The sequence below is a fragment of the Chionomys nivalis genome, chromosome 9 (genome assembly GCF_950005125.1).
Source record: "Chionomys nivalis chromosome 9, mChiNiv1.1, whole genome shotgun sequence".
In the NCBI taxonomy this organism is placed as follows: Eukaryota; Metazoa; Chordata; class Mammalia; order Rodentia; family Cricetidae; genus Chionomys; species Chionomys nivalis.
In genome coordinates, this window is record NC_080094.1 from 51,999,605 (window position 1) to 52,070,881 (window position 71,277).

Genomic DNA, 71,277 nt, shown 5'->3' on the forward strand with positions numbered 1-71,277 from the left:
ACATGCTGTAAGCGAAAAGACGATTGCATATGCATGCATTCAGACATAAAATAGTTTCAGATTCAAAATATAGTACATCAATTTTATTTATAAGTATAATAAAATGGACCGTGCTAAACTCATTAACTTGCCCATGTGTTTAACACTAAGGAATTTAATTATAGCCAAGTATGTTGTTTAATATTTAATAATCTTACATTAGCTACATCTTAAGTTTTTTGCATATATTTTATTTGTGTGCACATGCTATTGTGCACACATAGAGGTCAGAGGACAACTTATAGGAGACATTTCTCTCTTTTGACCATGTAGGTTACAGGAATCAAGCTCAGGCTGTCAAACTTAGCAGCAAGCACATTTACCTGCTGAGCCATATCACCAGCCTGTTAGCTAGCTTTTAGAATCATTTTTCTTCCTCAAAACTACTGAAATATGTTATATACTTAATCATTTAGAGCAGAAGTTAGCAGACTTTCTGTAGAGAATAGACGGGGTTATAGGCGGAGCTTAGTGATAGAGCCCTCCCTAGCATGCATGAGGCCCTGGGTTGATTCCCACACTTCTAAAACAACAAGAAGCCTAGTTAGTGAGTCTTTGAGAGCTACACGTGTAAAGCAATGGAACCCTGATGTTAACAAAGGCAGCCATATTCACTGTGTGAATACATATGCCTGTATTCTAATAGAACTTCATCTTTAAAAAACATAGCCAAATATGGTCCAGCTGCCTCAGTTTACAAATCACTGTCTCATGGCTTCTATTCAAATTTAGAATAAAGATCAGAAGTCCCTACAACCACCTTTTAAAATAAAACCCTGTGCAGCCCCCCATTTGCCTTAGCACTTCTTACTTTCCTTATTTTGGCCACAATGCCATCCTTTTCTCAAGTGCATGGAGTGCATTTTCATTTTAAGCCTTTGCCTGCTGTTCTTCCTAGAATACATCCACCATCTGCTCCTGACTTCTGTAAGTCTCTGCTCAAATGATTCTGAGAGAGCTCTTCTGTGCCACCCCACCCACCTACCCCATCACCTGGCCCCTCATCTTCCATACTTCTACAAAGCTGTATACATTCCAAAGCATTTCACATTAACTGGCTGTGTGCTTGCACTTCTGATGTCCCATGCAGATCATAAGCTCTATGAACCTACAACAAATTTTCTGTGTACCAGTTGCTTTCATCTTTCTTAAATGACTGTTCTGCATTGCTCCATTACTGTCTGAGTAGTAATAGATGTTCTCTCAATAATTTTAGAGAAATAATATGTTTTCTTTCATTTTTAACAGAATGGGGTTTCTGTTGAACCAGTCCGGTCACCACCATTCCCACTCCCATTCCCACTCCCTGCCTTCAAATTCTCCGACCATGGTATCTAGTGGACACAGCCATGGGCAGGACAGCTTGGCAGTGAGAGCTGCATTTGTACATGCCCTGGGTGATTTGGTACAGAGTGTTGGTGTGCTTATAGCTGCATACATCATAAGATTCAAGGTAAAATGGTGTGCTTTCTACTTCAAACGTGTCTAATGCTTAGTTTAAAAGCTAGTTGTCCTTTATCAGTGTACTGGACACTAATGCCTTTCTACTTATTTTTCACTGGTGTCAGATTAATTGGCCATCAGTATAGTTACTTACTGTCAGTAGCACAATGATGTCACCTTACTAGCTGATTTACCCGTAGTGGGCTTTGATAACACCTTCACTGTAAAGCTCGCTGTTAACCCTTGTCACCAAACCACTGCATGAGCTGTGCGCTGAGGTTCTCATCTTTGCAGCAACTCTAAATTTTAATTCTGTTCTCTCCAGTGAGTATTTCAATCCAGATGGCTGATACAGTTCTTTCCAGCTTCCGTATGTTATGCTTCTGAGTTCAGAATTCAGGGAAGGCACAGAGGAGAATAGACAGAATGACCAAACTTCCAGAAAAGGCATACGAGGCAAACCATTTGAAAAATCTTAAGAGTGAGGATGTTTCTCAGTTAGTGTCCAAGTTTTAAAAGTGTTTTCCAATCCTGTCAAAGAAAGATAAAGAACGGGGCTGTGTGCCTTGCTTACTTTATAGTGTTTTAATGTCAGTCTCTGTTTAATCACACAACTTTCATCTGTTTGCCTTTTAGCCAGAATACAAAATTGCTGATCCCATCTGTACATATATATTTTCATTACTTGTGGCTTTCACAACGTTTCGCATCATATGGGACACAGTAGTGATAATACTGGAAGGTAAGCACTCATTAACGCCCCACTGTGGATTTACCCCTCCCTAGTGGAGATCCAGCTAGGGGATTGCTCTGGATAGGAGCCATGTCTGGTGTTTTACTGATACTCTCTTGTACATAGCAAACAAGAAGCAGTGCAGTCCCTTGGCCATGCACTTCACCCTTTCAGGGTAAAGCAGACAGTTGAGTGAATTGACATTTACAAACAAAAAAAGTATGTAAACATTGTATACATGACATTCAGTGTCATGCTACTAATAAACTGTAAAGCTAGGATAAAGTGCAGCTTCTGATTCTTAATGCACTTATACCTTGTGGTTTATTTAATTCCTTCATGCTATTTAATTTGTGACTTTGTTATATTTTTTGACATTCTTGTCTTACTGGAAAGCATGTCTAAGCATGAAGAGAAAAGTTCTCAGCAATAATTTATCATTATTAACTGTTCCTAAGCTGGGCATAGTAGCACATGTCTGTAATCCCAGCACTCAGGACTCAGGAAAGTAGATCTCTGTGAGTTCAAGGTCAAGCTGATCTACATAGGAGAAGTCCAGGCCAGCCAGGGCTACAAGGTAAAACCTTGTTAAAAAGATTTTTTTCTAACCTAACTTATTAAGGTTAAGCTAAATATTGTAAATTGATTGCTACTCCACTTTAGTGAGAATTAACATTTTTAAAGTATGTATTGATTCTTGTATATTACCTATATTTTTATAAGAATGTCTGTAATTTATTTTAAAGTGTAAACAAAGCTTCAAATTCATTGGAATTAAATTTGGCAAAACCATTTGTTTTCTTTAAATGTAATATAAGATTTCCTACCAAAGTAAACTTACAAATTATATGTTCCAAACTAATAGGTGTACCAAGCCACTTGAATGTAGATTATATCAAAGAGTCGCTGATGAAAATAGAAGATGTCTATTCTGTGGAAGACTTGAATATCTGGTCTCTCACTTCGGGGAAATCCACTGCCATAGTTCACATGCAGCTAAGTATGTTGCTGATGGGATTCAAAGGTGTCTGATTTTGGAACTAACATCTGAGCTTGTCATGTGTCTGAAGACTTTTCTGATAAAAAGACTTAGTGGAGAGTAAGGCTCTTCAAAAGATGAATTTCAGGTTCAAAGGGCTGGGAAGATAGCTTGGGGTAGAGCACTTGCATGAGATCCTGTGTTCAATTCCCAGAACTCCAAATAAAGAAATAGTAGCATTTATTATTTTTTTTGTAATTCTTTGAGAGAAGATACTACAAATTGATATCTACCTGCATTTTAAAGGTATTACATACTTTTGCTGTGCCATCTTTTATACAATAAAAACCACACTCTTGTTTAAATCATTTCAGAGACTGATGGCTTTTTAAAATCAAAATAATATATGCATTTGGTTCTTTCTTAAGGATCATAAGGTCCTTAAACAAGAGGCTTGTATTCAGCATTCTCTCTTTTGAGCATGGAAAGACTGAGATCGTGGGAAGCCATTCTGGGCTATGTATGACTTCTACAGCAGAAGGGCTTAAGAGAGGGGGGCATCAGACTGATGAGTGTATGGTTACAGTGTACTGTTGTTTCTTCTCTGAATCTTGCTTACTAATAATATAGCAGTGTACAATAGATAATGTGATATTTTCTTGATATTGCAGTTCCTGGAAGTTCATCTAAGTGGGAAGAAGTACAGTCCAAAGCTAAGCATTTATTACTGAACACATTTGGCATGTATAAATGCACTATTCAGCTCCAGAGCTACAGACAAGAGATGAACAGAACTTGTGCAAATTGTCAGAGTTCCAGTACCTGATTCTATGTACTTGGGGTCTACAGCCTTATTTATCCTACAGTCACAGACTTGAGAGCAATAAACGTATACTAATGGAGTCCCTGACAGCTGTGTACATGTCAAGCACCGGTCTCACAAAAACAGTCCCTCCAATCTGACTGATAATTGCATGATTTTCGAGTGAAGTTTCCGAAGTACTGTTTACAGAGTAAGCTGTAGCTCTGCAGATACCTCATAGAAGACCGTTCAAGACCGTACTTCATTCATTTGACAAAATACCCAAGATGCACAGGAAGACTCAGAATTCAGTATTTTCATCTAAAACTACTTTTTACAGACCTGTCGTATGAAGTCAGTGCTAGCAAACTCAGTGTTGAATTATTTGGGATTTTTGTGTCTGTGTAATCTTGGCATCTAGTTTCTGGAATTGTGTTCTCTTTTTATAAAAATCAGCCCTCAACAGATTTCAGAAAGTAATAATATCCAGAAAATGGAATAAGCATGTATTCCTAAGTGTTTCAGAACTGTTTTATTTCACAAATAACTCTTAATATTATTGTTAGAGTCATAATTTATAAGCAAATTTTCCGGATCTTACTGGGTTTTGAATCTCAATGTTTTGATTATTTGTAATCGTACCAGAAATATTCACATAATGTGGTCATTATCATTAAATTATTTAGGAAATTTTTAATATAGCTCTGAATAACAGACATTAGATTTAACCTTAAATCACCTTACCATATGATGATCTAAACCAGAGGAGCAAGCAGTGGAGTGTGAAGGTTTGCATTTCTGTCCCCTGCAAATCACTCTGTGCTTTATGTAGAATTGTCTTACAAATAGTAAGAGACAAAGCTCCTCTTTAAAGAACTGCCAGCATTGTTAGTAATCGTTTGCTTAGTACCCTGTTCTCATGTCTACACCAGGTCATCTGTATGCATCTTTCAGTGACCAATAGAGTACCTGAGTTTATTAATGCCCACCATGCAGAGTACCCTGTTACTCCAGAGAGAATTTCTGTTTTATGATATGGGCTAGGGGGTTCTCTGTACATTACAGAAACCCCCAAAGTACAATCTTGAAGTTTTATAATAGTGCCATAGTATAAAAATACAGAGGGGTTAGGTGGAGAAAATACTCTGAGAAAGCAGAAAGTAAAGGGTTTTGTTTTTATTCTTGTTTTTTTTTCTTGTCATGTATGTGTGTGCATAAAAATAAACTGAAATAAGGATGGATGTTAAAGCTCTGTCTAGGGAAGAAGCAAATATTTCCAAGCTTAAGGGAACATGATTGGCAGAAGTTTGTTAAAGAGATAGTCATAAATATCATTTTTCATTTCCAACAGTTGTTTGAGACAATCTCTTTTCAGCATAGACACTTCATATGGTCCTTGGCTCGTCAGAGAATCAAGAGTAGAGTAACAGTGTCCCAAACAAGTTGTGAATTGAAATCCTAGAAACCCAAATGATGTGTAAATGAAGAGTGGGAAATAGGTATTATCTTCTTACTTCAGACTTTCCCTACGTGTAAAACTAAGGAAATCCGGATTCACCCATTGGAAATTGATATTATCAAAAAATAGCTGTTGTTACCTAATAAAACCCAGTAGTATTTGTTGAATTCAAACAAAAGAGGAAAGTTAACTTTGTTGAATTTTTATTGTAAGTCCATTTATAAATGTTTAAATTTCAAAATTTTTAGACAATAAACTAAATAAAGCAGTGATAACCATATGAATAAGTAGCAGGCATTTAAGTGGCTGCCTGGGCATGTGTGGCCTTTAGGTATCTAGGAAAGAAAGGGAAAATGTACATTTTGTACTTAACATTTACCATACCATGAGTTTCTTATAGGCATCCTTTATCACAATGTGGGCATATCTAGATTTTCGTAGTGACTTGTTCCTTAAGTTATTTGATAAGACAGCCTAAAAATCTATTTGAATATTGAAAGGGGTTGTTTTTTAAAAAATACAGAAACACTGAAAACTTGCGAATCTTAACTATCCTGTTCTACTTAAAGTGGGGTGTGCCTGAAGTTTCTGTGCTTTATTATTGCAGCAAGAGCTAGACCTTGTACTTTACTGGTTCCCCATGATGGAGAACTGGTAGGTTTTACTTTTTAATTTGTCAGTATCCACAGAGGAGGACATTAACTCAGCAGTTACTCCAGGGACTACACAGCTGTGGGGTTTGGGCTGTCCTTCACTGCTGAGCTGTGGATGCTCTTTGCTCTGTGAAATGAGGGTCTGAATTGGAGAGATGTGGTGCTGGTTTTGCACTGGGAAACATCACAACATAAAAACTTGGCAGTTCTCCACTGCAATACATCTACCGAATATTTGCAGATAATCAGTTACTGTAGACATTAACTTGTGTTTCACAACGCTGGCCCCTACCGTCTTTTGTTTACTAATTTTACTATTACAATTTACTATTGTCTGACTAATGATTTTGCTGCCTTAACAAGAGTAACGAGAATGCAGTGAATAAGACATACTTGATAGTCAGAACCTGGAGAATTGTGATTCTTACATACAGCTGTATTGTTTCCATGGCTACAGGTCCTGATGTGAGCAGAGATCTTCATAGCTCCCATCAGCACTGTTTGCTGGATCACTGGATTTCTTAGTTTACTGTATTTCTTTTTAGTTTGGGGTTGGGGCTTTACTTCTCTCTAAAGTGTTTCCTGATTATGAATTCTTTAGCCCATGTGGTTCACCTGTCAGTCTTTAGGCGATCCTTCCCAGAATGGACACAGGCAAGATCATGTAGATGCACCACTTCTCTCTCATTTTTCAGAGAGAGCTTTCCAGGTGAGAAAGGTTTTATAACAGCAGATCATCCCCTGCCTAGATTTCTGCACACTGAACTTAGTAGAGCATATGAGACAGAAATAGACTGAGCAGCCACTGGGAAGGACTTTGGGTTTCTCAAAATGCCAGTCAGCACTCTTGGAAATTTTGACTCTGAAGCACGCAGTTCAGCTGCATTTGGCTTTATCCTTGGCTGAATCCTTGGTTCATCATCATAAAATGCTTTTATGGAATCTGAACCCTTTTGAAGTACAGTTTTAGGCAGTTTTGCTGTTGACCACCTTGTGTGTAGCCAGAGTTACAGAATGTATCCCTACATATGAGATGAGTTCATCTGGTCTTAGTTATACATGAACAATGACATCTCCCTAGATACTGTGCTGAGGGAAGCAAGTCTGACCTCCAGGTGTCACCTAACGTCTCTGCAGCCAGAGCATCATTGCACACTCCAGCCCCAGGGCTGTCAGATGGGTCCTGCAGGCCGGCCTTTCAGATTTGATTTGGCAGTTAGATACATTGTGATGTTAGTGGGCGCTGCAGACTGGAAAGAAGAAACGGGATTCCTCAGTGTTACAGGGTCTCCGTTTATCAAGCCAGTCACTGAGTTCTTGGTTTCAAAAGGTTTGTGGGGAAACAACAGTCATTTTCTGGTTTTTGTTAAGATTGGTAAATGTTTTTGGAGACTTTGACAGCTAAATCCTTGACAGTGTCAATTTAAATAGTGCCATCAAGAATATTCTGGAATAAATGCAGCACAAAGTTGAAATGTGCCAATATGTCCCTTTTCTACCTAGAAGATACCTTGTACTTGGAAAGTGTCTGCCTCTCTAAATATGTGACTAAATAAGCCATATCACGGTTTAAGAAATTGTATATACTTGCCTGTACAGCCCTCCAAAAACCAAGTATTTTGCATATGATTGATTTTAGAAAGATTTTGAAGTTGGCGTTTATCTGTGTAATGAAGATCAGGTTCTTTGTATATGTACTGTATTTGCCACTTTCAAATGAAATTTCGTATATGATTATTAAATAAAGTGTTGTTTTGCCTTGTGGTTTATTAAAAACAAGATGTACAGTGCCCTAAACTTTTGCTATTTTTATTGATTAATTAATGGTAAAAGGCCTTAAAGCATACCATCTAGCTTTGTAGTCTCAAACTGCAATGCACTCTTAAGTATTTAAGAAGTAAAAACCATTTGTTTATAAATTGTCTAGATAAGACAGGATATTAAAGAACCTTTTTCTTCTGGTGCCAATCACTTGTGATGCCCCTCCATTAACAGAAACCTGCAAAAGGGACAGAAACTACATGAAAGTCAGATGAGTAGTGTGAAGAAGCCCTGAGCAGAATAATAAGCCTCTCCAGTGTTTGGGGCCAGCTATAAACCCTCCCTGGCCAAGTCTTGCCTGCAGTCATTTTTGTTTGACCCAAGAGCTCAAAGTGGGGTTTGCATCTCTAAATGTTATTTATCAGTGCAATATTTCATGATGCGAAGATTAAGTTCCAGTGGCCATCATGTTCCTGTGAAAATGGGTCCTTATGCAGCTACATTCCCACGGCTGCTCTCATGCTACAGCGGCAGAGTTGAGTGGCTGTGATAACACTAAACTTTTACTGTGGGAACTTTGTAGGAAAAGTTAGCCATGTTCTGGGGTAGACTGCTGTCCTTTTGCAAGGCTGGAACAGCATATGTGATTTGAGGCTCCCACTTGGAAGTTTATGGAGCTGGTGAAACTGGAGCATCTTTCACAGCTAGGTCTTTCCTTGACTTTATTCCCTTTTGGGTCTGGGGCAGAAATAGCCACATAGCATCTCAGTGATCTTTCCAAGTCTCCACCAGAGCAGTTTGCACAATGCATGCTCACCATTGCCCTGGAAGTGTGCTAAACTAAAAGACTGCACTTCAAATTCTCACTGGTTAATAAAAAAATTAATTCAGATGTAGTAAGACTGTGAATGATAGGAAGTCTACAGCCTTGTGACTAACCCACACACATCATATTTAAGATTATGAGATCTAGAAATCTACAAAAGATACCATCTTTTGAGCAGCAACCTGTTTTAACAGACTTCTTGTGACATTTACAGAAAATGACAAACTGCAAAGTTTGGTCTGTGGGTATTGCACAATAAACACCGAGATAGTACTTCAGGGTCCTGCCTTGGCAGACATGGGTTTCAAACTTTTGTTACGGTTTCATTTTCAAATTCCTTTGGTTTTTCTTGCCAGATTCTGCACATTGGTTTGTGTATGGGGAGGGTGGATTTGGTTTTTGTAATTTTTCAATTTAACCAACTGCTGACGATATAGAGAAAATGAAGGCAAGGAAAACACTTGCCTACCTTCCCCAAAGCTTGGATTCAAATCCCAGAACCACAAGAAATAAAATATATAGAAATGTATGTGGGTTGGTTTTTCCCCAAAATATATTGAGCTGTTTCTTGGTAAGAGAGTAGGTTTCTTTTTAAAATAGAAAACTGCTAAAGACCTCATGAGAGTAAGGCTAGCCTTAAAGGAAAACACCTAGCTCCTTCAACTTCCCTAGGGGGTCCCACCCTTTCCTGCCTCCTGTTTTCATTTCTACCCAGAGGAAACCTGCTAACTACTTAAAGGATGGCAAGGATGCCTGCCTCCGAACAGTGGTGGTAACTATAACCTCACTCGGCATGAAGAAGGACCTGGAGGAAGATACGGTGCAATTCCTGGCCATCTGCTCACTTATCTGTTGTAGGCACCTGAGTCAGCTAAAGGGAAAATTCTTGTTCCTTCAGGCTCTTAATCAGTTACAGCCAGCATTCAGTGTCGTCAGAACACACATGTCCGCTCCATTCTCCCTTTGCCTCTTTGTGTGAATATACTTTACAAGGACTGAAATACCTTTAAAACCCCAACACAAACTATTATATAACTTCCAGTGTGTTGGCATAGATGTATATTTGGCTCTAGAAACACTTCTCCTCTCTAAGATGCCATGATAGATTCTCTAAGATTCCATAATTAAGGCATCTCAAAGGGTTAGTGCACTAATGCCTTCCATTTCCAGATGCTTTAACTAAAACTCGACCTTTAAAGGTCCTGCCACTGATCATGGCGTGGGACAGAGCACGGAATTGCTATGGGTTGTTAAACAGGAAATAGTGTTAAATATGGAGACATCTGGGACCATACCCTACCCCCTACAGATAGGTTTATACTTGTCATCCATCCAGATGACTTCAGAACCTAATCTGCTGGATAAACACTCAAAATCCTGTCACCACTTAGCTAACCCCACTGCTACATCTCCCCTGCCACTATCCTACCACCTCTGTGCCAGTCATGCCAAACCACAACCAGCTTTGGCTAATCTGGGGCATAAATCACTGCCTGCATTTGTTCATTTTTATGCCTTTGAGAAGCTGTCCTATGTGCCTGCCACACTATCTTAGTCAGTCCCCAGGATAGTACCGTGAAGGATATGGTAATCCTCATCAGGAGAGGACAGATGCCTTCCCCAAAGTCCTGTAGGTAGAGTTGCAAAGCAGGAGTAGGGCACACACAACAAACAGGTGTAACTAGTAAGATGTGACTTGAAAGGGATCCAGTGTCGACTAATGTAGTTAAATATCACAGCCAAGTTTTAGGTAACATAAACATAACGGAAAACAATCTTTTAGGAGCACTCTCCAAAGCTGCATGTATGTTTAGACGATGATGGCGTTTGATGATATGATGATATGATGATGTAGCCAAATTTTGCTGTGTTATGTCATTAGTGGAAGGGGAGCACCAGACTAGTATCCAATAAAGGTTCTTGTCACTGTGTCTTCTCTTAGGTCCTTTCAATAATGGCTCTTAGGCTTCTCCTGACCTTTGCTCTCTAACTGGCCCCTGCTTTGCCAATGAGGTGTTGTATCCTCACTTGGTCTAGTCTTTGATAAGAGAAAGTCATTGCATATTACGATGAACATCCCATGGCCTGCAGTGGTCATAGCACACCTAAGAGAAGGTAGCACACAGATCGTCACCAAGATAGGATAGAAATGAAATTGCTCAGAAATGCTGCATGGAGCGTGAGCCCACCAGAAACAAAAGCTTACAGTTCTCAAAGTCGCAGAGCTGTGCAGGAAGTTAGAACTTGGGGTTAAAGTTGATCTCATCTTGGTTGGTGAGTGGATAAGATGCAGTTGATAGAGTTAGTTATAAAGTTGCTCCAAACCACATGCATGATTTTGTTGTGAGCTCAACAGTGACAGTTTCGCTCAAAACCACCCAGCTGGGCTCCATCTTGACTCCCTCCTCAGCAGTGAAACTTGAACAAAATCGCTGACTTCTCCATGCTCCAGTTTCTCCACCCATAAAATGGGGTTAGGGTTACCTGACTCCTCCTGCTACTACAGCTTACACCCTGCCAGCCGGAGGCCCATCTCCCACCAAGCCTCCCCACTACCCAAGGGTGCAGACCCAAGGGTTCCCCTTATTTCCCATCACCCTCCTTGGTCTTTCCTTTTATTCTATATCTGTAACTCACCACGCCCATCTGCGCTCTATGTGCTACCATACAGTTCGTGAACCGGGCAAGGGGCTGGATGGAGATTGAAACACACAAAGAAACACAAAGAGACACAGGTCATCCTTGATGCCAGAATGCCCCCTTTATTGTGTCCAGGGGCAGCTTATATAGGGATAGCCACGCCCCAGCCAAACCCACCAGAAATCACTCCCCTGCCATCAGGAACACCTGAGGGTCTCGTGCTCAGAGCAGCTGCAAGCTATCTAGAGCAGAGGGAAACTAGTTGTTTACAAGAAATTCAGAATCTGGGGTTCACAGCTCCCAACACATATCCATCCCTTTTTGTCAGCTGCTGATCTGCAGAAACATGTCCTACCAGGGACCCCCCAGAGGCCGCACTGGGCTGGGGTACAGATAGGAGATTTTTTTACTATTATTCCTGTCCTCAATTTCAGCTTCTTCTGAATTACTCTTAGTCCTGCAGCTACCAGCAGGCAGAAGCCCTCTCTCCCACCCCACCACCACTCCCTGAAGACTCTTAGCAAAGATCTCAGTGGTAAGTATCACCAACAGATTGCAACTCATGAAAGAATTTCAGATCTTGAAGACAAAGTAGAAGAAATGGTTAACTTAGTCAAAGAAAATGCTAAGTTAAAAAAAAAAAAGAGCAACAACCCATATACAAAGCTTTCAAGAAATCTGGAATATATGATACTATGAAAAGCCCAAAACTACAAATAGTAGGAATAGAGGAAGGAAAAGAAGCCCAGGTCAAAAGCCCAGAAAATATTTTTGACAAAATCATAGAAGAAAATTTCCCCATTCTGAGGAATGAGCTGCCTATTAAGGTACAGAAGCATACAGAACAATGAATAGACAGAACTAGAAAAGAAATTACCTACAACACATAATAATCAAAATACTAAATGCAAAAAAAACAAAGAAAGTATATTGAAAGTTGCATTGGAAAAAGATCAAGTCACATAAAAAGGCAGGCACATTATAATGACATCTGACTTTTTAATGGAGTCTCTGAAAGTCAGAAGGACCATGACAGATGTTCTACAAACTCAGACCATAGATGCCAGCCCAGACTACTATACCCAGCAAAACTGTCAATCATAACCAACAGAAGAGGAAAAGTATTCCATGACAAACCAAAATTAAGCAATTTCTATTTACCAACCCAACTCTATTAGGCACTAAAAGAAAACTTCAGTCTGAAGAAGCTAACTACGCCCAAGAAGACAGAAGGAATAGATAATTCCTGTGCAGCAAACCAAAAGAGGAAGGTGAAGTCCACAACATAATAAAAAGTAACAGAAATCAATACTATTTATTGATCGTCCTCATATTAATTCCCTATTAAAAAGACACAGACTAATAGATGGGATGTCCACTCTCTGTTTGATAGAGTACTTAATGTCTTCACTAGCACAATAAGACAAATGAAGGAGAGCAAGATGAGAGAAATAGTTAATCTAGGAGTCAGAAGATCTTTATTTTCAGATGTTATAATTTTATACACTAAAGATCCTTAAAGCTCCCACCAGAAAACTTCTATAGCTAATAAATATTTTCAACAAAATAGCAGGATTACAAAATTAACAGGAATTCTCTACACAAATGACAAACATACTGAGAAAGAAATTAGGAAAACGGTGCCTTTCACGATAGCCTCAAAAATTATTCTGAAAATAAATAATGAAAATGGTCATTCTACCAAAAGCAATCTACCAATTCAATGCTCTCCCCATCAAAATTCCATCACAGTTTACAGAAACGAAATACAATCTTAAGCTTCACATGGAAACACACAAAAAGCCCGGGACAGCCAAAAACAGCAGCAGCACCACCACCACCAATCCTGAATAATAAAGGAACTTCTGCATCACCATCCTAGACTTGATGTTGTTCTACAGAGCTATAGCCATAAACTCAGTCCGAAATGGAATTTTTCATCAAACTCCTCCCCTCAAGGCTCTGGGACCTATGCAGAAGAGGAGGCAGAAAGATTCTAAGAGGCGGAGGAGACTGTAAGGAAACTATGTCCTCCAGACCCAACAGCAGGACTGATCTGATGCATGTAAGAAGTCACAGAGACTGGCAGCAAGCATAAGACCTGCACAGAACTGGAGTTACAGATGGTTGTGAGCTGCTATATGGATGCTAGGAATTGAACCCAGGTCCTCCAAAAACGCAGTTAGTGCTCATAACCACTGAGCCATCTCTCTGGGATTGCAAAAGCCCTAATGATGCTGCCCATGGCCATCAATAGTCTAACCTTTCTAACCTTTTTCCTACAATGTATGCACTGTTTCATGAAATCACTCCAGACCGGCCATTTCACATTACACAGAATAGAGTTTGCAATAGTGTATATTGTGTGTTTCCTTATGCTACAGCCATGCAATCTTTGTTTTAGGATATTTTTCCAAAACACTCCACACTGTTGCATAAGGGCAACTAAAGTGCTGATAACAGCCCCCAGTTCTGATCACGTGATCGTCTCTCTGCCTGAGCAGTGCTGACACTGAGCTGGTCCATAGCAGCTCCAGCATGCATGGCAGGTGCGCTTTCCTGCAAAACTCTTCAAGGCCCATTAATAAGGTGGTCATTTTTATCTTGAAGTTGAGTAGCAGCTCACACCACTTTCCAAGTTTTGGTCATGTTAGAACTCATTGGTATTTATTCTCACTGTTACAATATTAGCTGTGTACATTTGAACTCACTGGATGAATAGGTTGAAGAACTAGATTTACCACCAGCTTTAGTAGGCGTGCCTCGTTGCGTATGTTACTCTTTTATTTTTTTCAGGGCTTCAGTCTGACCTGGCTGTTTAGAGATATAAGATACAATAAAATATGTAGCACTGTGTATACTTGGAAATGTTCCTAAAAGCTTTTTCGATATTAACTCAAGGTAATTCTACCAAACATCCTGATGACTTATTACCCCAGTTGTACACCCGAGGCAACTGAGGCAGAGGAAGGTAGAGAAAACCCACTCGGCTCAGCTAAGCACAGAGCCGAGATTCCGGTCCAGACAGTCTGACTCCTGCGGCCCCACTCTCAGCCTTTCTGACCTGATTAGAGCTGAGACTGACCTTATCAGATATCGAGTGGCTTCCCGATTAGTGCTCTCCAAGGGTCTTTGGTGCTCCAGGCAGCCGGCTTGGGCAGCTGTGTGGGTGGGGGCAGAGGAGAAAGGGGCGGTGCCCAGCAGCATCAGGCTTGCTTTATCAGTGTTTGCCTAACTGAATGCAGAATTGCTGAAGCCTAGCTGGTGCTTTTTGTAAACAAAAGCCTGGAAGGAGCTGTGCTTTTCTCAAACACTTGGTAACATACTCAGAAATCCCTAGTATGAGGTGGGTTTGGATCCAGCCTACAGCCAGTTCAGTTTCAAATCTGCTTGTTTCATACAAGCAAATTGGCATAAGTCTAAACCTATGCCCATTTTCAGCTATACAAGAGAATAAAATCATGTCTTGTGTGGAGCCTTGGGGATGAATAAAAGTATCACTCATAAAATCTAGCGAGGTACTTAGTACCAAATTATCTTCAGTCTCTACCCTCACTCCATGACAGAGACATTGTACATATCCTTACAGACACTTCTAGGAAACCGAGTTTAATCCAAGTAGATTGTCTCCTCAGGGATTAATTTGAAAATGGAAAGTATATATGTGTCTTAGTTAGGGTTACTATTGCTGTGATGAAACACCATGACCAGCAGTAACTTGGGGAGGAAAGTATTTATTTGACCTACATACCCCGAGTCACAGACCATTGAGGGAAACCAAGGTAGGAACTCAAACTATGAGACAACCTAGAGGCAGGAGCTGAGGCAGGTCATGGAGGAGTGCTGCTTACTGGCTTGCTCCTCATGGCTTGCTCAACTGCTTTCTTATAGAGTCCAAGACAACCAGCTCAGGGGTAACACCAACCACAATGGGCAGGGTCCTCTTCCGTCAATCACTAATTAAGAACACTTGCCTACGTCCTGATCTTAAGGAGGCATTTTCTCAGTTGAGGTTCCCTTCTCTCAGATGACTCTAGTCTGTGCCAAGGTGGCATTAAAAAAAAAGTCTGCACAGGGTATTTATTATACCAGTTCCTCTGTATCAGCTTCAGATCAAGAGAGAGATAGCTCTAAGTTTAAAAGCCATTCGGTGGGTGTGACCTGGACCCGCGCTTTCACTGGTAAAGTGGGAATCATTGCCTGACTTGTAGGTCTCTCGTGCGTTCCAGGCCCCTGGCAGAAGCTGAGTATTTCACAAACTGTAGCTCCATTTTGCTATCGGTAGTATCGCTGGCCTCCATCTTTACGGACATTCCACAAACAGGCTCAAAGTCTCCCACTTGCGTGTAGGGTGCAGGATGGGCTTCCCAAGTGAGTCACTCCGAATCATCCTAGCCCAGAACATTCCATCAGCTCAGAAATCACACCCGTATCACAGTTCCCCTACCCTTGTTCTCCCACCAGAAGCCTGTCATTGAGGTTGCCTCTGAGGAACGTGTCCTGGGGCTAGAGGTAATCAGTCATGCGCAGAAAGACCTAAAAGTTTTAAGAAGTCTCTCAGTTCAGCACACCCACACCCATCTAAGTAGTAGCCCGAAAATAGTTTCTAGTGCTGACTAGAGCGTTCTCTATGAGGCCACTGTGTGGCAGACTGTGAACTCTGAGCACCGGGAGCTCTGTTAGCCGCGTCTCCTGCACTGGGCTGTCCCCATGCCGCATCAGAAACAACCCCTACTAACACAGCCATGTCCTCACTCTCCCTCACCAACAGCTGCAGCCCATCCTCCACCCGTCATCTATGTACCTCATTTGTGTCCATCACCTCAGTCGCCGGCCCCACTCCTGCCTAACTCCTCCACTTCGTAGTCTTGCCGGATCCTTCCTCCTACTTCTTGGCAGACTTCAACAACAAATACATGTTGAGGGATGATCTGTTTGTACACTGTGAAGATGTGTCTTTGCCAAGTGACTTCTGCTTGGTTTAATAAAGAGCTAAATAGTCAATAGCTTGGCAGGAGAGAACAGGTGGGACTTCCAGAGATAGAGTGGACCGGGCATGAGTATAGGCTCATGGGAGCTGCTGGCAACGTGGATCACACCGGACCTACAGAATAGAGGAGAGGTAATGAAGCAACGTGTCAGAACATTGATTAAAAAAATATGGCTTAATTAGGTTATAAGAGATAGCTGGGGACCAGCCTAAGCTAAAGGCCAAGCTTTCATAATTAATAAGAAGTTTCCGTGTCATTATTGGGGAGCTGGCAGGCCCTAAAGAAGTCAAACTACAAATACATCTACAGCCGACAGAGTCCATTTGGTTACAAGCACCTTAAGAACAAGGTCCGCATGTCAGCACAGTGACTCCATCTTTGCTCAAAGAGTGAGAAGTCAACAAATTCAGATTTTAGACAAGCATGGAAGTTTCTCCCTGGCACCAACCCACTCAAGCAATGAGTGTCCTCTAGAACCTGATATGATGGCTACTAACTACCTTATGCTGTTAAACTAAAGTTAACTAAGATTAAATTTTACCCTAGGATCCAACCATTCCATTCTTAGGTATGTACAAGGAAATTGAACTCATATGCCTAAAAAACACCAATATAATGAGACTAATAGCAGTGTCACCCCCACGTCTAAAAGTTAGGGTTGAAAACACATTAATTCACAGATGAATGGAAAACCTGTAGTATTTTAATGTGATGGAATACAACTGAGTGACTAAGAAAAAAAGACAAAATTATTAGTATGAAAACCTCAAAATATATTTTGGAGATCAGTCCTCTGTCCGATGTGGGGTTGGTGAAGATCTTTTTCCATCTGTAGGCTGCTGTTTTGTCTTATTGACTGTGTCCTTTGCCTTACAAAAGCTTCTCAGTTTCAGGAGGTCCCATTGATTAGTTGTTGTTCTCAGTGTCTATGCTGCTGGGGTTTTATTTAGGAAGTTGTCTCCTGGCTGTCTTGGAACTCAATCCATAGACCAGGCTGGCCTCAAACTCAGAGATTCTCCTCTTCTGCCTCTGCTTCCTTCCCAGGTTCTGGGGTTAAAGGTGCGGCTCACCATGCCCAGCCTGGCTTTTCTTCTTCACAGGTACAACACATAAGACTTGTGGGTGTTCTAGACTTTGTCCAATCTTCTCCTCAAGAGTGTCTATAGCAGTGCTTCTCAACCTTCCTGACGCTGTGCCCCTTTAATACAGTCCTCAACCTTCCCAGCGCTGTGGCCTTCTAATACAGTTCCTCTCACTGTGGTGACCCCAACCATAAAATTATTTTCACTGCTACTTCATAACTGAAATTCCCCCCACTGTTATGAATTGCAATGTAAATATCTGCTATGGGACCCCGTGAAAAGGTTACTTGACCCCCAAGGGGTCGCGCCCCACGGTTTGAGAACCACTGCTCTAAAGAGGAAAGCACCGACTGCTCTCAAATATTCGTTCTCATTTGGATGTCAGTTTTTCACCTGTTCTCCTTGTAAGTCTCTTGCTGTTTCGGTTGAGTTTTTATATTAATCTGCAAAGATTCAGGCACAAACCCTTATCGATTATATATGTTGGCACACAGGCCTTTCCTCTTTAGTTTTTTTAATTTTTATTAATGAGTACTCTGTGTGCACAGGATGGGGGTGAGTTTGCCCATAGTGTGAAGACCAGAAGACAGCTTAGTAGGGCCACTGGCTGTCAGGCTTGGGTGGCAAGTGCTTCTGTTATCTGTTGAGCCATCTTACTGATCCCTTTGACTTTTTTTCAATCTTTAAAAAAAAGAAAACAAACTATCTTTTTTCATTACACATACCAATCCAAGTTCCCACACCCTCCCCTCCTCCCATTCCTTCCACACGCCCTCCCACCCCACCCCCACTCAATCCTCAGAGAGGGGAAGGCACATTGCTTTGAGGAAGGTCCAAGGCCCTCCCTAGTATATCTAGGCTGAGCAAGGTATCCGTCCAAAGAGAATAGGTTCCCCCAAAAGCCAGTACATGCAAGTAGGGATAAATCCTGGTGCCACTGCCAGTGGCCCCAAAGTCTGCCCCAGCGAAGCAACTGTCAACCATATTCAGAGGAACTAGTTTGGTTCTATGCTGGTTCCTTCCCAGTCCGCCTGGAGTTGGTGAGCTCCCATCAGCTCAGGTAGACTGTTTCAGTGGGTCTTGCCCTCTTTGCTCATATTCTCACTCCTCCCACTCTTCGACTGGACTTTGGGAGCTCAGTCCAGATCTCCAATGCGGGTCTCTGCCTCTGTTTCCATCAGTTGCGGGATGAAGGTTCTATGGTGATATTTAAGATAGTCATCAGTCTGACTACAGGGCAAGTCAAGATCAGGCCCTCTCTCCTCTATTGCTTAGGGTCTTAGCTGGGGTCATCCTTGTAGATTCCTGGGAATTTCTCTAGAGCTGAGTTTCTTTCTAACCCCTTAATGGTTCCCTAAATCGAGATATCTCTTTCCTTGCTCTAATCTCTGTCCTTCCTCCTTCTCGACTATCCCGTTCTCTCAAGTTCTCCTCAACACTCCCCTTCTTTTTCCCTTCACCCTCCCTTCTTTCCCCACCCCCATTCTCCCAATTTTGTCAGGTGATCTTGTCTGTTTCCACTTTCCAGGTGGTTCTATATATGTTTTCCTTAAGGTTTGCCTTATTACTTTGCTTCTCTATGATCATGAACTATATGCTCAATATCCTTCGTTTATAGCTAGTATCCACTTACAAATGAGTACATACCATATTCATCTTTCTGGGTCTGGGTTACCTCACTCAGGATAGTGTTTTCTAATTCCATCCATTTGCATGCAAAATTCAAGACGCCTTTTTTTTTCTGCTGAGTAGTACTCTAATGTGTAAATGTGCCACATTTTCTTTATCCATTCTTCAGTTGAGGGGCATCTAGGTTGTTTCCAGGTTCTAGTTATTACAAATAATGCTGCTATGAACATAATTGAACAAATGCCTTTGTAGTATGTTTGAGCATCTTTTGGGTATATGCCCAAGAGTGGTATTGCTGGATCCTGAGGTAGGTTGATTCCCAGTTTTCTGAGAAGCTGCCATACTGATTTCCAGAGTGGTTGTATAAGTTTGCATTCCAACCAGCAATGGATGAGTGTTTCCCTTTACTCCACATTCTCTCCAGCATATGCTATCATTAGTGGGTTTGATATTAGCCATTCTGACTAGTGTAAATGGTATCTCAAAGTTATTTTGATTTGCATTTCCCCGATGGCTTAGGATGTTGAACATTTCCTTGAATGTCTTTTGGCCCTTTGATATTCTTCTGTTGAGAATTCTCTGTTTAGTTCTGTACCCCATTTTTAATTGGGTTATTTGGAATTTTGATGTCTAATTTCTTGAGTTCTTTATATATTTTGGAGATCAGTCCTTTTCCCAACCAGTAAGCTGCCTTTTTGTCTTACTGACTGTGTCCTTTGCTTTACAGAAGCTTCTCATTTTTAGGAGGTCCCATTTATTTATTGTTGCTCTCATTGTCTGTGCTCCTGGGGTTATATTTAGGAAGTGGTTTCCTGTGCCCATGCATTGAAGACTACTTCCCCATTTTCTCTTCTATCAGGTTCAGTGTGGTCAGGTTTATTTTAAGGTCTTTAATCCATCTGGACTTGAGTTTTTTGTATAGGGATAGATACATATCTATTTTCATTCTTCTACCTGTTGACATCGTTATGTAAGCACCATTTGTTGAAGATACTTCCTTTTTTCCATTGTATAATTTTAGTTTCTTTATCAAAAATCAGGTGTTCTTACATGTGTGGATTAATATCCGGGTCTTCAATTCGATTCCATTGGTCACCGTCTCTGTTTTTATGCTAGTATCAAGCTGTTCTCATTACTGAAGCTCTGTAGTAGAGCTTGATGTCAGGGATGGTGATGCCTCCAGAAGTTCTTTTGTTATACAGGTTTCGGCTATCCTGTGTTTTTTGTTTTTCCATACAAAGTTGATTATTGTCCTTTCAAAGTCTGTGAAAAATTGTGTTGGGATTTTGATGGGGATTGCATTGAGTCTGTAAATTGCTTTTGGTGGGATTGCCATTTCTACTATGTTGATCCTACCTATCCAAGAGCATGGGAGAGATCTCTACATTTTCTGGTATCTTTTTCAATTTCTTTCTTCAAAGACTTAAAGTTTTGTCGAATAGGTCTTTCACTTGTTGGTTAGTGTTATCCCAAGAAATTTTATCTTATTTGTGGCTATTGTGAATGGTGATATTTTTCTGATTTCTCAGCTTCTTTATCATTTGTATATAGGAGGGCTACTAATGTTTTTTTTTTTAGTTGATCTTGTATCCTGCCACATCACTGAAGGTATTTATCCGCTGTAGGAGTTCTCTGGTAGAGTTTTTGGGGTCACTTATAATACTATCATATCATCTGCAAATAAAAAAGTTTGACTTCTTCCTTTCCAATTTGAACCCCCTGACCTCCTTTTATTGTCTTATTGCTATAGCCAAAACTTCAAGAACTATGTTGAAGAGATATGGACAGAGTGGACAGCCTTGTCTTGTTCCTGATTTTAGTGGAATAACTTTGAGTTTTTCTCCATTTAATTTGATGTTGGTTGTCGGCTTGCTGTATATTGCTTTTATTATATTTAGATATGTTCCTTGTATCCCTGATCTCTCCAAGACCTTTATCATGAAGGGGTATGGAATTTTGTTGAATGCTTTTTCAGCATCTAATGAAATGATCATATGTTTTTTTTCTTTCAGTTTATTTATATGATGGATTACATTAATAGATTTTCGTATATTGAACCAGCCCTGCATCTCTGGGATGAATCTGACTTGGTCATGATGGATGATTTTTTTGATGTGTTCTTGGATTAGGTTTGCCAGTATTTTATTAAGTATTTTTGCATCCATGTTCATGAGTGAGATTGGTCTGTAGTTCTTTTTCTTGGTTGGATCTTTGTGTGGTTTTGATATCAGGTTTGATATGTGGTTTTGATAACTGTAGCCTCATAAGAAGAGTTTGACAATGTTCTTTCTGTTTCTATTATGTGTAACAGTTTGAGGAGTGTAGGTATTAGCTCTTCTTGGAAGTTCAGGTAAAGTTCTGCACTAAAACCATCCAGTCCTGGGCTTTTTTTGGTTGGGAGGTTTTTTGATTACCTTATATTTCCTTGATGTTTATAGGTTTATTTAAATTGCTCACCTGGTCTTAATTTAATTTTGGTATATGGTATCTATCTGGAATTTGTCCATTTCTTTTACGTTTTCAAATTTTATGGAGTACAGGTTTTTGTAGTAAGACCTAATGATTCTCTGAATTTCCTCAGTGCCTGTTGTTATGTCCCCCTTTTCATTTTGATTTTGTTAATTTGGATGTTTTCTCTCCGCCTTTTGATTAGTTTGGATAAGGGTTTGTCTATCTTGTTGATTTTCTCAAAGAACCAGCTCATTGTTTCATTGATTCTTTGTATTGTTTTCTTTGTTTCTATTTTGTTGATTTCAGCCCTCAGTTTGATTATTTCCAGTCTTCTACTCCTCCTGGGCGCGTCTGCTTCTTTTTGTTCTAGAGTTTTCAGGTGTGCTGTTAAGTCACTAATGTGAGCTTTCTCTGTTTTCTTTATGTGGGCACTTAGTGCTATGAACTTTCCTCTTAGCACTGCTTTCATAGTGTCCCATAGGTTTGGATACATTGTGCCTTCATTTTTGTTAAGTTCTAGGAAGTCTTTAATTTCTTTCTTTATTTTTTCCTCAACCCAGTGATGGTTCAGTAGTTCACTGTTCAATTTCCATGAGTTTGTAGGCTTTCTGAGAGTAGTATTGTTATTAAATTCTAACTTTAATCCATGGTGAACCAATAAAACACAGAGGGTTACTCCAATATTTTTTTTGTATCTGTGGAGGTTTTCTTTGTTACCAAGTCTGTGATCATTTTTAGAGAAGGTTCCATGAGGTGCTGAGAAGAAGGTATATTCTTCTGTGTGTGGGTGGAATGTTCTATAGATGTGTTAAGTCCATTTAATATCAATGGACTCAATTCACTTATAAAAAGACACAGGCTAAGAGAATGGAAATGAAAACAGGATCCAGCCTTCTGCTGTATACAAGAAACACACTTCAACCTCAAAGATGGAACTACCTCAGAGTAAAGGGTTGGGAAAAAGTTTTTCAATCAAATGGACATAAGAAACAAGCGGATGTAGCTATCCTGATCTCTAACAAAATATACTTCAAACTAAAATCAATCAGAAGAGATGGAGAATGACATTTTATACTCATAACAGGAACAATCCATCAAGATGTAGTCTAAATCCTGAATATCTATGCCCCTAATACAAGAGTACCCGCATACGTAAAAGAAACATTACTAAAACTTAAATCACACATCAAACCCCAAACACTAATAGTAGGAGACTTCAACACTCCACTCTCGCCAATGGACAGGTCAACCAGACAGAAAATTAACAGAGAAATAAGAGATCCCTTTAACTTTTTTTTTTAATTGAAAAAAAAATTTCTGCCTCCTCCCCGCCTCCCATTTCCCTCCCCCTCCTCCCTCCCCCTCCCCCTCCCCCCACTCCTCTTCTCCTCTCTCTCCAGCCCCAAGAGCAGTCAGGGTTCCCTGCCCTGTGGAAAGTCCAAAGTCCTCCCCACTCCATCCAGGTCTAGGAAGGTGAACATCCAAACTGTCTAGGCTCCCACAAAGCCAAAACATGAAGTAGGATCAAAACCCCGTGCCATTGTCCTTGGCCTCTCATCAGCTCTCATTGTCCGCCATGTTCAGAGAGTCCGGTTTTATCCCATGCTTTTTCAGTCACAGTCCAGCTGGCCTTGGTGAGCTCCCAATAGATCGGCCCCACTGTCTCAGTGGGTGGGTGCACCCCTCGTGGTCCTGCCTTCCTTGCTCATGTTCTCCCTCCTTCTGCTCCTCGTTAGGACCTTGGGAGCTCAGTCCAGTGCTCCAGTGTGGGCCTCTGTCTCTATCTCCATCCATCGCTAGATGAAGGTTCTATGGTGATATGCAAGATATTCATCAGTATGGCTATAGGATAGGGTCATTTCAGGTTCCCTATCCTCAGCTGCCCAAGGAAATAACTGGGGACATTGCCCTGGCACCTGGTAGCCACTCCAGGTTCAAGTCTCTTGCCAACCCTTAGGTGGCTCCCTTAACTAAGATATGTGCTTCCCTGCTCACCTATCCAACCTTCCTTTTTCACCTGTATAAGCAGCTCTATTCCAATTCGATTTGGTCATACTCATCATTGACCAATAGATGGCGCCCTGGACTTGTATCTGACCCTTTTACTCAATGACTTTTCAACTCATCTAAGTATTTTTCAAGGAAGGAGAACGAGAGAATATATTTTCAACCATGATAAATAGACGGGAAATGACTAGAACTAGATCTTCAGAGGATAGGAATATATCCATCTTTGAGAGGAAAATAACGCCTCAAAATACAGGACAAAGAAGTCTTCACCAAAATGCAAGGAACTCAGATAAAAGTGTCCTGAAGAGGCGGCAGTAGAAACAGCCTCAGAGGAGTCACCCACCGCAGATACACATAGAGGATGGTCGTAAAGCGCCGCATGGGGTCGCTGTTTACAGAAGGCAGAAGGCAGGCAGGCCCTCAATCTAAGAAGAGAGCAGTGCCAGGTGGCGACCGGTGGGGGTGGAGTGGGGAGGGAAGGGGTCGGGGTGTGGGGGGGTGCTTGGCCAGAAAGTTAGGCACCATTTTCTGCCTCTTTCATTTATTCCTCTTTGCAGCTTTAAGTCTATTTTGTGATTGCTGAGAACTGCCTTGACAGACTTTGGAAACCTAGTAAGAAGGAAGTCTGGGTCCTGTGCAAGATTGCTATCCTGAGGATTTGCCTTGGTGCACCTTACTGACTCTCCCCAGCACTCAACCCAGGGGCTCTCCTGGCTTCAGCTGCCCTCAGGCTTGGACAAGCCTTGCATTCTATCATCTTCTCCCTGGCACTGCCATTTGACCCTACGTGGGTCAAGTGACCAAATAACAAAGTCCTAGCCTTCTTGAGCATAGAAACACATGCCCCATGCTCAAAGGAGACCCGGGAGAGAGCCCTGCCAGCAGAGAAGGCTGGAGAAGCTCTTCTAAAAGGGAGACATCTGCAGTTGAGGACCTGGAGAATGTGTGGGGTCGGAACCCTTTCTCCAGGTTTCTCAAGCCCTGGACAGTGAGTACATGGTCCATGGACAGGCATGGAACAGGCAGAGGTTCAACTCATTGGCTGGGTCTTTTCGCCACTGTGGGTCATCAGCTCAGGTGTCCTCAAGGTATAGACTATGTGTGGGCACACTTAAAATATAGCGAATGAATTCTGCTCAGCTTTTCATCCTCCTTATTAGAAATGTCCAGACAGAGTCACGTCCATGCAGAGCAAGCATTTCACCCTTGCAGCCATGAGATGCAGGTACAAGGCACAGACGGGATGTGGCCTCCCTTCCTTACTTCATGGGGTGCATTGAGCAAGCATGAATCTTAGTGATGTGGTAATTCTAGCCCTCAGAATTTCACACCTCCGAGGGGAAGAGTTTTGCAGCATGAGGGCTTCCTGGCTCTGGGCCACCAGGGTAGGCATCTAGAAACTGGGCTAGGGAAGAACCATGCCAGGAAGTGGTGTGTCTGCTCGGGCTGGGGAGCCAGGGCCGAGTTCTGTTCCTGCATGTCTGGCTCTATGGGGACTCTTAGGTCTGTTGACAGTCACCTGCAGGAGCAGCTGAGGCTGTCCAACATCTGGATGAGAGGAACCACAGCCACAAAGGTGGCGCCCTCTAGAGTTTGGGGCTTGCCATCTCTCACTTTTCTCCCAGTACAGGCCTTCACAGCACAGCTGTTAAACCATTACAGCTCTACACCATATGCTATAAATATGTACAAGAAAATCTGCTATATTTTTTTAAAGAAATATTCAGCATCCTCACTTTCCAGTGATCGTACCACATGGCCCGTAATGGACCCTTCCCCGGGGCTCACACCCAGTGAGAGATGATCTAGATGCTTGGGCATCTCTTCCCTGTTCTGCTGTCTATGACATCACGGTGGTTTCTCTCATTTCGCCACAGGCAGAGGGTAAACGCAATGCAGGGATCAGCAAAACCTACAAATCACGGTTTTCTCCCCCAATGCCTGTATATCATATTTGCCAGAAAGTCACTGAACCTGGCCAGTGGTTTCTAGGACCCATGATACTGGGATGCTAGTGTCCCTGGGTCATCCAACAACTGCTGCCTTCAGCAGACAGAGACCTTCAGCAGTCAGAGAAAAGACAGGAGTAAGTGGCAGGAGAGGAGAGGGGGTGCTATGCCCAGGGACACACCACCTCTACCCCAGGGCACAGCCAGACTCTACTTGCCTGGGTAGAGGGACAAACTTTTGGGAAATGAAGGAAAGAGGAATCTAGGGGCATGAAGGCCATAAGGAGGTCAATTTAAATTAATGAAACTGGCCTTTGGGCCGGTAGCCTTGTGGTTACTCAGAACAGGCAGCCACAGAAAGCCAAACAAATTTGTGTTTCTGTGACCACAAATGAACCAGACCTGAGTAATCCCAGGGCTGAGACTCCCCATGACTCCTGCTGTTGGCACCCTAGTAACCCGTTAACAAGGTTAGTTGAGTAACAGTGGGAGCGGCAGGATGTTTTGGGGGCTCTGGCCGGCACAGGAAGCCCTCCCAGGCCACTCCCTTCTTGGCCCCACCTTAAAGTTTCTCTGTCAGCTCCAGCTCCCTCTTCACACCAGACTTCCCACTCACAGCTAAGACTTCTTCCGACTTCACACTCAGCTGACTGTCCCCTTCTCCCTCCAACCCGCCCCCAGGCCTCTGAACACTCCTCCTCGGGCCGAATGCCTCTTCCCTGTGCCCTTTTTGACAAATGGCCCTGAAACTGCACTAACCAGGCACTGACAGTCTCTCACTCTTTTGAAAATCAACGTTCAGTGAGATTTCACCCACTGGACACTTGCTCAACAGCTGACGGGTCCTCGCCCTGAGCTAGGGGCAAAGAATGTGTAGGTGCCCAGGGGCCGTCCTTGGCACTCTAGGGATCAAAGTGACATAAAGACAATAAATTGTGGCAATGTTTCAGGACAACAGCGGAAACACGTACACAGTCCTCTCAGACCACACTGGGGGACCAAACGTTCATTCTGAAAAACAAAAGCAAAAAACCCATAACTTTCTTATTATTCTTTATTTTTGAGGTTGTGATTTAATTATGTTTCTCCCTTCCTTTTTCTCTCTCCAAGTCTTCCCACGCAGACCTCCTGATCACCTTCAAATTCATGACCCCTCTTTTTGTGGTTATTACATGCATATTTGTAATTGTGTATACAGAAATATTCCCCCTGTTGAGTCCATATAATGTTAATTCTGTGTTTGATTTCAGGGCTGACTGTTCAGCACTGGACAACCAATTGTGTGCTCCCCTGGGGAGGGCCACCCCTCCGGCTCCCAGTTTCCCTCAATTGCCTGTAGTTCTCCGTGTAGGTTCGGGACCCCAGAGGCTTCTCACTGTTCAGTTTGCATGTTCGCTGGGGTTGTCCTTGTTGCTCACATGTGGGCAGTCATGTTTACAGGTGGAGCATCTGATGTTACTAGGAGACACAATCTCACAGCAAACTCCCTGATCCTCTGGTTCTTACGATCTTTCCACTCCCTCTTCCGTAATGGTCCCTACAGCGCCACTTTCATTTAATCTGCTGGAGAAAAATCAGCAGTGAAATCCAGCCTAGCCCTCCCTCTCTTTGTCACACAGCCATATGGTCACAGTGTGGGCACACTGTAGGAAGCCTGTGACTTGTGTGCTTCCACAGTAGAGTGGGGGCCATGAAGCTCAGAGTAGTTACTCTTTAGCTTTTACAGTAAACACCTGCTGGGCTCTGAACCCTGACCAAAAGTGTTGTGAGATTGTGGAGAAGGACCAACCCGGCAGGAGGGGCTGGGGCTGGAAAGGTGGAGCAGAAGTTAGGAACCAGCTGCTCTTCCAGAGGACCTGAGTCTGATTCCCAGCACCTACGCAGTAGCTCACAACTTCCTGTACTCCATTTCCAGGGGATCTGACACGCTTTTCTGACTTTTGTTACCAACCAGGCATGCGCGTGGCCTGCATGCATGCAAAACACTCAGACCTGTGAAATAAAACAAATACATTTCTAAAAAAGGAAGGAAGGTCTAAGTCACTCGGTGATGCAAACTCTTACTCCCCATCCTCTGAGGTGAGGACAAGAAGGTCAGGAGTTTAAGGTCACCTTGGCTCCACAGCCAGTTAGAGGCCATCTGGGACTACGTGACAGCTTGTCTCAGTGATAAGAAAGACTGAGAGTTCGGAGAAGCCAAGAAGTATAGGTTTGACATGATTTCCTTGGCAAGCATGTTGATGTGAATTAGAGCTATTCAAAGCTGTGTTCTAGCAAGGGGACTGCTTCCATAGACCTCATAGACAGGACTGCTTAGATCCTGTCACCCCCAGCTCTGGATCAGAAACCTTAAAGGGCAAACCTATCCAGTGAGCCACTACCCGGTGCTGACTGGACTCTGGCCCCAGCCTTCCAGACCAAACCCTAAGCAGAGATCCCCTAGCTAAGGCCTTCACTAATTCCTTATTGCTCTTGGAGCGAGGTCCCTCTTAATCGGGGCTCCTAATGCTGTAATTAAATGCCATAACCAAAAGTACCTCCTGGGAGGAAAGGGTTTGTTCCACACAACAGCTTAGAAGTCTATCACGCTAAGGGAAGGCAGGGCTGAAGCGTGGGGGCTGTGCATTGAGCAGAGGCCATAGAGGGGTGCTGCTTACTGGCTTGCCTCCCCTGGTTTGCTCAACCTGCTTTCTTGCAGAACCCAGGATTACCTACCACCCTGGAGATGAAACCCACAGTGAGCTGGGCCCTCCCCACATCAATCTCTAATTGAGGAGATGTACTACAGTTTGCCAAAGGCCAATCTTCTAGAAATGTTTTCCTGAGAGTACCTCCTTCCAAACGACTCTAGCGTGTGTCAAGTTGACATAAACCTAGCCAGCACAGCGTTCACACCTTGGCATGGCTTCTCGGAGCTTCTATTCTGACCCACATGGACATGTAAATTGTTTCTTGTTACTTCTTCTGACTGTGTGCTGGGTGTTAGGTGTAGGGTACCACAGTGAGCACGCTGCTTCCCATCCTGGAACCTGTGCTCTGGGGGACACAGACATTAAACAGATGCTCACGCTGTGATATGTGCTGGTAAAGAACTATTTCCTGTCAACTCCTGCTCACCGCTCCTGCCCCAGCGTAGGCTCTTCATCCTTCTGAGACGACACACCACATGGGGTTACCAACTCTCTCTTCTGAAGATGCTTCTGTGTGGTTCCATGGCACCTGTCCCACCCTGAGTCCTGCATCTCTGGAGCCTAACACAGAACTTGACACAGTAGACACTCAGGTCTCTCTAATTCATGCGTGCGTAGAGCATTTTTAAAAGTGGTTATAAAATTCTTTCTTTTCAATCACATAGTCACAAAAGGTTGATTCTGGGTCTCTGTGAAGATCTAGGTAAACATTTCTTAAAGCAAGAATGTTTGTGAAGCCCAGGATCTTGAGTGACCGAGTAAGCTGGTAGAAGACAGAGCACCAGGGAGGCTAGGAGCAGCACTGGGGGTTGTGGGAGAGCAGAAGAGCTATTTGTCAAGAGAGACTAGACTTTCCTCCTCACCTGGGCTGCATCCTAGAACACAACATGCACCAAACACCTTAGATGCACAAACGTGGGAGAGGCAGATGCTGCGGAAAGCCTGGAAAGCCCGCTAAGGGGCTTGCAGCTGGCGGCCAGCTGCTATTGAGCATGTGCGTGCTTCTCCCTCACACACTCCCATTCTTGGGAGTGCTTTATCCTTCGTTATAAACTGTCTCCGTTTTTATTTCTGATCACGTGCTCCTGGTCCAGTCCTTCCTCCTGTGTCACAGGAGTCAGTCAGGTGCCATCTTCTGTCCTCAGGCCCACCATGTCTGTGCAAATGGCTGCAGGAAGGGCAGATGCAGCTGCTCACCGCCATCTTGTCTCTGGGCTTCAGGCCCACCCAGAATCCCCTGCTCACCTTCCGTTGCCACCTACCACCCTTCTGCAGACCCACTTGGCAGGTAGATCCTGAGGAGCCCCATTTCAGACAGAGTCCTCCCCCGTGCTCTTCAGAAGACCTCACTGCACAGAGAGACCAAGGAGAGACTGGACAGGCCTTGCTGTGCACGCCACCTTCAACCCTATCAGATCCCTCTGTCCAATCACAATCCCACACAACCACTATGTATCTGTTAAACCAAGACAATGAACTATCTATACACCCACACACACACACACCTCAGAAAACAGTGTTCAGGGGGCTGGGTGCATGCAAGCTTGCAGAAAGGTGTGTGGGACTTGTCCACAGGCCAGGAAGATGATGAATCTCAAATCCACTGGGATAAGCCTCTGTGACCCAGACCTTTCCAGATCCCGCCAGGTTTCTCTCCATCTGGCTGACCATCGGTATTCTTTCAAAGGCTTTTAATGATAGGGCAGGGAAAGCATTGTCCTGAATGTCTCTGTGCTGAAATTAACCAGGCTCATAGAGCGGTGTGTGGGAACCCTGGCAGTAACTAGTTAGAGAGGGTTCAGCAGCCTGGACCTGGGACTGGGGCTGTAAGGGGCACTGTTGGGAACCGAGCTCTCAAGCTGTGGCCTGTGGGACCTACTGCCACATCCAGGAACCAGGAACACAGTACCAGTGCTGGATGGAATTTGATGTTGGAGAGAAACAACTGAAGGTTTGGGGATCACGAAAGCAATACGTGTTTCTGCATGTAGTGATTTGCTAGATTTGTTTTCCTCTGTATTCTAAGACCTACCTATTCAGCGGAGGTATGTGGAAGAGACTTTGTCCTGCCTGAGAGTCCCCACCCTTGACTCCCCACGCTGGACAGCTTATCTAAGAATCCCACACGGCTTTTTGAACTTCCTTCTTCCGTGGAATTAAGAGTCAGATCACCTGGTCCACGCCCTCTAGTTTACAGGTGAAACTATGAGAGATTGAGTCTCCAAAATGTCACAGTAGGAAAGGGGAAAGAGAAAAGGTGCGTCTGTCTTTCAGGCAGTGCTGGCTGATTCCCAGAGGCCACCCCACCCCTCATTTCTCCAGCGAATTGGAGCTCTGAGGTCACAGTTTCAACAAATGAAACAAGGACTAGAGCCGCTGTTGTTCCTCAGCTTTCTGGAGAGAGGTGGAAACAGGCTCAACTCCCCCTCACTGGCTTCTCCCAGGCAGCAGCACAGCAGAGATTTCCCTGGGCGTCTGAATTTCTGTCCGCCTAGAGAGACTTCCCTGGGCGTCTGAATTTCTGTCTGCCTAGAGAAGGAGAGACAGAGACTGGCTGGAAGGAGGAACATGCAGCAGGTGTGGCTGCTCCCCTGTCAGCTGGCGTGAAGTCCCTTAATAAGTCCTGAAGCCTTCCTCATTCCAGCCAGCATCTTCCCGCCCAGCCCCAGCGCTGCCGCGGTTCCTTTAGCCTCCAAAGCCCGTCCCCGTGGCTCCTTTCTTCACATTCTTCCACCAACGCCCTTCCTCTTCTGTCTCTTCTTCCTCTTCTTCCTCCTCCTCAAACCAGTTACAGCACAATAAAGAATCTAACACAGCTATGAACATGTATCCTCTCTAACTTCAGTGACGGTAATGGTTCCTTTATCTCTCAATTTGTAGAGTCCGGCACATCGTAGATAACCCAGTAAAAGGGAAGAAAATGCTTTCTTTTTTATAACTTATTTTTTATAAATAAGTTAATATGTGGATCTAGTTTCTTTCGGGGCTAAGTTAGGGAGCAAGGCTTCATTTATACAGGGAAAGCCTTCTGGTTCACTTTTCATCGAGTGCTTGTTGAGCGCTCCTGTTTGCAGAGCAAAGGCTGGACAAAGGTAGATACGGCTCTGTCCTTGGGGAGTTTGTTTTCAAAGCTGAGATGCGGCAGCAAGAACACGAGCTAAAGGGGAGAGCCTGGCACTTGCTGGCCACCCTGCTACAGGTGGATTGGCGCCCTCGACTGTAGAATAACTAGTTCAAGTGGGCACTTTACTATCTGTGTCACGGATGAGGGAAGAGAGGCTCTTGACCTTGGTAAAGCTGTTAGTGAATCATAGAGACAAGAAGTGAGTTCAGGAAGCCTGCAGACTTCTCCTGCCCAAGCACAGCTTTTAATAGAACCAATGACGGGTATGCAGCCAGAGACTCTGCCAGGGGAGCCGGGCTTCAAGGAACTTTCCTGAAGAGGCGGCATCTGAGATGCGCCATGAAGGACAAGAGGGAGTCCATACACGAAGAAACATGTACAAAACTACAGAAGATACAGTGTCTAAAGTTAGCTTAGTATACTGGAGGCCTTCAGGCTTGCCTGTCCATTACCCACAGATACTTGAAGTACTCGTGAAGGTACCAGTGCCCAAAAGATTCCAGGCCAGAGGTGCTGAGGCTGTGTTTCTCAACCTGTGGGTCACAACCCCTTCAGGGGTCAAACGACCCTTTCACAGGGGTCGTATATCAGATATCCTGAATATCAGATATTTACATTATGATTCATAACAGTAGCAAAATTAGTTACGAGTGGCAACAAAATAATTTTATGACTGGAGATCACCAGAGCATGAGGAATTTGCTAAAGGGCCGCAGCGTTAGGAAGGCTGAGAACCACTCCTCTAATATGTTGAGTCCACGGGGTAACCTGGGACCAGGGATCCTCAAGTGTGGGCCAGCTGAGAACATTGCTCCAGACTGAGAATGTGTATGAGACCCACCTGCAGCTCAGAAACTCCCTGGGTTCCTTGTGACCTACGTGCAGAGACGCAGAGGTACCCGGCCTGCTCCAGAGAGGCCCTGGCACCGTGGGCAGGGCTTCCTCGTGTTCTTTCTGTGTCTCAGCAGCTATGACTGTGCCGTTGGCCCACACTTGCTAAAGAGGCCTTGGGGAGGAAACTCCCTGTGTGAAGCCTGCAGAGCACCGCCCAGCTCCACATAAACAGGACCAAGGCTGCCAGCCACAGTGACAGAGGGACCGAGTGGGCAGTGCGTGGGCTGCAGACCTGACTTTCGATGGAAGGGACTAGGGGATGAAAGCAAACAACAACAACAAGAACACTTCACCCCGGTAGATCCAAGGGTGTGTGTGTATCGGTAGAGGTGGCCAAGCCAGGGAGGGTTCCCGGCTTCACCATCAGAAAGCTGCTCCCAGCCGTCTCCAGGGCCTAGGAAGCCAGCCCAGCTGTCTGACTTCCACCCCAGGCAGTGAATCAGGAGCAAATACGGAAAGATAATGACTTCCGTTCCTTTCCCCACAGGACAGTGTAACCATCACCCAGAGTCCTCTGAGGAGCCTGGGGCCCCAATGGCATTGAGGCTGGCAGTGCGGGATCTTTGGGTGCAGGGAAATACAATATGTTTACTGGCAGCACGCAGATGCTCTGAGCCTCCTGCTCCTCACAGAAGGATTGTGCTGCTCAGAGGTTGATGCCTGTGAACGCTGAAGTGACATTAAAGGTGGGACTGTTATCTCCTACTGTGGCGGACCACAGCCTGTACCAACAACCTGGGGCTCTAGAGAGGCCCTGCTGCTGGGAATGATGGTGCTAGCCCGCCGCTGGGATGGGAGGCTTGCTACCAGACAGGTGCTGGCTGGGGAAGGCAAAGGCACTGTGTCACAGGCAATCACCCTCCCCACTGGCTAAGCTGTCCCAGAACTTTGCCCTTTTCCTCAGAAATCCTTCCTGAAGGGCCTGAGTCCCTCCCTCCTACTCCTCAGACCTCATGTCTTCTGCAGCTGGTGACTAAGGGAGAGGTCATTTTCTTCAGAAGCTGATTTTCCAGGTCTTTTGTGGAAAAATCACATTATTTCACTCTTACGTTGTACCCAAATGTGTCTCATTAATTTAAAACTGGTCCTGTCTTGCAGAGAATACAGCCTAAAATACTTAAGGGTGAAGCAACACCCTGGGTCCTGTTTTCCACTTGGTTGTCTTGAATGAAAAGAAAAAAGACAAGTGTCTAGATACTAATAGATAGGACAGACAGACAGCAAAGTGCCTGCCGTGCAAACATGAGGGTCAGCATTTACACCACCAATACACACATAGAGTGGGCCTGGCAGTGCACATCTGTAACACCAATGCTGTAGAGACCGGTACAGCCCAGGAGCTCACTGGCCAGCCAGTCTAGCTTAACCAGTGAGCTTCAGATTCAGAGAGAGATCCTCTCTCAAGAGTGAGGTGGAGAGCAATCAATGAAGACACCCAATGCTAACCTCTGAGCTCCATCCAGACTCACACAGGCATGCTCCCCTGGGAATACAGGCATGCATGCATGCATACTTACATGTGCCACACTTAGACAGAGTAGATGGGTACGTAGGTAGAAAGGAAGATGATAGATAGATAGATAGATAGATAGATAGATAGATAGATAGATAGTTGATAGATAGATAGTTTTGAAAGAAAATTATAAGAAAATGAGGTTCAGTGTTTATAGTGGAAATATAAGGAACATGGAAGTTCTTTAAATTCTTTCTATAACTTTTGTGCATTTGCAATTACTCCAAAAATTACGAAAAGTATATTTACACATTTTAATCTCTACCTCTTGTATCTCTAAACTTCCAGTTTTCGTTAACATGTTACTAAACATGCAGCTATGCCCCATGCATTTCCTGCCCTGCCTTTTGCTATCCCAGTGCCCCCTGACTTGTAGGGGGCTGCACATCTTTGTCATTTTCAGTGGTGTACTTCAGACAGCCATATTTTCATATTCATATTTTAATTTTCATATTTTAGTGCCACGTGATTTTCCTTCTTATTACAAAGTGCTTTGCTCCCAACACGGCTGCCTTTATTAGCAGGCCCTCAGGGTACCGTGGCAGAAGCTCTGGACACAGGCTGCAGGCTGCACTCCAGGGAAGCTGGTCCGGCACCCTTTGGTGTCCCAGGGCTCTGTCAGTGCTTTTACAGCCTGACTTAGTTTTGAGAACTGGGTGCTGTGTGGTATGATCTCGAGCTAGTTTGCTTTGATACTCACTTCCTTCCCTCCACTGAGTTGCCTGTGGGAAAAGGAGCGCCCTCTGAAACACAGTTCAGAGCGAACGGGGTGGTGGATGAAGGCCTCCTCTGCACCCAGGAGAGCCTCCTGTCTGTGTCCACGGTCCTGTCCTCTTCCTTTGATAGCCTTATAATTAACCTTTTGTGTGCATCTGGGAAATTATTTCTCCCACCACAAGGCTAGCGCCCTGTGAGGACCTACTTTGTGCTGGCAATTGATCACTTGCACCTGTTCTATGTCTAATATTCATTCGTTTAAATATCCAACAAATATGTGGGTGTCTGAAGATCTAGTGATCATATAGCAGCGCTTGGACATGGTGTGAAACTTCACCACTGACTATAATCAGAAGACATTTGAGGGACACTTACTATATTCTAGACACTCTAATCAAGGGGAAACGGGTCAGGAAGGAAAATAATCTGACTCTTAGAAAAAAATGCTCAGGACAGTAGTGGACTGGAACCCTTGCCACTGCTGGCATGGCCCTACCTTTTCTTCCTGTGAAAGAGACCACGAGACTACGTGAGGCAGGGGACGCTACCAGACAGACTACGTGATGCAGGGGATGCTGTTTCCTCCTGTCACGGGACAAAAGCTGTAGATGACATCCTGCCCCCAAGACCAGAACTGGCCTGTGGTCTGAGGCTGATTTCCAAGGCAGATGGTGACTCAGAAATTGAGAAATGGGAAGTTTGGTGCTGCGGGGGAGCTCAGAGTTGGCCCTCACATCAGTCACACTAGACTTCACAGGTCCAGTCCCAGCTATGAGGGTCACGGGTCTGAGTGAAAAGGGCAGGGCACCCATCTCTCGGGGTAGGAAAAGTGGACAAGGGAGCCCCTTGTCTGCCTTTGGGCTGAGGGGGAGAAAAAGTGACGTGCTGTTTAAAGTATGCTTGGAAAGGTGCCTGGGGCATGAACATGGGAAATAGCCTAGTGATTTCCCAGAAGTCTCTCAGTGAGAGGAAACCCAACATCACCTAAGTGTCAGCCTTGATATCATAGTAGGGGGAATTTAGGACTAGAAAAGACATCTTTTGCTTGGTACGCAAAGCATCCTTAACTGAAACTGACCATCATGGGCATCTGAATTTGTTTTCAGCAGGGAGCCCAATGTGTAAGGGCAATAGAGCAGGTCCTTTCTTGGAGCTGGGGCTCTGTGGGGATGTCCTTGCCACCACCAGTTCCTCCAGTGCTTGAGGTCTTCAGAGAACAAACCCAGGATGTGCCTTCCCCAGGGCCAGCACAGAGTGAAGTCACAGGCTGGTGTGAAAGACCTTAGAAGCAGCCATGCAAGGCACGTGGGCCACAATGTCCATCGCCAGTAAGGACAAGCATGGTCAATCTGTCCCTCTAAGGCTCTGCCTCCAGAGCTGCCCTTTGCCAAGTTTTAGGACTCATAGCTGATGATATTAACACTGCCAGCCATGGGCACGGAGGGTCTCACCCTGGGCTCTTACTGACTTGCTCAGTTCCCCTTTCTTCTGATTGCCTTCATTTCTATCATCGTACCCTCAATACATTGGGGTTTCAAGAGACCAAGGGCAGCCTTGAAGCCCCCTTTTCTCAGGTGTGTGCCTTTGCTATGTTTTAGGCAAGCATCCCTCAGAGGCTGTGTTAAAGTCTTGGTCCCTGCATGAGGTGCTGTTGGGAGCTGGTAAAGCCTTTAGGCGTAGGGCCAAGCACTGACTTTTTCTTAGCCATTCAAAGGCATCCTCCCTCGCCCACCCCCATTTTCCTGCCATTTTCATTGCTTTGGCTGGCCATGGCTCTTATCTGTCCCGTGGATCACTGGCATTGACCCTTGATCTTGACCAGTGCACATCTGCCACCTCCTCTCGCTAACAGTCACGTCTCTATTCAGATGTCATCTCCTTCCTTAGTTTAACCTCCCTTTCTGGTACCTTTGTAACTTAGGGATAATAGAAGGCCTTTTCAATATCTCCCACTTCATACTCTGATATGAAAAATTGCATGCAGTAAACTCCTTCAATTTCCCTGCAGACATCAGCTGTTTTATGCGTCTCTGCTTGAGAAGACCTTTCTAAAAGAGTATGCATGGGCTCCTCCCCTGGGCGATCAGGCTATTGGAATGATGGATCCTAAGCTATTGGAATCTCCCTGGAATCTCATGCTGAAAAGGCTAGAGCCTGGTGGCAGCCGGAAGAGTCTGTCTCCTTGAAGAGACCCCTTCCTCGTGGTTCTCGATTGTCACAGTACCTTGTAGGAGAGGCTGGAGCCAAGACAATGACAGCCAGTAATGAGGACCACACTTTCCCAACTGCTTGGTGATGAAACTTGTCCTTTCTCTAAACCGGAATCTCATGTCAGAACCTGGAAATGGACTTGAGGGGCAGGGTCGCCTGGCATCTTCCCAAAGTGCCCATATGAATTTTTATTTGACCAGTTGAGGATAGGTGTCTGAGCCTAGCTTGTTAGGGACTCCCAGAACCCGCGTTATGATCCTAACAACTTTGGTAACATTTTGAAATGGCAGACATGAACAGCAAATATGGTAACGTATCAGCTGGAAAAGATGCAAGTTCCTAATTCTAGCCTCCCCACTTCTCTGCAGACTTGAAATTAAAGCAATATTTGCAAGCAGGCTAAAAACACTTTGAGCTTGTTTTGAAATTTATTATTAAGTTTTTGGGGTTTTTGTTTTGTTTTTGAAATAAGAACCTGCCATGTAACTCAGGTTGACTTTTGAATTCACTATGTAGCCCAGGTAAGGCTTGAACTCTTGACCCTGCTTCTGCCTCCCTAGTGCTGGCATCCTAAGATCACAACTTCAGGAACAAACTAGAAGGTTGTGGAAATGAAGCCATTTCTCTAACCTTGTCCTGCCTGCCTATCACTTACCCCTCATTCTTCCTCAGAGGTAAACTATAGAAACTCAAAGTCCTCAGTCTCAGGATGGGTCCCAGAAATGAGGACAGCTCCTCTGAAAAGCCAGCTATAAAACCTGATAAAGTATTGCTTTGACTTCCTCCCACTTTTCTACGCGAGAGCCTGCCAGAAACAAATTGTCTGCCCTACCTTATATGTCCTTGAAAGCACTGGGCTCTATTCCCAGATGGAGGGCAGCACAGAGCAGCCTTGCAGAATTCTCAAAGGCCTTGCTAAATCCCCTGTCTAGTCTCCCACTCTTCCCCCAGATCCAGCTCCCCCACGTCTAGCAGTAGCTGGAGGCTTCTGGATGCAGCCAGTTTTCTACCCAAGTGACCATGCTTCGTGGAAACTGAGCATAAATGTAGACAGCTCATCCTAGCTGACCTTTGGCCCCAAGAAGAGTCTATTATGCTTTTGTCCTAAAGATATGGGTCTGGAAGACGGCAGGAGATAGATGTGCCCTTTCCGGCCCCCACAGCTGCCACCACTGCGCTTGATCTCCCCTCACCCTGCAGACCTGCACCCTCCATCGCCAGGTTCATGCTGTGCGCAGTCAGCTTGGTGCTGAGAATGGTTCGTTCGTCCTCCCAAGAGTGCTTTCAACTTTGCCCTCGGGGTTGGCTAACCACCTCCAGGCTGTTCATTTTTATTTCCCTAAGTGGGATCATATTCTACTTCAAAAATTTAAGCAAATAAAAATGTAACTCCCAACGGTTATGTGCAATCCCTGGGATCGGCCGTCAGAGATTTCCCTCTGGGAAAATCGGAGGTTTGATAAGAAGCAAAGTTTGAGAGAAATAGTCTAGTGTGGATCCTTTTAGAACTCCCAAGTGCTGGAGGGTTTTTATTGCTATGAAATGACATGATTTTAGCCCTTTTCATATATTCCCATTACGTTCATATAAAATTGAATGAAAGAAAAGTATGTTTACCCCCATACTCTAATAGTTAATGATCTCGGCTACCTAATCAAGAAAAGTGAAAATATGTGACCCGGAGAGAAGCTTGCTCGTGACTGTTCCTGTTAGCATCGCTCTCCATAGCCCAAATTAGAAACATCGCCAATATCCATCAGTTTCAGATGGACCAACAGCGTGTGGGATATCTATACAATTCCTCACCGAAGGGATGGGATGCTGAATCCCTGAAGATAGATCAAAAGTGAAAGTCCACACATGGTCCTGTTTATATGAAATGTTCAGAATGGTCCAAGCCCAGAAAACAAAAGCTGATTGTTTGCCTTGGGCTGGGAGCAGAGGGATTAGGGACAGTGATTGCTCATGGACACAGGGTTCCTTTGAGAAAAACGCAAAGGTTCTAGAAGTAGATGGAGATGATTGCCTAACTTTGTAAATATAATAAAAACACTGAGCTGTGCAATTTAAGTAGGTGACTACTAAGACATGAGGATTATATCCCAATTTATTTTACATCCATGGAAAACAGCCCTCTACTTGATCCTGTCTGTAAGAGCAGTCAAGGGTTGGGTTAGCAGGGGGATGGGAGATGGGTGGGCATTCTGGGTATGATGAAATCATCTCTCTCAAGTCTCTGGCCAGACTCTACAGAAAGCCCCCTCCTAATCTCCCTACCCCACACCCCATCCTACCCGCTCCATCCTCTGTCCTCCTGGGAGCAGCAGGGTTCCCACTGGCACCTGCAGAGCTCTCTTGGGCCTCTGGTTCCTGTTCACCAGCTCTTCATACAGCCCTCTTGCCTGTCTCCACTTCCCTTTCCTCCTGAACCTACCGCATTCACCTTCTCCCAAGTTTTGCACTTGTTCTTTGCTTTACTGCAGACAACACCTGCTCCAAAGGTTTCTGGGGTGAAGGGGAAAGGGCTCGGGGTAAAGCTTAGAAATCTGTACTTGCTGATATTTGAAAGATGGAGTTTTATGCTTCAAAAATGTATGTTTTTCCATAAAAAGATGGTATCCCACTTTTAAAGCTAAATAATTTTTGAGATCTCTTGCATAAATAACATTTTATTATAGGTAGTGATCTAATTTGTATATGTTCATACATTTCAAGGACTACACCCAAGCATCAGGAACATAAAATTTCAAATGCAAAATTGAAATTTACACCAACAAACATAGAAAACTATTTTCAGACTATGTGCTACCTTCAATTGCTTACACAGGATCCAAAGAATGCAGGCAAACCCTAAAATCGTAGCAGAAGCATTTCCGCACACTGGTATCAAAATCTAGTTTGTGCTGAAGTGTTTCCGCTAGATTCATAGAGTATTCTTCAGAAGGAAGGAGCGAAGAGATATCATCTGGTTGCCCTCCGGACTTTCTGAAGCTCTTCCACGGGCTTCCATTGCTGGTTGATGGTTATAAGCTTGAAAAAACAGAAAGCAAACCGCTTTGTCAAGGATCTGCTCTCGGTCCTCACATTCCCTTAGGGGACCTGTCGTTCTCCCTGATGGAAGAATATCACTATAGAATCACCTCTCCTCTCCTCGACTCTGAATCAAGCACAGAAGAGCAGACTGGCCAGTTTCTTACCTCCGGGTCTCAGGTGTCACAGGACCAGGGAGAGCAGCCACACATCTGTCCTACTTACATTCGTAGTGTCGACATTTTTAATTTGCTAAGATAGCATTTAAATTCAAGGGGTGCATCAGTTCCTTGTGAAAGGATGGACGATGTTCAAGGCACAGGGCAAGACACACAACAGGATCTTAAAATCCCCTCCTTGCAGTTGCTTCACGAGCCAATCAGCTCTCATTTAGACACCCCCATTTGTCCCCAGCAGCGCTTTCTCGTCCCAGGCCCTGAGACACAAAGATTCTGAATGCCTCTCCTTGACTTAAATGTTTTCAGACCTTTGCCTTTTGTGAAGTCTTTTCTAACAGCCCTAAATGGTGTTCATTCTGGCCCCATGCTTGTAGCCTTCACAATATTTAAATTATAAAAACTAGAACCTAGAGCGGTGAGCTGGCAAGATGGCTGAGTGGGTAAAAGTGCTTGCACCCAAGGCCTACACCTGAGTTTGGTTTCTGAGACCTACGCGGTGGGAGAAGAACGCTAATGGCGTCAGTCACCCTCTGACCTCCACACGCGAGCCACAGCACAGGCATGACTCCCTGCCCCCAACAAATAATTATCACAAATTAAAACCTTTCGAGTAGTCTTTTGGAAATGAATGAATGACAGCTAATTCTACTGAAAAAAAATCCACTCCATTTTCAGGAATTCCTATTGCTTATCCCACCTTATATTAATTTTAGGTAAGTAATAGGGAAACAAGGTAATGTATTTATATTTGAGTGACTAAATATGGGCTGGGCACTATGCTAAAAGGCTCTGTATTTAGATTCTTTAAGCTCTGAGGGCAAGTTTTATCATCACGATCATTTCACAGATTCAGAGAAGCCAAACTGTCCGCCATGTCTGTACAGAATAGAACAACGACCTGAGCTAGGTCTCTAGACCACTGTTTCCAAAATGACATCAGATGGCCACTGTTGGTGCACTGGACATTCCTAGCTGGATGTCAGTCACACCTTGTAACTTCAGCAATACCTTTTGGGGTTGAGTAGGATCCACCATTTCCCAAGGTTCTGGGTTTCTTTTCCGATCAATACTAAAAATAAAAGAAGATTCATTAAGTGAAGGTAAATGTATTTATACAAACCCAAGAGAGATTGAGTGTATAAAACATCCAGGGACTGATTCGGTCTCCACACTGGAACTGTTAACTTTGGTCACCGGCTGTAACCGCTGAAGTGAAAGACGTGTCCACTGAAAACTCAGGGTTTGCTTCCAGCTTTAAGGATCCCTTCCTCTGTAGTGCAGGTAAGAGGTCTATTTGCTTTATTGGGCGGGATTGGAGGCTGCGCCCACAAACAGGTAGTCATGGAGGTGAAAGGACAAGCAAGGGCCGAGTTGCTAGCAGGGATGGGGGCTACGCTGAACTGTGCAGGCGCTGGCTCTGGGCACCACCCTCTCCGCCTGTTGTTAGAGCGCCTGTCCTCTCTGAACCTTGGACCAGCTGTAGTCAGTCTCAGAAATATCTCTTCCTTACATCCCAGGAGACAGAACCTAGCTAGTACTTTCCTTTACCCAAAACTGAGAATAGAGTTCATTGCAGATAGCTGAACGTTTCAATTCTAACACAGTAGGAGAGAACTTTCTCATTAAGTTGACATTTTGAAACTTAAAGCAATTATGTTTGATGATATGTACCCCCTAAATGTTTTTTTTAAGAATTTCAATTTCAACGCTTAAACTTAAAAAGAAATCAAATTTTACTTCGCTACAGGAGAGTCAAGGGTTCAGATGTAAGAAACAAATGTCACCGTCTGTCAGCCTCTCTGACACCAGAATTCTTTTTCAGCCCACACTTTGGTGTTCTGATTCATAGGAAAAAACCCAGACACTGACGGCATGTGTTTCAGAATCTGCAGGTGGGAGAAAAGCAGACATCCCTACACGGGAGACATTAGTACTTACACCACGTCGGTTTTTTTCAAAGCATACATAGCGAAAGATGAAGCTCCAATGGCCGCCGTGGATATGATAAACGCCAAAGGAATGAGCTAAGACAGAACAGGTGGGGGATAGATTCAGTATGAAACCTCTGAAATATAACAAAATAATATAAAAATTCAAAATCTTCACCATCTTTTATTTCTTCTCTAGAGAAAGAAAAAAAAACACTCAGAAGTCAAGATTTACAGGTTGCTTTAAAAACTTACTTCCTTATTTTTCGACAATCTCTGGAAGATGCCCATGATGACTTTAATGTAGAATTCCAAATCTAGAAGAAGGAAAAATCCGAGATACTGGTCAAAAACATCCTCCCCTGGGGCCCGGGGAACCAAGCCATCCAACAGACGCAGAAGGCCCGGAACTTTCCAGAAGGAGACGCACCTGGGCTGCTGTGGCCGGGAGATGTTAACGCCCAGCAGCGAGCCGGCCTTATATGCAGCCAACCGCTCGGGAAGGGCCGCGTTCTGGTCACGCGCGGACCGGTCCGACGGACGAGCACTGAGGCAGCTCACGCGCGCCCTCTGCAGGACGGTCGCGCAGCGCGGCTGCTGACCGCGGTCCTTACCCGCGGTCCCCTTCTATGGTCCCCATTGCTTTCTGTCGGTCCTGCACCTCCGAAAGTCTGGGAGTTTCCCGTGTGATGGCCAAAGCCTGGGTGAAAGACACCCAGCTCTTCTAAAAAGGAGGGACTGAGGGAGAGGTAAGGGAGGACAGGGGCTCCAGAGTTGACTGCAACCTTCTCCCGGAGTACCAGGAAAGGATGCCAGGTTCAGGGTGGGGTAAATTGGATCAAATTCAACCACATAAAAGTTCTAAAACGTGACATGTCACACACGGAGATTACTAAAAAGTAAATTGTAAAGTTCATATAAACTCCAACGGAGTCCTGATGCCTGCCCCCTCCCCCCAAAAAAGTCAGGGTTAAGGGAAAAGAAACAAAATTCAACTGCAGAAGATTCCAGGTGTCCTTTTCTGCTGTGGACTCGAACTGTTGGCTTCATCTTTGGGTTCCCCCAAGCTCAGAAATTTGGGCTGGCAGTTTGTTTTGTAAATAATTTCTCTAGGCCAGCGACTGTGCGCCACTGAGCCAGATTCCTGGACCGGGGCAGAGAGGGGCGGGGTGGGGGGCCTATTAGACACAGAGATGGTCAACGCATGCAGCTAGTGAGTGGTAGGGATGGAATCGGAATGGAAGTCCGTCTCCCAACACCAGCACTATTAGTGCACCCTAAATCAAAACAAGCTTGGTACTTTAAAGTTGTTTTAAATCACACTGACCGTGAAGTTGTGTTGGTGGGAACCCCTAGCTTAGGATGTACTGGAGTGTCCAGACTGTAGCCCCCGAGTTGCAGGATAACCCAATACATTTACAGATGATGACATTATGCCACAATATCAAAAAGTTGGATAATCCTGTGGCTTGGGTTAAATTTCCAGTACAAAATCCTTCCGCAGTAAAGAAACTTTTGGCAGGGGCGTGGTGGGCAGGGGTTGGGAACAGCTGTCTTACTACAACCTAGCCCAGGTGGGTCTCAAACTTAAGATCCTCCCAGTCAGGTGAGTGCTGGAATCATAGATGTGTGCAACTGAGCAAAAAGAGAACAGCTTTTGAATTTGTATTTTGAGAATTTCACTCAAGGTATTTTGAGCATATTCACCTCCACTCCCCTTCCAGTTCCTCTTGGATCCATCCCTACCTCCCTACCCTCCCAACTTCGTGGGGTCTTGTGCTTGTTTGTTTGAAATAACTGAGTCCAGTTTGTGCTTCCCATATACTCTGGAGTATGCGGTCATCCCCTGCTGGGGGCCGCATCCTTAAGGAAAATTGATTCTCCTGGAAAAACCATTGACTGTCTATAGCTCGTCAGTTAAGGGGGGACTGTGTCATGAAGTCCCCACCCCCGTACTAAACTGCTGATTAATTTGATCTTCCTCGGGGCCTGCGGAGGCACCCAGCCATCATGAGCTCAGGAGTGTGATGGTCCTGTCATGTCCAGAAGACACTGTTTAGTTCCAGTCCCCCACACCCCTTACACACACACACCCCTCCCCCATGATGATCACTGAACCTTGAGCGAGTGTGACAGAGATGTCCCATTTGGTACTCAACTGACGACTTGGCCTCTGCATTTTAATCAGTTCCGGGTTCCTGCCCTTATAGTGTCCACTGCACAATAAAAACTCTCCTGTGTCTGAGAGCTGCACCCATTTACCAGGAGAGAGACGGATTTAAGGGCACTGATGCTATGTCTACTAATCATAGAAATCATAGCAGGCTCATCCCTAGGGCCTCTGGACTTCCCAATTACAGGCTCTCAGGCAAATTTAGAGTAACAGACATGGGTTTCCTTCTGTGGAGTGGATCTAACCAGAATTTCTTCAATCCAAACTTTTTAATGGTTGGTTAACCCCGTAGGATCTATGCCACTACTGCACCCATGGGCTACAGCATAGCCCAGGCTGGTCTCACACATTGGCCACTACTGTAATTTTCAGCTGGGCAAGGCCATTGATGACTCCCCCACTCCCCTGCCCACCCCAGCAGCCTACACAGCACTTTCCAGTACACTTCCGGGCATCTTTCCAAGAGTGTATTTCCTACCACAGAGACACGTGCCCATCCAAGTTCATAACTGCTCTGGTCACAATAGCTAGCAAATTCAACATAGTACTGATCATTCAGTGAAGTCGTTACATGGTTCTATTTTTTGTTTCCAAGTTTTTAGAATAAAATGTTAAAGAGACTGGAATATGTATCTACACATAGAATGTGCTCATACAACCTTTAAAATACACTCATGTCTACTTGTAGCAATGACAGATTCAGGAAGCCACACTTTTGATCTTTCGCATGAATGCCCAGGTATGCTGAATTCTGAAAGACGCAGGGGTGGGGTTATTTGCTTTGTTTTTCTCTTGGGTTCAAGGAATTACAGCAATTCAAGGTAGTTTGTATTTAACCCCCAATCTCACTTACTAAGGTAAATGCAGCAATTTAAATATTAAATTACCTGCTCAATAAATATCATTACAAAAATAAGTATATGCTAACAATTCATATCTTTTGGTCTTTTTTTCTGAGTGCTGTGGACAGAACCATCTAGAATTTTTCACCACCCAGTTCTTCAGAATACACTTTCCCTAATAAGATTTCCCACTTCACAAACACTGACCACTGGCACCCAGGTGGGGCACCAGGCCACTGCTGCCTGGGAGACCAGGATGTGAAGCAGGTATGACTACCATCCTTCACATTCCAAACTTGGTCAGGCCCCCGAGTTCCCATCAGGACACTATGTCCTTGCTAATTCTTTGAGGAGGCTTTGTCTCCCCAACTCTCAATGCTAGACACTCTTAGAGCCTTCTCTAGCTAGGACAACCTGACTGACACATCCAGTCATGGTTGTTGGGCTCTCTCCCATGGAATGTAAACTTAAGCAGCAAACCCGCTAGCTTCAAAAAAATTTTTTAAATAATTTGTATTTTATATACATCAATGTTTTGCCTGCATATGTCTGTGTGAGGGTGTCACACCCCTCGACAGGAATAACGGATAGTTGTGAGCTGTCATGTGGGTGCTGATTCTAGGACTTCCAGGTATTCTTCATGCTAGGGTCAACAACTAAGGCTCTAGGGCATGACTGTATTCCAGTCGCCAACTGTTCAGAAAACTGTGTGTGGAGAAAGGACAGAAAACAATGACAAAATGCTAAACGGAACAATCTGGGCTGGAGAACACTGAAGTCCTCCGTTCCAGTCCCGCAACTTTCCTGTAAATGTGACACCATGTCAGAGCCACAAAAAGCGACCAAAAAAATCACACACACACACACTTTTTATTAGTGTTTTAATATACCTTCTAGAAGTAAGATGGTGTTTACCAGAGCAAGTTTCTCAGCCTCTCTCTCTAAGTCTCTCTCTCCTAGGAAAGTGTGAAGTTGCAAACCATAAGAAAGTGAAAAACTGAATAAAATAAAAATTTAATTATCTTCCAAGGCAGAAAGTCCTTTCTTAAATAAGTTTTCATACGCTGTCAAGCTTTCCCGACTCAAGGACGGCTTCACAGTCCTAAGTGATTCCCTGAAGTGCTCTTGTTTCACTGAGGTTGCTTCCAGTCCGTTCTCTTGCAGAGCAAACAAGGCAGCCTGATGACAGAGACAAGCAAGAGAGAAGAGTTAATTTGCTTCATTTAGAAACTAACACTAACATCAACACTGCAGTCTGGCTATAAACCTTTGGCCTTACATCAGAGGAGTTCAATGTCATCACAAACATTAAGCTAGAAGTTAAGGTGCCTAAAAATCCACCTTAGATCACAGTTTTGTTTTGGTTTCGGTTTTTCGAGACAGGGTTTCTCTGTAGCTTTGGAGCCTGTCCTGGAACTAGCTCTTGTAGATCACAGTGACCTCAAACTCAAGAGAGAATCGCCTGCCTCTGCCTCCCGAGTGCTGGGATTAAAGACGTGCACCACCAAAGCCCTGCTGACCAATTTTTTGTACGTTAAAAATCTAGCCATAAATGGGCAAACTGCAGAATAACATACACTCCGAGTCCACATATAGTTTAAGATGAGAGGAAAGTTAACCTGAACGTAGGAAAGTTTACACAGCACTGCTCATAAAAGAAAAGATGACATGTTTTATGGCCCAGCAAGTCTCCTTGTAGCCATGTACATGTATGAAAGATGTAATTCCAAACTCTTACCACAGACAGACTTCATGGCAGAGTGTAGAAACTCAAAGTTCAAAAGCTATGAGGTGACTTAGGGCAGGAGGGGGCAGTGTTGGGTCTCCAGTGTAGAAGTGGGCAGTGAGGTGATCTTTGTGGAGCAATGGGGGACAGAGGTAGGAAGGGGCCAAGGAAGATTCTAAAAATATGGTCACTTCACAATCACTCACTACTATATACTTAAGATATATGTGTTCTTCTGAATTTTATATTTAGTAAAGTTTACAGAGAAAGGAAAACCTACAGTGACCCTCTGCCTCAAAACAAAACAGCACAAACTTACCTCTTTGCATAGGTTTCTAAGATCAGCTCCAGAGAAAAAACCCGTTTCTGCCGCTAGCTTTTCTAAAGAAACATCAGGTCCTATTGGCATGCTGTTTGTACAGACTTTTAAAATAGAAAGCCTGCCCTGGAACAAAACCAAAGACAAAATGTTTACAATCCTTAACATTCATGTTCAACACGGATACATTAAACATTTTAAGTTCAAATTTTTTATCATATTACAAAGTGTGTGTGTGTGGTGTATATGTGCAGTGTGTGTATTTGTGTGTGGTGTGGTGTGTGCAGTGTATATATTTGTGTATAGTGTGTATTTGTGTATGTGTGGTGTATGTGGATAATGTATATATTTGTGTGTATGGTGTCTATGTGTAGTATATTTGTGTGTGTGTGGTGTGTGTAATGTGGGGGGGTTCATAATTAAAATCATTCTTGCTTTTGAAAGAGAGAGATTGCGTCATCAATGGTCCACACAGTAATGGTGAAAAGTAGTTTCTTAATTATGCTTGAAGTAGCCAATCATAACCATTTCTTCTTATGAGACAAGATGACTGTCTTTTGGGAACAAATACCACTATCAGAACAGTCTTAGAAACAAACACATGAATTATCAGATACATTTAGAAGCATCAGACATTACTTTAAAAAAAAATCTCTTTAAGACTTGATAAAAGCCCAAGGAAGGAAAAATTAATTCTTGGAGCCCTTCACCATCTGCCGTAGCTCTGTGCATCTGAGAGTGAAGGATTTCCTGACTGAACACACTGCAGTCCCTGCAGCCCCAAACACTGCCAGAGCCTTCAGCGCCTCCTCCATCCCACTGCACGACAGCATCCAGTGCCTTCCGCACTGCTGAGACAACAGTCACTTCCAGGCATGCTTCCCTGAAGGCACGGACAGACACCAATCGAGAGAGCACGAGGCTGGCCTGTGCCCATCTGGAACTCAGGCAGACATGGGTGCGCTGCTGAGTGCAGAGGAAACATCAGCCATTACCTCCTGATCAGGAGGGGGTACATAGATCATCTTATCCAGTCTTCCAGGCCGCAGCAAGGCCTCATCTAAGACGTCAGGCCTATTGGTTGCCACAACGATCATGACATTCCGATGAAGAATCTCTTGGTATTCTGAGGGAAAGCATATAACACAGAATCATGTCAACAAACTGCTACTCATTAAAACCCTTTCAAGTAAGTCACACATGACAAAGTGCTGTTTCAACAGGGACAACCTCTCCTCAGAGCCAGGATGCTTACTCGCCATCCCAGTCACCTTCTTGGTACCACAAACAACTCCTTAATCAAAGAGCTACCTGTGTGTCTGAATGGACAGTAGTCCCGACAGGTGTTTCTCTGAGCGAGAACTGACAAAGGGCCAGATGGAAGGACACCTGCCTGGTGCCCAAATCCACTCAGGCCCCCAATGGACGACAACTATAAACAGACCGCTTACAAAGGCAGACTGCATGGCTAACGGGGGCCATGACAGTTCTGGAAGGTCTAGCTTTCTGTATCCCCAAAGATGGAAATTTCATCTTTTTTTTTTCCCAGAGGCAGAAATGATCAACCTGAGCTGCAGTTATGCAGACCTTGGATGAGAAGCAACATGTGTTTCCGTTTGAAGTGGGATCTCATAGACCCCTGGCTACCCCAAAACTCTCTACCCAACAAAGGGACCTTAAACTTCTGCTCCCCTGCTCACACCTCCCAAGTGCTGGGTTTCCCAGCACGAACCAGCACCCCTGGTTTTGCATAGTGGTGGGATAGCACTCAGGGTTTGGTCAGGCCAGGCAATCATTCTATCACTGACCTACATACAATCCCAAGAAGAAACAGTTAAAAGCAAGACAAGGCAAGGCCTAAAACCAAAACCATTCATTGAGTTGGATAATCCAAGCGGTCCTCCAGTGTTTACCCCTCAAAGCAGCAAGTTTCCCAGCATGCTAATGGGAAGCTGTACAAGGAACCCCTGCATCATGAGATCATGTTATCGTGGGCCCCTTCTAATTACAGTGTGCTTTATTCCTACTGAGTGGTTAAGATGCTCCCTCTGTGGAATAACTTAAAAATGGGAAACAAACAGGAATATGATTATAATAAATCAGATATTACCCACTCAGGACAAGAAACCACTCTGTCTGAAGCAGAGGCTCACAAAGGCAGAGGACTCACTAACTTCACTCGCTTTCAACTACTGAAGTTACTCAAGTACTAGTTTGTTTTGTAATTGAAGAAGTATATTTTCAATTCGCGAGAACAAATTTCCTTCTCCGTTAAGTAAGATATATTTCTCAATCTTTGGAAAATAAAATTCACATCTAAGATAATTATAAGACTTTTTCACTTATTCTACCCAAATCACAATTTTTATCAGTCCTATAAAAGCCCCAAGAAGTCAGTGCCATCATATAACCCTCCAGAAGATGGATCCAGCCTGGGAAATGCAGTCGTGTGGAAATGCTACCTAATTCTGGCCTGGGATTATGGTGCATTCTGGCTAAAGAAGAGCCCCAGCTCCTGGTATTTACCCTGGTGGTCTGATTTACTCCCTCTTCTCTCTACCGTCCTAACTCCCACACCATCGAGTTCATTCAGCAGAACTGAAAGAACTCGCTCCCGAGCATCACATCCCAAGGTGCCGACTGAGCGAGACCCCAAGACTGAGTCAATTTCATCCAAAAACACAAGCGCTGGAGTATTGGCTCTTGCTTGCCGAAATACCTTAGTGAGGGAAAAAAAACATAACGTCACACGCCATCCCGGTGACTCTTTTCACTTTGCTATCTGCAAACATCAAAACAGAAAAATGAAGACTCTATGTACTTAAAGACTGGGAAATTAGTAAATAAAAAAGTCAGTGATAGTCATTAAAAAGTTGTCTTCTTTAAAGATATTTAACACGGAAGTGATAAAGCTCTTTCCTTTTAAAACAGGATTTCATTATGTAGCCCAGGCTGGCCTGGAACTCACAGAAATCTATCCTGAGCACTAGAATTAAAGGCATATGCCACCACACCTACCTGATAACAAATATTTAACTTTAAAAACCAAGAGAAATGGCTCAGGGGCTAGTACGTACCCACACCGGGTGACTCATAATTCCCTGCAACTCCAGTTCCAGGGACTCTAGCATCCTCTCTGGCCTATGTGAGCACCTGCACACAAGTGCACATGCCACACATGGGCACACACATATGCAATGATTTTTAAAAACTAAAAATAAAGTTTAAAAAAGATAAAATTGCAGATTGATAAAAACTCACCTCAACATTATTCAAAACCAGAGAGAAGAAATTCATGAAACAGTAGCAGTAGATGGAAGAACTATGGGGAAGAGGACTCTTATTCTAAACTTAAGCATGTATAACTTTTACAACTGGGGAAAAGACAATACTTAAAAACAAACGAACCTGAGACAAGACTTTCTCCGAATCTCCAACGTAAGGTGAAAAGAGGTCGGCTCCGGTCACTGACACGAAAGAGCAGCGGCAACTTGTGGCCAGGGCCCTCACCAGAGTGGTCTTAGCACATCCAGGGGGGCCATAGAGGAGAAGGCCGGTTGGCTGTTTCAGACCCATCCTAGCAAACTCCTGAGGGAACTTCAGAGGCCACTCAACACACTGTCAACAGGCAGAGAGACGGAGATGTTAGTATACCGGGCACTTCCCAAATCCCTCCCCTCATCGGGCATAGCCTCCTATCCTCAGCAGCCCAAGAACCCAGGTCCCTACTACTTGGTTCTATCTGCACCCAATGGCTTTCACTTGGGGTACCAAGCTACGCCTGAACATTCTCCCAACCGTTCTCTGTGGCTTTTCTCTTTAAACTTTTAATTATCTTTAAATTTGTGTTGTCTGGGTCTGCATATATATGTCTGTGTATCATGTGCATGCCCGGTCCCTGCAGAGGTCAGAAGTCACTGGATCCCCTAGAACTGGAGTTATGATGGTTGTGAGTCACCATACGGGTGCTGGGACCTGAATCTGGTCCTTTGTAAGAGCAACAAGCGCTCTTAACTGCAGAGCATCTCTCCACTCTCATGTGGCCAGTCTCTATCTCTCCAACCTTACCTCAAATTACCTGCTTGGAGAAGTCTTCCCCAAGGACCCGGAGCAGAAAAGCACCCTTTCTCCCAGCCACAGCCTGTACTGCCTTCCACTCTACTTAGAACATTTAGAGTTGATTACTATTCTCCCATGTTGGGTTGGTCACTCTGTTCCCGCTACAGAATCAGCAGAGTTCACGTGTCAATCCTCAAGACCCAGAGTAACACTTGCCTACAGCAGGCACACAGTAAATGTTACTGAACAGTGAAGAGGTCCTATACACTCGAAGGGAAATTGCTTTACGATCATTTTACAGACTCGGAGACTCACGCCTATGAAAGTTAGATGTGAACCTTACTACTGGTGAGTGTCCAACTTAGTGCTGGTGAGGTGGCAGGACCAACAGTGACCTCAAGGAAGAAGGGTGGCAGGTGAGAGCTTTGTTCCAAGGGAGACAGACTTTTAAACTAACTAGGCCAAAACAGGCACCCCAAGGAGAAGGGATACTACAAACAGAAGTGCATGCAGCCATCGAACTGACTGTCCTAGCAGTGAGCAGAAGCAATGGAGGTCAAGTGGGGGTGGACCACAGTGGGCCCTGCAAGCTCCAACTGACAATGCAGAGATATGTGGAGTGTTCTAGAAGGGAAGGACACTGAGACAGGGAGATCAGTCAGGTCAGAAATCTCTTGCAATGATTTAGGCCACAAAAATTCAAAAGGCTGGATGTACCGCAGGCAATAAAGACAGCAAGACAGACTAGTCACTGAAAGATGAGGAACTGCATTTCACAAAGTTCTGCACCGTACATCTGACAGGGAACTGCTTGCTGGCTGACTGCAGCCACTTGGACAGGGAATCTTAGGTGTGGAGGTAGTGTTTTTTCAAGACGGAGTCTCACTATGTAGCACTGGCTGTCTTGAACTCAGAAATTCAACTGCCTCTGTCTCCCGAGTGCTGGGATTAAAGCCATGTGCCCTACACCTGACATTAACTGGACCATGGACATGTCACATTGCATCCCTGTGGTTATCTAGCAGACAGATAGCTAACCAGTCCTGATGACCTTAGGAAAAGTCTATTCAAGACTTTTCAAGTAACAGCAAAAACGGTCTTAGACACCGTGACCATCACCTTGTACTGTAGAAAGGATGTCTAGGGCTAGAGACGGCTCAGTGGTCAAGAGCACATGTTGCTCTTGCAAAGGACCTTCCTAGGTTTGGCTCTCCAAAACCAGGGCATACACCCTGGTCTGTATGTGGTAACCACATACACATGCAGACAAAATACAAATAGGCATAAAATAAAAGTAATTTTAAAAAAAGCTGTCCATGAGTCTCTCAGAGCACCAATATCTCAGGGAAGGGAGAAGAGAGCCCAGAAAGGCAGGAAGTGCCACAGCCAGGCTAACAGAACACAACAAAGGGGCATGGCTGATGTCTTTCAGGCATGAATTTTGGGACTGTGAAATGAGACAAGCCCATGGGAAAGGCTCCCCACAGCTTCAAGGCCCAGCCCCCAGGAGGAATAACACAGTATCTGCACATAACCTGCATCTATTTTCTGTAAATTGTCTCATCACTCATAATAATGTAAATACCATGTACATAGTTGGCATTCTACATTCTTTAGGGAAAAATAACAAGAACAAATGTTGGATCTGGTCAGGGCAGACAGTAGTTTGGACAGCTGGTTGTATCCACAGATGCAGAACAATGGAAACACAGGCCAGACGTTCTCGTTTACGGGCTCGAACTACAGTGGCAAAGGAATGACTGACAGCCTGCATGTCTCAAAAGTTAAAGCATTTACTACCCAGCTTGTCACGAGAGCTCTGCCGACCTGTGTTCTAGATGAGAATGAACTCCTCAAAGCAAAAGTTTTTAGAGAGGGTTAAGATGGGGAAACACAGAAACCAGATTTGATGTCTACATCTGTAGGCAGGAATTCGGGTAAGATGGCAAGTGCATCTGATTGCGTCATTTCCATTAGACACAGAATGCTGCCAGGGGACTCAGCCAGACAGGCTGATTAATAACCGTTACCTGCTTTAACTTCAGCTTCACATCGTCAAGTCCCCCTATCTGTTCCCAGCCAACAGGCTTGATGTCCATCAGCCCAATAGAACTTCGAAATGATGAGGGCTGAATCTTTTTCAAAGCGTCAAGAAAGTCTGTTTCGTCAATCTGAGGACTGTCCTGGTTCTGAAGAAACCCCAAGAGAAAAATCAAGCCAAAAATTAGGCAGGGTTTTGCTATAGCATACACACATAACAACCTAAAGAAAAAAAAATCTCTTTTGAATGTATAAATCTAATTACCAAGCATCTCAGACAATCATCTCCTCAAAGTGGAAGTGCTGAGCTCACAAGGTCCCGGGCCTAAATTCAGACAGCTACAACAGTTAAGGGACTGTCCTCTCAGGAAGCCACAGCCACTCCTGCCCCTCTGACTACAGGAAGCTGTTTTCCCCAGGAGACTAACAAACTTTTAAGTCTGCCAGGATGTGACAGGAAGAAATGATACTCAACATTGTGTTGATTAAATTTCTTCAAATGAGAGTGTAATAGAGGAAATAACAATTAGAAACACACTGGTGTTTGCAACTTTCTATAACGCTGTTCCGAGTAAGAACACTGAGGAGAGGACATCTTCACGCTTCAAAGCATCTCCTCCTACTATAGCTCCACGGAGGAACCAGACACCGCCCCGGCAGCCGTTCACTATTCAGTTCATAACACCAATGAGCAGCAGCTGAGGGGTCTCATGCTCCACATGGTAAAGAGACAATCCTGACTATGTACTGTTCCCATCAGGGATGTATACCTGGAATCTGACCATTCTACAAGATAACCCAAATCACTCATGTCAAAGTCACAAATCTCAGATTTAAAAAAAAAAAAAAAACCAAAAACTTCAAGTGGCCCCTATAAAACAAAAAACATGCTCATACACAAATGTGAGTGCACAGACAGACAGACAGACACACACACACACACACACACGATGGACAAGAGAGTATGATAATACTAACTTAGCAGGGCTGTAGAGGTGGCTCAGTGGTTAAGAGCATTGCCTGCTCTTCCAAAGGTCCTGAGTTAAATTCCCAGCAACCACATGGTGGCTCACAACCATCTGTAATAAGGTCTGGTGCCCTCTTCTGGCCTGCAGGAATACATGCAGACAAAATATTGTATATATAATACATAAATAAATAAATATTTTAAAAAATACTAACTTAGCAATGTGTTAAAAATTATGGATCTGGATAAAGGGCCTGTTTAAAATTCTCTGTAACTGTTTTGGAACTTTCTGGCAAAATTAGAATGATTTCAAAAATAAAAAGTTAAAAAGAAACCTAACAGGAAGCGACTTCTAGAGAAGCTAAGCAGACTGATCATATTTCCTGGTGTTTTACTGTCTGTATCTTTCCTCTCAGGTTGCCGCTCTCAGCTGTCTCTGAACGTTCTCTCCATATGAAAACAATGGGCCCGAAGTCCTTTCCCTAGTTGTGTCTGCAAGTTTACTTATCTGTCCATCTCCAAATGTTCAAATAGCAAGTCACGCCCTTATTGGCTCTTTTCGTTATACTCAAAGGCCATCTTCCCCTAACATTAGGTATTAGTTACGATTTTCTTGATCATCCCAGTGAAGCACAATTTTTGTTTGCTCAAGGCTTATTTGGATGGGGTGGGGGTAAGCAGAGGGGATGGGAGAAGGGTAGGGAGTGGGAACTGGGACTAGTATGTAAAATTAAAAAAAATAAAATAAATTTAAAATAAATTAAATGAAAAAAAGCTTCTTATGTTCATTTCCATTTTACCTATATTGTTGTTAAGTAATTTGCCTTCACATCAAATGTTAGCAGCTTTCATATCTAAGGTGATATTTTGGGCAAAGTTCACTTTCTTTATACTTGGCTCTCCTGTTGAGTTTCGGTCGTGTGTTTGACAGGGACACATTCTGACAAACTTTTGCCAGCTGATTTTGCCATTCATAAGCATTTGTTCTATGGTTGATGAAAAGACTCACGGAACACATAACCATCGTTTTCTCTTTTGTTTCCTCGCTTTACTGGCTTGCGGTCTTAGATCCTGCGCACGGAATACTCATTAATTTTAGATATCACCAACTAGCATTTGAAGATCTCACCTCACCACTGTACACTCTCCACTTCATCTGACTCTGAGTCCTTGCAGGCATACACATCCTTTTGTCTTCTGAATTTATTAAACTGTGTTCCTGATCCCTTAATTGGACTATTTCAGAAAAACTTTAATGGATTCCTTGTCTGCCCTGGTACAGAGCCTCTCACCTGCCTAGTGGGAGAAGAGAGATGAGCCAGATCTTCCCAGACGTCTCTGCCCCTTCTTCCCTCCACTTCCCCCGGGTTGTTTCTGAATTCAGCCATTACCTATGGAGACTAGACCCCTCCTCAACAGCAGAGAGTGGCTGGTCCACCTAAGCCAGAGAAGCCTAAGATGAAGCCTAGAACTTCAAAGCAGAGGAAATCTAAATGCACCTCCCTTCTCCTCTTTGGAACTCTCACCCCTTCCCACAAAGGACATACATTCTCACACCTAAACACAGGATCTCATTAAAACTCTAGGCAGTTTGGTACCAAATCCATTAAGATGGGGACTCAGAAGTGCATCTAACTTCTTCCCACCTTAGAATGAAAATAATGCAAAATTAGGAAAGATATAAATTATTTAGTTGAAAATAATTTAGGGGGGCTGGAGAGATGGCTCAGATTAAGAGCATTGCCTGCTCTTCCAAAGGTCCTGAGTTCAATTCCCAGCAACCACATGGTGGCTCACAACCATCTATAATGGGGTCTGGTGCCCTCTTCTGGCCTGCAGGCATACACACAGACAGAATATTGTATACATAATAAATAAATAAATATTTAAAAAAAAAAAAAAAAGAAAATAATTTAGGATGCTATGAACGACATTGAAATGTCCCAGAATCCTCAGCTGTTGAAATTATTGTTTGCTGAAGAGGTTTAGGGACTCCAGTTATCAGATACTAAATGACTTGGTTTTTAAATTAATAATATTAAAAATATTACATTTAAGATCATTCTAAATATTTTTAAAGTAATTATAAATTCAAAACTGAGAATCAGTGACAATCTTGAATAAAATACAATTCCAAGTATTCAATTTCTCTTGGATTAGAAAACCTCATTTCTCCCATAGACATTTATCAATAACAAAGAAAAAAAAAACAGTCTTCTGGCAATGAAGAAATCTTACAGATACCATCTTATCCTAGAAACCGAATGCTGGAGTTAATCACTGGTGGCTGAAATTCTTGCTGTGGTATCACGGCTGTGGATTATTTCTAAATGTTTTAGAAAGACATACGCACATATAAACTCAAGCACACAAAGAAAGAAATGAGAAGCAGTGCAGCAGATGTCACGACTGGAGCATGGGGGAAAGCTATACAAAAGCTTAGTCCTACTTCTGCACCTTTCTAAGTCTCAGGTGGCTGCTTAAAAAATTTCAATTAAAATCTGTCAGATTCTCCTGAGGGGCATTATCGTTCCTGGCTGGTCTGGCTCTAGCACTAGGGAGTTCCTGTAGCAGTGACGAAAATTCACCGAAGAAACTGCCTGGAAGACTCGGCCATTTCTTCATCTTCGATCATATGTTTATACAGCACTGAGATGCAAATCTGTGAGATAAATTCATATACATACGTTCACATACAACACACACACACACAGAAGCAGCCGTGGAAACTGCCAACCATGCCAAGGAGCGTACTGTACTTACCACTTCTTAAACCCCAAATTAATCTGTCGTATTAACAGGAAAGATGAACACAGCTGGTCATACGTCAACACGTCTTACCTTCTCATTCTTAAGAAGGGCACACATGGCAGCCTCCCTACAGAGCGCGGTCAGGTCAGCGCCAACGTAGCCAACTGTCATTTCTGCCAGGAGACCTAAGTCAATGTGACTGGAGACAGGCATCTTGGAAGTAATCACTTGCAGAATTGTCTCTCTTTGTTTAAGTGTGGGAGCCCCAATGACAACCTACAGGTAAAGCAAAAGATAGAAAAATTAAAACTATACAACTTAGATCCTTTCTTTAAAAGCATCCTCACAAATCTGCCCGCCTCCATCTGCCTCCCGAGTGCCAGGATTAAAGGCATGTGCCACCACCGCCCGGCAAGGGTCTCTTCTGTAATGATACTCTCATAACTATTCTTTGTCGTCATATCTGGTAAGAGTAAAATTCAACTGAGGAATTTTTTCAATCAGACTGGCCTATGGGTATGTCTGCAGTGTTTTCTTAATTGCTAATACATAATTCTGGAACTTGTATCATGACTTTTTTTAGCACTCCTTAGACTCTGAATATAAGAAAACACTAATTGTCTAATGGACCAACAGAGGCTGGGAATTTGATCAATGAAAATTATATATTTCACTGATGAAGTTCTGGCTGACAAGGATCAAACAATAGGCCAGATCATCCTGGTCCTTGCTCTTTGGGAGAAGGGCCTTTAAAAAGATGGTGCAAGGAAGAAACCCACTAACGGCCTCAAAAGAGTTAAGCAAAAGAATGCAATTGCTACCTCTCTGCAGAGTTCTACCACAACATTCACGTATTGCTTAATTACTAGTTATTCTAACTATTCCTTAGCAATAAAAAAAAAAAAAAAAACACTTGAAGACCAAAACTCGTAAAACAAGGCAGCTGTGAATATTCAACTTTCTTGACAACCCAGGAAGTCAGTTGTAGAACAGGAAGCTGGTACCTTGACACGGAATGAATATATTAAGGGGCTGATGTCTGTTTTTGTTTGCCTTTCCTGCCTTCTCTTACTGTGACTAGGTTTTCATTCCAAAGCTGTTTCAGTTGAATATGCTTGCAACAAGCTGAGCTACCTTAAGACTTAACATAAACATTAGCAAAACAAAGCTAATGACCACCCCGCTGCCCAGAATGATCTGATTCTAGAATACGCGGGCTCTGGCTCACAAGTCACAAACCCTGCCTGACCCAGCTGTCCAAAAAGGTGAGCTTCGAGGGACAAGGGGCTCTTAACCAAAGCGGGCTATTTACCTCTCTGTCAAACCGCCCGGGCCTGCGCAGCGCTGGGTCTAACTCATCTGGCCGGTTGGTGGCTCCCACAACCACAACCTCCCGGTCCCCGTGGATGCCGTCCAGCAGCGTCAGCACCTGGGCCACTACCCGGCTCTCCGGGGCTCGCCGCGAGCCGCCTCTCCGGGGACACAGGGCATCCACCTCGTCCAGGAAGAGGAGGCTGGGCCCGCGGCTGGCCAGTTCCCGAGCGCGCTGGAAGACGCACCGCACGTTCTCCTCGGTCTCCCCGGGCCGGGCGCCCTGCAGCGCCGGGGCGCACACCGCCAGCAGCTCGGCGCCCGCTTCGCGGGCCACCGCCCGCACCAGCTGGGTCTTGCCCACTCCCGGGGGTCCAGCCAGGAGCACCCCGCGGGGCACCGCCAGCCCAAGCGCGCCCAGGGCGAGCGGGTAGCGCAGCGGCAGGCGGAGCAGCTCCCGCAGGGAGGCGGCCGTCTCCGACAGGCCCCCAAGGGCCACCTCCTCCGGTGGCTCGACCTGGGGCGGCGGCTGGTCGCTGAGCGTGATGCGGGTGTGCGGAGTGACCAAGCCGGCGGGCTCAGGGTCCGGCGTCCCGCCCAGCACGTGCAGCGCGGCGACGGGGCCGGGGATGCCCGGCGGGGTGGCCACCACGTGTCCCCGCGACACCGGCCGGTGGCGCAGCAGCTCGAGCGCTACCTCCAGCACCGCATCAGGGCTCGGGGTTCCCGCCTGCGGTCGCAGCACCGGCCACACCGCGACCCGCCGCAGGGGCGGACAGGGCACCGGCTGCAAGCTGTCCAGACTGATCTTCCCCGCTGCCGCCTCGGTCCCGGGGCTCGCGCACTGCGGGTCCAGCTGCACAAAGCCGTCCGCCCCATCGCGCCGGGGCCAGGCCGTGCAGAGGCAGCAGCCGCCGGCGGGCAACGTAATCCTCAACGGCGAGCCCAAGCGTGCGCCCAGGCTGCGGAAGGCGGCCGGCCCCAGGCGGCAGCGCTGGGTGCCCCGGTCCCGGGGATCCACCGGCAGCAGCTTCAAAAACTGCCCGTCGGGAAAGGGCCCCGAGTCCGGAGCCATGATTAGGAGAAGCACGCCGGGGAAAGCCCGGCAGCAATTCCACCCGGCTGCCGGATGCAGGCGGCGCGCATGCGCCATGAAAGGACAAGCGTCTGATTGACGGTCGAAAGGGCTTATGGGAAAGTGAAAAGGCTGGGTCTCCGTAAAGTTTCCAGAACCCGCGCTGTCCCTCCCGCAGAAACAGTTCAGAATCGGTGTGAACTGACATCTGACAGACGCAAAGCCACACTAGGGCATAAACACGTACCTTGGCTGCCTATCAGTGTCAGGTCTCTGTCTTATGAATTTCCAATAAGAGTTTGCATTTTTTAAAATAAAACTGTGGGGGGAGGGGACAGGCTGCTGAGGTGTAAATAAATTATCTGTCAAGTTAATCGTGATGCCCACACCTTATGAAATTTATTTTTATTCTCGTTCCAAAAAGCTCATCGCGTCTAGACATGGGAAAGAAGACCTAATATAAGACCTAATAACCATCTTCAATTTGTAAAGGGGCGGATGTGAAAGTTAGCGTCCTTGTGGTTGGCTGTGGTATAGAACTGATCAGGAAATGAAAGTTTAATGGGATGATCTTAAGAGGTTTTCTCTGCATATTTTGAGCACGGCCGCATGAAAGGTAGAGTCAGTGACCATAGCCAATGCCAACAGAGGGAAGTATACACGAGACTATTAAAACCGCTCAAACCTTACCGATGACTGCATTGATTTAGCAGAGGTGGAGGCTATGCTACTAGGGCTATGAGGTGGAGGTACGTGTTGTTTTGTGTTTCATGGAGAAGTTGATCCTATCCAAGGTCAAACCATAAAGTTCTCTGACCTTAGCCAGGACATACACAGTTTCCCCACGGGAACACCCACTCGTGTCCTTATATCACAATTATCAACAAGGGATTCTGTTCCTAAGCCTTCGCCTCTTCGTTCGTCCTCAGGAGAACTGCAGATGTCTCCCAGTCAGCCAGTAAATCCATGCTGCCCTTTTGAGTCAGACCATTCTTCAGTGTCTTGTTTCAATCTTTTGTACATCTAAATTTATCCTACCTACAACGACAAAGTCTTGTAGAAAACCATTCTAAGCTGGGTGTGGTGGCTCACACTTGTATCCCAACATTTGAGAACCTACCAAAGGATTATCAATTTCCAGACCAACCTGAACTACCAAGTGAGGTTTAGGTCAGCCCTATCTACAGGATGGGGAAATGTCTCAAAGGAAGAAAGAAAAGAAAGAAAAGAAAGAAAGAAAGAAAGAAAGAAAGAAAGAAAGAAAGAAAGAAAGAAAGAAAGGAGGGAGGGAGGGAGGGAGGGAGGGAGGGAGGGAGGGAGGGAGGGAGGGAGGGAGGGAGGAGGAGGAGGAGGAGGAAGGCAGGAAGGCAGGAAGGCAGAAAGAAAGAAAGAAAGAAAGAAAGAAAGAAAGAAAGAAAGAAAGAAAGAAAGAAAGAAAGAAAGAGAAAAGAAAAGAAAGATCTTGAAAAGAAAAGCATTATTACAGTTCTGTGGTCTGTTATTTGTTCGCAGTACCCTAAATCTGGCAGTTCTATGTGTGAGCACCATCTAAGGAAACAAATTCATGCACCACTAGAGGGAGCCCAGAACCAGCAACTGAAGCCTCAGGCCCTAGGAGGACCTGGCATTCTCAACTGATGCTGTGGCTAGGTTCTCCCCATTGTTCATACCCAGATGTGTGAAATCACATTGTCACTATTGATTGTCTTATTACATTGCCAGGCTACTGTACCAAAACACTATATGCTAAGCAGGTAATAATAGGCAATAACAAATTACCTTTTTACAATTTTTAAAAATTAAATTTGTGTGTGTGTGTGTGTGTGTGTGTGCGCGCGCGCGCGCATAAAGTCCAGAGGCACTGGATCTCTTGGAGCTATAGTTATAGATGTCTGTAAGCCACTGCATGTGGGTGTTGGGAATTGAACTCAGGTCTTCTGTAAAACCAGCAGTATGCATTCAACCCTTTTAAAGTTCTCCAGCCCTTTTAAATATTTTTTTAAATTTATCTTATTTTATGTGTATGAGTGCTTTGCCTTCATATATGTAAGTACATGACTTGTGTCTGAATATTTACTTACAGTTTTCGAAGCTTAGAAGACAAAGATCCAGGTGCTGACTGAATCAGGACAGGAGGGGGCTACTTTCTAGGTCATGTACTTTACACTCTTTCCCCAGATAACAGAAGGAAGCATCTAACTCTTTTGCTGTTGTTGTTTGGGTTTGGTTTGTTTTTTCTGAGACAGGTTTCTCTGTGCAGCCCTGGCTGTCCTGAAACTAGCTCTTATAGACCAGGCTGGCCTTGAACTCACAGAGATCCACCTGCCTCTGCCTCCCGAGTGCTGGGATTAAATGCATGTGCTACCACCGCCCGGCAAGGGTCTCTTCTGTAATGACACTCTCATAACTATTCTTTGTTGTCACATCTGGGAGGAGAGGACCTCAACTGAGGAATTGCTTCAATCAGATTGGCCCATAGGCTTGTCTGTGGAGTGTTTCCTTGATTGCTAACCAGTAGAGGAAGGCCTGTTCCACTCTGTGCAGTGCCATACCTTGGCAGCTGGGCTTGGACTGGCTAAGAGAGGCAGCGGAGCAAGCCAGGTAAAGCAAGCCAGTAAGAGCATTCCTCTATGAGCTCTGCTTCAGTTCCTGCCCCTTGGTTCCTGCCTCCAGCTCTTGTCCTGATTTCCCTTGACAATAGACTGTAACCTGTAAGTCAGACAAGCCTTTTCCTCCCCGAGTTGGGCATGGCCAGTGTCTTATCACAGCAGCGACAAGCGAACTAGCACAGAGAATGGGACCAGAGAATGGGGTGCTGCTGTGGCAGGCCTGGCCATGTGACTTTTATGCCTTGGAATGTTTTGTGTGTAGACTCTAAAGGACCTTGGAGCTTTGAGCTGGAAAAGCCATTAGGTGCTCAGAGTTTTAATGAGTTTTTGTGGAAATTTGGAAGGCAATGCTGAGAGAAGTACAAACAGCGGTGAAAGACTCTAAATGCATTTGTAAGCCCCCTTAACCCTAAGACATTTTTCTAAATCCTTACACTCACTCTCTCTTGAAAACTGGACAGTCACCCCCCCCCCAACACACACATGCAGGACTGCTCATCCCCCTGTGTCCTTGTGAATAATCTTCAAACACAACTCCATTCTGGGAATTGAGGTAAAGACAACCCACGGATGTTGACTCAGTTCCTGATGTATTGATTTAGTCACTAGAACAAGGTCAGGAAGGCCCACAGATGCTCTCCCTTATCTCACCCGATCATGCAGCTCCTCTCCTTCCCTGGAATAGACCAATCACTGCTAGTAAAACAACCTACAGGTCGTCCCCCCCCCGCCCTGTGTCTGTGGCTTTTTGCTTTAAAAGATGGACTATAACAGCCATTGGATGTCCTTCGTATCGCGAACCTGAAGGGCCCTGTCATGACAGAATAAAAATCCTCTTGCTTTTGCATAAATTGAGGCTGTGACTGGAGCAACTCCTCCCTGATGCTTGGACTTCTAGTCCAACAGTGGAGGCCTGGAAGGAAGACAAGACATTCCCTCCCAGCACGCCTTAAGTACGTATGTATACTACTACACGTGACTCACGTGGTGCTGTGGATGGAGCCTAGATCATGTTCGTAAGTACTAGGCACACTCTCTACCACTTGAGCGGCATCTCTGCCTCTGACCTAAACCCCTCAAGGACAAATGGGGGGGGTCTCTCCCATGGCCCACCACAGAAACCCAAACATGTCAGTGCTAAAAAACAAAGCAACAATGAAACCACTAAGTGCATGAACGAGTAGGTGGCGGCTAGGCTGAGTTGGTAAGGGGGGGTTTCATCAAAGAACTCGATGTCATCTCAGCTGTCATTCTGCCCTAGGCAGGGTGCTAGGAAGGGCAATAGAGTGACATCTAGAGCACACTAGCAGCTGAGGGGCAGAGGAGCAGCCTCCACCCCCTACCCCAGGAAACATTTCACTCCGGCTCACTCATTTAAAAACTCTCGGCCTACGTCTAACATCTCCCAGGGAGATTCCCCTCACATCGTTACTCAGACTTCTCTTACCCTGATGCCCTGTGGCACCATCCATGAATGTATGCATCTGGTTGCGTTCTGTTTGCATCGTTAGCCAGTTATGAAAAGGGACTTTCTAGTGTCTGTCCGTTGTTGAGCCCCACTTCTTAATAACTTGTAATGATCTGTTCCCTAATCCAACACTGAGTCAAGCACTAGGTGCTCAGTAGTTAAATTTCCTGTTTCTTCCGTTCCTAGTGAATTCACTCAAATTTTTTTGAATCTAGGAGAATGAGTTTGGCGATTTTCAGAAAATCTGGTCTGGGTATTAGAGCTAGGCATCTGAGAGCTGAGAATTTCAGCCCATCATGTGACTCCTGCATTTTCTGAGGGCTCAGACTTGCTGGTGGTTGATAATATTAAATACAGTCTGATGCCACAGGCTGAGCGGAAACAGAACCAGCCTAGAGATGGGGAGGTGACTGTCTAAAAATGTCTTGTTCCTAGTGTTTCATGGGTCTCTGTCCCATTAAAGTTTTATCTGGTTATTTTCTACATTCATTCCAAATGGGAAGTGCATTCTTTAATTACCACTTTCTAAGATACTGGTGCCAAGGAGACAGAGAAATGGAGAGAGAGAGAGAGAGAGAGAGAGAGAGAGAGAGAGAGAGAGAGAGAGAGAGGGAGAGAGGGAGAGAGAGAGAGAAATGGAGAGAGAGAGAGAAATGGAGAGAGAGAGAAATGGAGAGAGAGAGAGAGAGAGAGAGAGAGAGAGAAATGGAGAGAGAGAGAGAAATGGAGAGAGAGAGAGAAATGGAGAGAGAGAGAAATGGAGAGAGAGAGAAATGGAGAGAGAGAAATGGAGAGAGAGAGAAATGGAGAGAGAAATGGAGAGAGAGAGAAAGAGAGAGAGAGAGAGAGAGAGAGAGAGAGAGAGAGAGAGAGAGAGAGAATTGAGAGAGACTTCTTTGCTGAACTGTCATGTTTTACTGACCAAAAAGACCTCTCTGGTTAGTGTAAACCTTGAAAAAGAAGAAAAAGAAGGCTTGTGACCATTGGGACTGATAATGAGAAGACTACTTTGAGAAGAAGTTGATAGGCTGGCTTCTAATGTAGCAAAGCTGAGGACAAAGGGAGGAACACACAGGTTCTGAATTGCTGAAACCGAGCAGATAGGAGATTTTCTTCAGAATAGCCACAGTGTTCCTATTATCCCCACTGCTGAATGCCCCATTTGTCCATAGTCATGAAGGTCACTGTTTTCCTCCCACTCCCAGGACTGTGCAGGAGTAGCCACAAATGCCTAGGCATTTTCCAAGATTTTACTGGCCCACTTCTTTCTGTGTTATTACTCCCAGACCTTCGCATCTTTAAAATCCAAGTAAACACAATTATGCTCCAGAAACGTGAAATTGTGGTTGACCTGTTTCAGGACCGCTGGACTGGAATTCCGTTCTCCTCGGTGTTCAACCTGAACCACTGCTAGCACTTGACGTCATCCTGTCTTCAAGGAATTGTTCTTGAGAATTCATTCAACCTCTCTAGGCAAAATTCTTAGAATCTGCAAAATTATTGTGATGATGAAGAGATATACTGTTGCAGTGGCTGTAATTATGGTCACTCACCTTATGAGGATACTCCCAGATAATTTACTGAAATTTCTTTTGAAAGACTGAAGCCTTCTTGGCACGGCACATGCAGCTCTACTCAGCAGTGACAGCCGTGCTTGTGCATTTACTGGATTACAGGTGTTACCGCATTTAATTCTCCCAGTAAACTTGGGAGGTTGGAAATATTTCTACTTTATAGACGAGGGAACTGAGGCATAACTTTGTTAAAATTCACAGAACTAGTGGGTTTCCAACAAGGATATGAAACCAAGCAGATTGGCTAGGCCCAAAGTTCTCAGTCTGAACCAGCACACTGCACTGTAACCTGAGCTGGATGTACAAACAAGGTCCTCCAATTAATAGTGTGTGACCTTAGGCAAAGCTTTAAAATTCTGCACCTAACTTTAGGATAAAACTAATACAAAACTCATAGGTTCATTTATTTAACCAATGTTTCTTGACCTCTGCTTTACCTGGGCTGGACTATATCAATATCATGATGATTAAAGTTGCTTAATACAAACTATTGGGCAACAGTTGTGTCTACATTGAAACATTCCTTCCTGGGAGCTGGTAAGAGTCTGCAAATAAATGAAACATAAAAGATCCAGTAAATAAAATAACTTACAAATCTCTAACACGAGAATCACGAGGCTCTTCCTCAAGGTTTTAAGAGCAGTAAAGAATTACTGGGGTAAGAAGACTATGTGCTTGGTCAAGCTGTCAATAAGTCGTGCAGGGAGCTCCAAGGATGCAGAGTTTAGGAACTGTCACCCCTGCTGAGATGGGCTTCTTGTGATGAAGTGCTGTTGAGTTACCCATTGTCCTATAAGCAACCCATCACCCATATTCTTGTAAAACACATAAACAGGCGAACGCCCCATAAACTCGATAGTTCATTATACCAGACCTGGATAGAATCATTTCTTAGGTCTGTTTAGACATTTTAGGCAAATACCCCAGGGTGAATAGGTATTTGCTCACTTCTCTTCAGGAAAAGTTATGCAACATGATTGGTGAACAAAAACTGACAACTAAAGATGAACTAGGCCGGGCGATGGCGCATGCCTTTAATCCCAGCACTCGGGAGGCAGAGGTAGGCAGATCTCTGTGAGTTCGAGACCAGCCTGGTCTACTGAGCTAGTTCCAGGACAGGCTCCAAAGCCACAGAGAAACCCTATCTCGAAAAAAAAAAAAAAAAAAAAAAAGCAAAAGTAAAGATGAACTAGGGAGGAACGGCTGTGTGGTCCCATGATGAGTACTGGAGCATGCAGCTGGAACAGACCCACGTGAGGGCAAAATGTTCATGGGGCAATCCTGACATGCCTACCTTTCCACGTGGCATGGGACAGTAAACCTCCATGATGTAATGGTAGTTGCATGCTCTCAGGAACAAGTGACAGGCCATGTAGCCAACGCCAAACCATTTAAGACTACAGTGTCCTTACAAGGACTGATAGAAAGGCAAGGGACACAGTACTGGGCCAGTCTGTCAAACTGGAAAATCAGCTCTGCAGCAGGAGAGTATAGTCCTGTCCCTCTGCTTGAGTTTGAACCCAGCTAGACAGTGCGAGGCTGCCCCCCTAAGATGGCCAGAGGTGGGGAGTATGCAAGAGCCCCATGATAGCAGTACCCCAGGATCAGAGCCCCATGATAGCAGTACCCCAGGATCAGAAAGCAAGATATCTCATGGAAAACAACAAGTCATGATTCAGGTTGGCTTCCCCTTAGCTGCTTGAATACAACTGACATGTGCTCAGAGTGGATGGTGGTGAGCCTTCGGTAATCCTACCCAAACTCTCTAAGAAAAGATTTCATGGAGACCCCATGAGCTGGTAAGACTATTTATTGATGTAGGTGGATCTTCTATCTATCTGTTGCTTTTATTGGTTAATTAATAAAGAAAACTGCTTGGCCTGATAGGTCAGAACATAGGTAGACTGGGAAGACAGAACAGAATTGTGGGAGGAAGAAGGCAGAGAGGCAGATGCAATGAAGCTCCGGCCCAAGATGGACGTAGGTTCAAATCTTCCCATTAAGCTACCACCTCGTGGTGCTACACACATTAAGAGAAATGGGTTAACCAAGATGTGAGAATTAGCCAGTAAGAGGCTAGAGCTAAGGGGCCAGGCAGTGTTTAAATGAATACAATTTGTGTGTTGTTGTTTCAGGTGTAAAGCTAGCCATGTGGGAGCAGGGCAGGACGAAAAGCAGGCCTGCCTGCCTCATCACTACAATTTATTGCCTCGTTGTTGTTTGCCTGCTAGAGCTACATGGGTAAGTCACTATTGCTGAAGACACCATGTTCTGACTGTAAGACATGGAAAACTCAGATTGGAACACAACTGGAAGTTCCTTTCCTGCTGGCTGACTTCCATAGTGCTAGAAGATACCATACAAGATGCTAGTCACCAAAAGTTCTGCTCAGCCATGAATCCCACATGTTATAACACCAGGTTGCCCAAGACATGTGCCTGCTGGTGCAATAGAGGCACAAGTGTCACTCGCAGCTTTTGGATGGAATATAAAACTTGTTCCAAAGGCAATAACTCATATACGGCACCGTAACCAGAGCAAACACCATGGCTGGAGGTCATGGTCCTCAAAGGAAGGTCACTGCTATCGTTTTGCTAAATAAATGTGATGTGCCTGTTAAATTGCCTTCTAAGCGTTTGTTTTTATCAGCACACACTGCACTGCTATTGTCAGACTCAACAGTGGAGAAAGACTTCCTTTTGCAGTAGGGTTGTAAAGCATGGGGACTCATAATCAGTCAAGCTCTTGAAGGCAGGTGACTGTCGCTGCAGCAGTGACCCAATGCTAGGTCACAGATGGAGAATAATAATCAGACATATATATCACCCCTCCAAGATTTAGGAAAAATTGAAGAAGAGTGGGTGTAAAGAATGTAAGAGCTAGAGGAAGGAGTGGTGTGTTGTATAGATATTTCCCATCAATCGAAACATTCCCTTCAGGAAGGAGGAGAGGGTCTCATAAGTCTCTGGAAATAGAATCCCAAAAAAGAGATGAAACTCAGAAGGCTGAAGGCTGGAGCCATCTAAGGGTACAAGATTCACAAAGCCCTTCACCAAGGTTATTACTGCAATAAACAATTTCTGGGGCAAGAAGACTCCTCAGCTGGCCTGGAACTCTAGGGATGCAGGCTTCATGAGTTGTCATCCATGCTGGGTGATAAAATACCACCAAAAGCAACTTGGGGGAAGAAGAGTGTATTTAAATCCAGTTAACACTTCATCACAGAAAGGAAGTCAAAGTAACAAGATCTTAAAATAACTGGTCACAGATCATCCATAATCAAATGCAGAGAGAGATGACGGCAAGCATGCTTGATGCAGAGAGAAATGATGGCAAGCACGCTTGGTGCAGAGAGAAATGATGGCAAGCATGCTTGATGCAGAGAGAAATGATGGCAAGCATGCTTGATGCAGAAATGGCGGCAAGCATGCTTGATGCAGAAATGGCGGCAAGCATGCTTGATGCAGAGAGAAATGATGGCAAGCATGCTTGATGCTCAGCTATCTTCCTCTATTCTTTTACAACACATCTCCTAAAACCATGGTACTGCCACATTCAGACGGGCCTTTTCACATCAGTCAAGACAACCACCCACAGACATGCACAGGCCAACCCTGTCTGGACAATCTCTAATTGAGACTCTCTTCCCAGGTGATGTTGAGTGTATCAATGTATCTGATATGTATTTCCTAATACCTAGCTAAAGATTATATTCTATGTTCCCTAATGGTATTTTAAATATTTCAGATCTATAAAATACTGCTTTGCTATCTGAGGAGAAACAAACAAAACTCATCAAGTGTATCAGGACTGATAAGAGAAAATGCATTGGCACGGATGTTAAAAAGTAAAGTTTTGTAAAACAATAAAAGTCAAGCGAGATATGCAAAATATGCTTGGCACCACCAAGGAGCACAAAGTGCATTCTGTGAGTATTTAGATGCATCTTGGACAATGACATCACAATGAGTTACTTCTGTGATGACATGTAGAAAAGCCCAACAACCATAGCTCTTAAAACACACCTGGGAGCAGGGCATGCAGTATTTTCTCTCCCATGCTGGATTTTAACATTCTCAACCTCTGTCCTGCATCCTGACCTGCCCACTTTCTAAGAGAGTTAGAAGTAATTCCCAAGTCTTATAAGAGACTTTGCTTCTCCAGGTTACTGACAATCAAATGAGATGGTATATATAAAATTATTTCAAAATATCACATATGAACACACACACACAAGGGGGGAGGGAGAGAGAGAGAATTTTATATGTGTTATTGTGGTGCACATCAATAATCTAAGCACTCAGGAGACTGATGTAGGAGAATTACGAGTTCAAAACCAGTTGGAGCTACATAGTAAGTTTTGTCTTAAAAAGAAAAAGGTGTCACAGTGCACAAGAAATGCGCTCTCAATGCAGGAATTAGATATGGAAAGTATTTTTCTTCCCCATTTTCTGAACCTGTTGTCAGCATCTTTTTGTTTCTAGATGTCACTTCCTATCTTGCCTAGTTCCCTTTCTTCCCATTTCAGTTTACAGTAAGAATAACATTACATGTAAAATGGCGTTAGAGCTCCACACACGCCAGCTCATTTCATCCTCATAACATTTCTAGGAGTTATAGCCTATCCCATTTGAGAAGTCTGAGGACTGGGGGATTAAGCAGCTCACGAAATATCATTGCTAGTAAATTAGAAGGTTAGAAGAGTTAGCTCCAGAGGCACAGTCTTTGCCACCATCCTTGCCTGTTTCACTCTGCCACGGTGCCTGTTCAGGAAACAGGCAGAGGTTTGGGGAGAGGTTTTGCTCTTTCCTCTTCATAGCTTTATCAACAAACATAGAGTCTGTATGTACTAAAACTAACCCTAATATAGTAGTTGTTACTAGCAATGAGAAATACTGAACGGCATAATTCATGCTACCAAATTTGTGTGTGTGTGTGTGTGTGTGTATGAGTGTGTGTATGAGTGTGGGTGTGGGTGTGAATTTGTGAGTGGGTGCGTGTATGGGTATGTGTGAGTATGAGTGTACGTGTGAGAGAGAGTATGTGTGTATAATTATCCAAGGAAAAGAAATCAGCTACAGAACTAACTAAGCCGTGGCTACCTTACAACACAGCTTATCTGTTGAAGAACTAAGGGCGAAGTTCCCATGTTTTTGTTTTGTTGTGTTTGTGCTGGTCTCTGGTATGAGATAGCACTCAAGCTGCCACTTACTGAAGAATGGGATAGGCATGAAATTGGTGGAATCCGTTTATGGCGTCATAGAGAAAGAGAAACACTTCCTGGAAATGCAAACATCGTGCTTTTAAAAGCAGCAAGATGGAACGGTGAAAAGTTAGACTGGAAAGACACCTTGAGGTTAGTGTGTTTGTGCAGGTAGGCCTGCAGAGGCCATGCATGAGGTAACTGGTTTGTTCAGGTAGGCCTGCAGAGGCCATGCATGAGGTAACTGGTTTGTTCAGGTAGGCCTGCAGAGGCCATGCATGAGGTAACTGGTTTGTTCAGGTAGGCCTGCAGAGGCCATGCATGAGGTAACTGGTTTGTGCAGGTAGGTTACGAATCTCATCCTGGCTTATCCAAGCACAGAGGCCAAGCAGCAGCTAGAATTCAGTTCTCTTGATTGGCGTGTAGACTGCACTTCCTCTAGCCCTCTCAGACAGGCTGTCACGTACACAGTGGTGGGAGACACTCTTCTAAAGGCACCACCTGTCGCTTGGGACCCATGTGCTTTATTTTATGCTTAAACAGGCAGATTTTATGTGCTCTATTAGCCTAACTTAAAAGCAGCTAAGGGCTTGAGTGCTGTGGCTTAGCCCTTGGAAGACAGAGAAAGCTGGAGTAGATTAGAAGCACAGTGACACCATCCTCACACCCTCAGCTACAACCCAGGAGGCATCAAGTTCCAGAAGAGGACCTTCTATTCCATCAACCTGATGAAAAGCAATTGACAATCTCTTTTCAACCCAACTGTTTCTTTATTGGATTGAATAAATGATTGCTGGAGTTTGCAAGATTTAAGGAGAAAGGTGTAAAATCATAAAGAAAATGAAAGGTTAAATTATATTATGAGATTTGTGATTTTAATAGCTTATAAACAAGCTGTCTTAAAAATAATAATTGAAGAAAGGGGTAAATCCTCATGTGCCACCTTAAGCAAGTCACTGTCCGGCCACTGTTCCACACTATGTCCATAGCTGTCTGAAAAGAAGGCTCCAGAATAGTCCAGGGAGAAGACAGCACAACTCCCCCAGCTCTCGCAGGCCCAGCACTGCCTAGTGGGTACCAGGCTGATTAAGTGGCCATTTGTAAGACTAAGCAGCGGTCTTCCTGGACCCTGGACCCTTATAGTCACAACTCCCCTCTCCACCCCGTGCTGTGGGAACTCCTTTCGCCAATAGCCTTTGAGATACTGGCCCATTTTCCCACTATCGTGGAACTCTTTGACATGCCTGCAACCCCATATTAACCTTTCTACTCCTCCTTCTATGTGTGTGAACAGAGTTCTCAGGCCAATTAAAAACCATGCTGATTCTAGCAGAAAAAAAGAGGCAAGACTGTAGGGGAAACTTGGGGTGGGGGAAGAGTGGCAGTGTTGTGGAATATTTAACTAGGTAAAGACGGGTTACGTTTCT

At 44.4% G+C, this 71,277-nt stretch overlaps 3 protein-coding genes across 3 annotated transcripts in view; 1 reads left to right on the plus strand and 2 right to left on the minus strand.

The window, feature by feature from the left end:
* Positions 1-7,919, plus strand: part of Slc30a4 (solute carrier family 30 member 4) — a 23,512-nt gene extending 15,593 nt beyond the window's left edge. The window contains exons 4-7 of the mRNA XM_057781346.1: positions 1,288-1,492; positions 2,119-2,224; positions 3,081-3,215; positions 3,866-7,919. Of these exons, the coding sequence (XP_057637329.1) occupies positions 1,288-1,492; positions 2,119-2,224; positions 3,081-3,215; positions 3,866-4,020 (601 nt within the window). The 3' untranslated portion in view covers positions 4,021-7,919. The remainder of the gene's footprint in view (positions 1-1,287; positions 1,493-2,118; positions 2,225-3,080; positions 3,216-3,865) is intronic.
* A 31,360-nt stretch (positions 7,920-39,279) lies between these two features.
* Positions 39,280-42,235, minus strand: C9H15orf48 (chromosome 9 C15orf48 homolog). Its single transcript, XM_057781824.1, has 5 exons — positions 42,164-42,235; positions 41,989-42,050; positions 41,744-41,829; positions 40,814-40,874; positions 39,280-39,626 (listed from the first exon to the last, which is right to left on the minus strand). Exons 2-5 carry the CDS (start codon positions 42,022-42,024, stop codon positions 39,558-39,560), a joined length of 252 nt encoding a protein of 83 aa, XP_057637807.1. The 5' UTR covers positions 42,025-42,050; positions 42,164-42,235; the 3' UTR covers positions 39,280-39,557.
* Positions 42,236-45,621: 3,386 nt separating this feature from the next.
* Positions 45,622-59,061, minus strand: Afg2b (AFG2 AAA ATPase homolog B). Its single transcript, XM_057781795.1, has 8 exons — positions 57,923-59,061; positions 56,701-56,886; positions 52,883-53,041; positions 50,202-50,411; positions 49,320-49,512; positions 47,789-47,919; positions 46,794-46,919; positions 45,622-45,927 (listed from the first exon to the last, which is right to left on the minus strand). The coding sequence occupies exons 1-8, from the start codon at positions 58,994-58,996 to the stop codon at positions 45,763-45,765; spliced, it is 2,244 nt and encodes a 747-aa protein (XP_057637778.1). The 5' UTR covers positions 58,997-59,061; the 3' UTR covers positions 45,622-45,762.
* Positions 59,062-71,277: the final 12,216 nt, after the last annotated feature.

Bases quoted from the DNA above. Each gene is read 5' to 3' on its own strand.
- Afg2b (XM_057781795.1), bottom strand. From the start codon at position 58,996: ATGGCTCCGGACTCGGGGCCCTTTCCCGACGGGCAGTTTTTGAAGCTG. The intron at 49,513-50,201 runs GTTCGTTTGTTT...TCCCTCACTAAG, and splicing joins CGGAGAAAGTCTTGTCTCAG to GTATTTCGGCAAGCAAGAGC. The intron at 45,928-46,793 runs GTAAGTTTGTGC...CTCTGTCATCAG, and splicing joins TTAGAAACCTATGCAAAGAG to GCTGCCTTGTTTGCTCTGCA.
- C9H15orf48 (XM_057781824.1), bottom strand. From the start codon at position 42,024: ATGGGCATCTTCCAGAGATTGTCGAAAAATAAGGAA. The intron at 40,875-41,743 runs GTAAGTACTAAT...TTTTATTTTTAG, and splicing joins TTGAAAAAAACCGACGTGGT to TATTGATCGGAAAAGAAACC. The intron at 39,627-40,813 runs GTATTGCTGAAG...TGTTTTTTCAAG, and splicing joins ATCCTACTCAACCCCAAAAG to CTTATAACCATCAACCAGCA.